This window comes from Pongo abelii, chromosome 13, assembly GCF_028885655.2.
Source record: "Pongo abelii isolate AG06213 chromosome 13, NHGRI_mPonAbe1-v2.0_pri, whole genome shotgun sequence".
In the NCBI taxonomy this organism is placed as follows: Eukaryota; Metazoa; Chordata; class Mammalia; order Primates; family Hominidae; genus Pongo; species Pongo abelii.
This window is the reverse complement of record NC_071998.2, coordinates 3510530-3582618: the sequence shown is the minus strand read 5'-3', so window position 1 is coordinate 3582618 and position 72089 is coordinate 3510530. Positions and strand designations below refer to the sequence as shown.

General features: G+C 39.0%; 3 pseudogenes; 1 reads left to right on the top strand and 2 right to left on the bottom strand.

Annotated features, from left to right (window-relative positions):
- The window catches only part of LOC129055549 (carboxy-terminal domain RNA polymerase II polypeptide A small phosphatase 2-like), a 6873-nt pseudogene extending 2829 nt beyond the window's left edge, over window positions 1-4044 (top strand).
- PONPYGV1R-PS1816 (vomeronasal 1 receptor ponPygV1R-ps1816 pseudogene) lies at window positions 33419-34235 on the bottom strand (annotated as a pseudogene).
- Window positions 47899-48715, bottom strand: PONPYGV1R-PS1807 (vomeronasal 1 receptor ponPygV1R-ps1807 pseudogene; annotated as a pseudogene).

The window sequence follows — 72089 nt, the reverse complement described above, 5'->3', positions numbered from 1 at the left end:
ATCTCCCCACCCTGCAAGAGGACAAATAACTGATTTCTGCTCTTTTTACTATGTTTTAAAATTCTCTTTAAAAAAAAAAGCCTATCTGAAACTGAAAAAAAAAAACCAAACAAGCAAAAAAGATGTCAGACTTACATAGGTGAAAAACACACAGATATATCTATAAGCAACAAACACAGCTAATTCACACATATATTAAACATCACATTGAGATAAAGTGTATCGAGCTAAAAATTATTATTCAACTCATGATATCAAGCTTTAAAAGCAAAAATACAATTAATTGATCTGAGAAAACATACCCAAGAAAAGAAATGCAATAACACGCAATTGAAAATAAGAAGAGAGATTTTAATGCGTAAAATCCTGAATACCACATAGACTTACAATGAAAAATAACTTTTTTTTTTTTTTGAGACAGAGTCTTGCTCTGTCGCCCAGGCTGGAGTGCAGTGGCGAGATCTCGGCTCTACCCAATGGGTTCACACCATTCTCCTGCCTGAGCATCCCGAGTATCTGGGAATACAGGCGCCCGCCACTATGCCCAGCTACTTTTTAGTATATTTAGTAGAGACGGGGTTTCACCATGTTAGTCAGGATGGTCTTGATTTCCTGACCCCGTGATCCACCCGCCTCGGCCTCCCAAAGTGCTGTGAATACAGGCATGAGTGACCACACCCGGCCAAAAAATGACTCTTTAGATATCTACAGCATTCAACTGCGTGCACTCATGAAAAGCAGATATTTTAAGTCATTGGAATTTAATAAATTGCCGTAAAATTATACAGAAAATACATTACAGTCATTAATAACAGGCTCTAAAGAGAAGAAATTAATTACTAATCATTAAAAAGATAGGAGAATTTAATTATGTCCTCAATATGTTTCTGTTCTTCTTACCACAAAATATAATAAAACTCTATGACTATAATGTAGTATTCAGAAGCTAAAAAAGCCTTATGTTTCGAAATAAAAGAACAACAAAAATTTTGCAAAATACGATGAGCATTACTGAAGTATAAAGTAAATATCTGGAATTAAAAATACCATCATTTAGATACAGACTAAAAAAAAGAATATAAATGTTAATGATTCCTTTCTGCCTGCAGTGAGCTTGAAATTACAACCAAAAATTTTAATAAATATGTTGCACCTACAAGAAATTTTATTAATAGCTTACATAATGTGTAAATTTGAGCAATTTATTTTTGAATATTTGAATCTAAAAATCACCAGCTTGACATTCATTTCAGAAAGTGAAATATAAACGAGAGTAACATAAGCAAGATGACAGAACGGGTGGTTCTGCGTGCACAATCCCCACAACATAATGCAGCTGCCACAGCAAACATAAGTGCATTCATGTAAGCCTTGGAATCCAGTTCAGAGTTTGTGACACCCAGCTGGAGGCAAAGACCGAGGAACACATCTTCAGAGGGTAAGCACTTGACCAAGTGGCAAGCTTGCCAATCATGTTCCCGGCTTCAAAACAGAATACTGCCACATCTTACTGTAGACTTGCCTATAACTCATTTGACTTTGGTCCTGCCACTGCAACTATCTGTCAAAAACACAAGAGAATTCATACTCACCTGAGACAGGTGACAGGCCTGCAGAACTTGGTTCTCTCTATAGTCCCTGAATCAGGCAAAACACACCTTCTTTACTTCTCCAGGCATGGTCTAGAAGAAATCTTCACATTTATATGGTGAAATCTTAACTAACAATATGAAAAATACTAAAGTATAAATGTCACTAAAAATGGTAAATACATACCGAAATTCTGAATACTCTAAATTGTTATCATCTTAAACTAGACTATTAAAATACAAGATGTTTTATATAAGTCTCATGATAACCACTAGGAAAAAACTGTAGTAAAAAAAGAGAAAGAAATTAAAGCATATACAAACAACAAAAATTACACATTGGATATGGTGGCTCCTGCTTATAATTCCAACACTTTGGGAGGCCAAGGTGGAAGAATCATAAGCTCCTTGGGTGTTGTGGTGTGTGTCTGTAGTCCAAGATACTTGGGTGGCTAAGGTGGGAGGATTGCTTGAGCCAAGGAGGTTGAGGCTACAGTGAGCTGTGATATGCAACTGCACTTCAGTCTGAGCAAGAAAGCATAATTTTGTCTCAACAAAAATTAACAATACCACAGGAAAGACAGAACCAGAAAAAAAAGAAGCAAATTTAAAATGGACAGAAAACTACAAATTTACAATGGTAACTGCTTACCTATCACTACCTTACAAATAAAAAGATTAAGTTATCTACTAAACAGATACTGCTGTAGACTGAATGTCATCTCCAAAATTTAGGATAAAATTTAATAGCCAATGTGTTACAATTAAGAGGTGTGGAACCTTAAAATTTAATTAAGCTATAAGAACTCTGCCCTCATGAATGGATTAATGTTCTTATTATGGGAATGGGCTAATTATAACAAGAATGGATCTGTTGTTATATATTAAAACAAAAACTCTCTCTCCCTCACATCTTTAGCCATGTTATTATCCAGCAACTAGACCTTCAACCAATACCAGTATCATCTTGTTTTGCCCTCCCAGCCTCCAGAATCATGAGTCAAATAAAATTCTATTCTTTATTAATTACCAGTCTGTGATATTCTGTTAAAGCAGCCAAAAAAGACTAAAGCAGACAGAGTGGATAAATGAATCTTTTAAACCTCGTAATATGCTGCTTACAGGAGACTCAATTATGAATTAAGAGCATAGGCTAAAAGTGAAAGGATAGAAAATGATATTCCATGGAAATAATAACCAAAGGAGTGCAATGGTAGTTATGCTTAAATTAGACAAAATAGACTTTCTAGCAACGTCTCCCACAAGCATGAAATGAGTTTACCATACAATAACAACAGAGATTAATTTGTCAAGAGAATATAGCTATATATATTTATGTGCCCAAAAGGAAGGCTTCTAAATATAAAAAGCAAATATTGCCAGAACTGTAGGTAGAAGTAGAAAGAAATCCAATAACAGAAAACTTTAATGAAATGTACAGTAAAGGACAAATAGTTAATAGCATTGTAAGTTGGCAAGGGAAAGCTGGTCTCATGTGTTGCATTTGAGAATGCAGCAAAGAAAGTGGGAACTTATAATTTTACCGCAAACCTGAGTTAGGCTGAAAAACAGTGTGGTCGATAAGAGGCTCCACTTGCTATACATTAAAAAAATACAGGAGAAAACCCGTCCTCCTCTGGAGTGTTATAGTAATTAAAGAGCAGAAATTTAGACTAAAGTGGCTCTAGTGCCCTGTGTTCATAGGTTAAAAAAAAAAATCTGAAACCTAACTCAAATACATTTCCTATAAACCATTATCTTAGCCTGAAACAAAATGCAGGTTTAACCAATGACAAACATGCAATTCACCTCTGAATATGTAACTAGGAAATTTCCATCTGGATAGTTCAAATAAGGCGACTACATAACTGTAACCAGTTCTTGAATTTGGGTTGCTTTCTCATGCATGTTATAAAAGCCTTTCCTTTATGCCCCTCTGGTGGACCACAAATCATTTCTGGGTGCTTTCCATTTCAGCAACCACTGTTTGTTCAGATAAACTGGTTAACGTTTTAACATAGACTCCTGTTAATTTTTAATAAGAGAGACTGTGGACCCCACGGGCTGCAGCTCCTCCCATGCAAACACCCAGTCTCGGTTTTTCCCTGATGACCCACCTGGCATCCCTGAACAATCTGGGAAATACTCAGGGCTGTGGGCGCAGAGCAGGGCGCTGCCCAGGGACAGGACCGGATGTGCCGGGCCGGACGTGGGGGTCCTCGCTGCTGGCCCAGCGGCCATCTTGCAGCCACAGGGGATTGAGGGCCAAGCTGCGGGAGGCTCGGAGCTGACCGTGGGGAGGCCGGTCCTGCCGGTTTCGCAGGCTGCTCTCCCCTCTCGGGATGCCGAACCCCGCATACTCACCATTTCCCAGCTTCCAGGATGTCCTGGCACCTTAACTATGCGCCCCCAAGGACCTACAGGTCGCAGGGCAACAGGGGCTGTGAGAGAGTAGCCCGGGGCTCCCAAGGTGGAGGAGGCGAAAGAGGAGACGGATCCCAAGCTCCTGTGCCAGCGCCAGCGAGAGACAAAGACCCCGCCAAACGCCGGAAGCCACGCCCTCCTTTCCTCTCCTCTCCCACTGCGCGCCTGATTGGGCGGTTCCCACATCAGTGTCACTGATTGGATAAAACTCCAGGACTCACCCACCCCCGCCTGACTCCTGCCCCTACCTCAACTCCCCCTCAGCGTTAGTGCATTTTTGTTAGTTTGTTTTACTTTAGGTTCTGGAATACATGTGCGGAACGTGCAGATTTGTTACATAGTTTTACATGTGCCATGGTGGTTTGCTGCATCTATCAACCTGCCATCTAGGTTTTAAGCCCCACATACATTAGGTATTTGTCTTAATTTTCTCCCTCTCCTTGACCTCAATCCCCTAACAGGCCCCAGTGTGTGATGTTTCATTCCCGGTGTCCATGTGTTCTCATTGTTCAACTCCCACATATGAGTGAGAACATATGGTGTTTGGTTTCCTGTTCCCGTGTTAGTTTGCTGAAGATAATGGTTTCTAGCGTTATTCACGTCCCTGCAAAGGACATGAACTCATTCTTTTTATGGCGGAATATTATTTCATGGTGTATATGTCCCACATTTTCTTTTTTCCAGTGTATCAATGATGGGCATTAGGGTTGGCTCCAAGTCTTTGCTATTGTAAACAGTGCTGCAATAGACATATGAGTGCATGTGTCTTTATGCTACAATGATTTATATTCCTTTGTGTATATACCCAGTAATGAGATTGCTGGGTCAAATGGTATTTCTGGTTCTAGATCCTTGAGAAATCACCACACTGTCTTCCATAATGGTTGAACTAATTTACACTCCCTCCTGCAGTGTAAAAGCGTTTCTATTTCTCCACTGACTCACCAGCATCTGTTGTTTCCTGACTTTTTAATAAGTTCCATTCCAAATGATGTGAGATGGTATCTCATTGTGGTTTTGATTTGCATTTCTGTAATCATAAGTGATGATGAGTTTTTTCTTTTTTCTTTTTGTGCGTTTGTTGACCACATAAATGTCTTCTTCTTCTTCCTCTTCTTCTTCTTCTTCTTCCTCTTCTTCTTCTTTTATTTTTATTTATTTTATTTATTATTTTTGTTTCTAAGATGGAATCTTGCTCTGTTACCCAGGCTGGAGTGCAGTGGCAGGATCTCAACTCACTTCAACATCTGCCACCCAGGTTCAAGTGATTCTCCTGCCTTAGCCTCTCAAGAAGCTGGGATTACAGGCCACCTGCCAATACACCCTGCTAATTTTTTGTGTTTTTAGTAGAGACACCGTTTCACCATGTTGCCCAGGCTGGTCTTGAATACCTGACGTCATTATCCACCTGTCTCCATGGCTAAAAGTGCTGGGATTACAGGCTTGATCAACAACGCCCAGCCAAATGTCTTCTTTTGAGAAGAGTCTGTTCATATTCTTTACTCACTTTTTGATGGTATTTTTGTGTGTGTGAATTTGTTTAAGTTGCTTGTAGATTCTGCATATTAGACCTCTGACAGACAGTTAGATTGCAAAAATTTTCTCTCATTCTATAGGTTGCCTGGTCACTCTGATGATAGCTTCTTTTGTTGTGCAGAAGCTCATTAGTTTAATTATATCTCATTTGTCAATTTTAGCTTTTGTTGTGACTGCTTTTGGTATTTTATTCATGAAGTCTTTGCTCATGCCTATGTCTTGAATGGTATTGCCTCGGTTTTCTTCCAGGGTTTTTATGGTTTGGTGTTCTACATTTAAGACTTTAATCCATCTTGAGGTAATGTTTGTATAAGTTGTAAGGAAGGAGTCCATTTTCTGTTTTCTGAATGTGGCTGGCCGGTTCTTTCAGCACAATTTGTTAAGAAGGAAATCTTTCCCCATTGCTGGTTTTTGTCAGGTTTGTCAGAGATCAGATGGCTGTAGATGTGAGATGTTGTTTCTGAGATCTCTGTTCTGTTCCATTGGTCTATATATCTGTTTTGGTATCAGTACTGTGCTGTTTTGGTTACTGTAGCCTTGTAGTATAGTTTGAAGTCTGGTAGCAGGATGCCTCAAGCCTTGTTGTTCTTGCTTAGGATTGTTTTGGGTTGACAGGCAAACAGGCTCATATAGTTGGGGTCACATGCCCAGAGTATCACAGCTAATTAAGACGTGAGCTGAGAATTGAAATGCACATGCTCCTTCCCTTACCTGGGTCTGTTGTATAATGCATCTTAGCAGCTATTTAAGGGTAGGAATTAGAACATTTGGACTTCTTTCTAACAACTTTTTAACCTGTATTTTGATAATGCAGGAAAGACCTTCATCCCATCCCTAAGCCCCTCTCTCAAAATGCTGCACTCCACTGCTGACCTCATTGTGGGGTGGCCATTAGGAATCAGGTGGGTAGCGGTGGCTGGGAATAAATACGCATGAATTATGTTGCCCAAATTTGCCCATCTTAGAAATTCTCCTCAACAATTCTGTGCGAAGTGATTATTCCAGGGCAATTGTGCCCTGATGCGCTGCATCTCAGTCTGATTTGTCTTTTTGAAAATCACTGGATTACTCTCATTTACGGGGATATTTCTCTTTCTATTTGAAAATGGCCAAGTGTACTCTGATGGTATCCTGATTTGCTAGTTTAGACCCTGAAGGTAGAGGTGAGAAAATATTTGGGCCACATCAGAATACCTATTCTGAGCTGCAGGATATATAGAAATTTCTTAATAATATCTAACCATTTTCTCAATAACCATTATATTTAACATTGATAGCTTGGAGGGTGGGGAAGGACACAGATGACACAATCTTGAAAGTTTAATTTGTTTATAAGGGTTTTTTTTGTTCTTGTTTAGTTTTGCTTAGTTTTTGGATACAAGGTCTTGCTCTGGTGCCCAGGCTGGAGGGCAGTGGCATAATCATAACTCATAATTTGGTTGTAACGGTTCTTTAAAACATATTTTTGCTGAGAGTGGTAGCTCACACCTGGAATCTAAACACTTTGGGTGGCCAAGGTGGGATGATCCCCTGATCCCAGCAGTTGAAGACGAGTCTGGGCAACATAGGTAGGCTCAGTCTCTAGAAAAAAATTTAAAAATTGGCTGGGTGTAGCTTTGCGTGCCTGTAGTCCCAGCTACTTGAGAGGCTAAGGTGAAAGCATCACTGGAGCCTAAGAGTTTGAGGCTGCAATGACCCCTGATTCCGCCACTGCACTGACAGGGTGAGACACGTGTGTGTGTGTGTGTGTGGGTGTGTGTGTATACAAAATTTGTATGTGAAAAAAATTCAAGCACGGGAGAAAAGTGAAAGCCCATTTTGGGAGATGTGGAGAAATGTGAGTATGGCTCCAGCAACTCAGTGAGACTTGGTTTTCCTTCTTGAAAAATTGCCCATCCACACTGAAACCACAGCGTAACAAATGCCCGTTCTCACACTACACCTGCTGGGATACCAGTATGTAGCCTTTTGAAAGAAATAAAATCTTTCACCTAAGAGAAGGACAAGACAAAAGGAGGGTTTCACATCTTAAGCCTTCATTTTCTTTATGAATCAACAGTCACTTGTCATTTTAGTTGTCCAAAGGTGAGTGACAACACTAATACACTTAATGAATCAATCAGGAAAAATGGGCCTCTCAGATGAGGAGGAGGCATAATGGTAACAAAACCCAATCCATTCTCAGGTTTGCATGGTGCTCGCATCTCAAGAAGTGGTGTTAACCATGTGAACCGTGTTCACTGGACAAGGCCAGAGGAAAGATTATTCAGCACAACACAACTATGAGGCCGCAAATCAAACTGGTAGTGGGAGCATGCATGAGGCTTCAGTGGCCGAGACACTGGTGGCTACCCTTGGGTGTCACTTAAACCTTCGAGGTGAAGGACCTTTTTTTTTCCCAATTGGCTCAGAGAAACTAATAAACATTAAAATTGAGATTTGTTTTTCTTTTCAAGATTTCTAAGACATAGAGGACTCTCTAACACTCCAAAAGACATTCAGCTATTCATGCAGCTGAGTACCTGCCTGCTCTGTAGAGGGATGGCAGAGCAGCAGCCACTAGCTTTAGTAGCTTTAAGCTCCTCCTCTCATAGGGAGAGGCCACCCCCACACAACCCCCCTAACTTCATAGGCTCTGGCTGTCAAGTGCACCTGGGGGACTGTCTTCCTCCCAACTCACTGTCTCTCCAAGACAGTCCAGCTCAATCTAAAACTTACCCTAGGATGGCGAGTTGTAGACTCTCTTCCATTCTCCCAGCACAGTGTGACTTCTGGAGAGTGCTCCCCCATCTTCTTACCTCAACTGATGTGAAAAGAGCCGGTTCCCGGGCAGTTAGATGTTCAGTGACATAAGAGGCCCAGCATGCGCAGGGCCTGGCCGCACAGCGTGGCACCTCTCCCCTACCTTGCCTTCATGCCCGCCTTTTCTCTTCTTTCACCAATGTCAGGTGATGGTCACCTGTGCCACACTCGCATGAGCTTGGTAAGTAGCAGGGGTGTAAACCCCAACAGATTTCCTGTGACTCTACCCTCTTACCTCCCACTCAAGTGACATTATAAGCATAATTTTACATTTGATCTAATTTATGCATAACTTTTTTATAACATTTCTGACAACAGCCCTCACAACCAAAGGAGACTGGGTTACAGAACACACGGGTGAGGTTGGGGTAGCAGGTTTCACTTACTTTATTGCAATGTGAAATGAAGATTGAAGATTGATGATTTAAAACCAAAAAAAGTTGTTTATCAGCTGTGGGGTTGCTACACTTGCTAGCTCATGCTCACTACCTTTGAAAAAAGGTATCTGGACAGACCATATTCCTAAGTAGCTCTTCGCAAAACCCCAGACAGAAGTCCCAGTCAGACACAGCTCCCTCATGCTCACAGGGCGGCAACCTCCTCCTCCATGTTGGGCTCTGACAGCAGGCAAGGGAAGGAGCACAGGCAGCAGGGGACAAGAAAGGCCCGGGACTGTAGGGATCCCCAAATGCCCCAGAGCTATTCTTTGTAGAAGGGCGCACTCACGTCTCACTCTTTCAGTGCAGTGGCTGAATCATGGGTCACTGCAGCCTCAAACTCTTAGGCTCCAGTGATGCTTTCACCTCAGCCTCTCAAGTAGCTCTGTGGCAAAAAGCCTCCAATTTTTTGACTGAAAACCTGGACTTTAAGCCAGGATGGGTCTGGGAATAGTGGCAGCAAAAGCAGCAGCCAAATATACACACTCTAGATGTCTACACTCATGGACACAGGCATATTCCACACTTGCTGGAGCACGAGAGGCCTGAGAGGCACCTGTTTGCCTGCTGCTAACTAATGTCCACACACCCCATTCACGTGTCTTCATTTAGGTCTCTGCATCGTATATTCTCTCAGCCAGTGCAAACACATCTTCTGGGGGGCGTCATTAATTGCAGCACCAGCCCCACTTGTTCGGGAGGGAGTCAGGAGAAATCTGCTCAGCTCCTAATCCCCCAGGACAAAGGTGATGCCCCCTTTTCAGGACTTACATCCAGCAGCGCCATCTCGGGATGGGTTTTTCAAACACAATCAGCATGAGGTAGCAAGCCTGTTGTGACAGGCTCAGGGCCATGGGCAGCCGGCTGCTGGAGAAGCAGCACAGGGCAGGCACATCTGCGGGTGGCACCATGACAAGCCAAGTCATCCACAGCCTCTACCCCCAACAGCCCCAGCCCAGATGGCATTCAAATCTTCCCGGATAGTATTTGGGTACCCTATGCCCATCACTCGCGGGCTCATTAGCACTGCCTTGTTGGTTACTCAGGGAATAAGGAGAAGCGGTGGGGGATGTAGATCCAGGGTGGGCGCCGCCTCACGGCCAGAGTCCACCTGACTGCAGACCAGCAAGCAAGCCCAAGAAGCTCAGCTCTAGTCACCTCTGGCGGCACTTTCTATGTATACTTTACACAAAGGTAGAAAAAGAGGACAACATTTGCTGTTGTGACATGAAAGTCTACGCTCCATTAAGACCTTAAAATGCTATTGTCTTAAGCCCTCTTTAATAAAATTTATACAAATAAACACATACAAGCTGAAACTACTATAAATGAAATATTAGGATTTTTTAAACCCATAAACAGACACGAAAACAGTCACTGTTTGATTGCAGAGAAAGTGAGATTCTAAAGCAGCTGACCACAAAAAGCCCCGCCATATCCCAGGCAGGCCAGGAAGTCTCAACACTACAAGGACATGTGATGGTCACAGAGGACGACAGCTCCCATGAGTATTCTAAGGCACTGTGTTAGCTTCTCACTCACAGTCTCAGAATACCCTGTGAGGGGAGGCCCCGCCTGACTAGAGCACAGGAGTTTCCTGAGTTCTTCCCAGAAAACGGTCATCAAAGGGTGGAGCAGAGGAAGCTCACACAGAACAAGTGAGTCCCTAGGGTCTCCTTAACCTCCCTCAGCTCCTCCACATGTGTCCCTCAGGGAAAGTGAGCAGCCTCCTAACTCCCTTGATAGGGTTCCAGTCCTGCAGGTCTGGACTCTCTCATTTTGTGCTACCATAGGGGGTGACAATGCAAACACAGGCCCCCTTATTTGCCATCCCTCAATGCCAGGCCAGGCCCAGAGCCCTTTGCTGACACAGCCCAGGGGATGCTGAAGGCTCACCTCCGCACAGTCACCTGTAGTGTACTGAGATGAGCAAGGAGGTGCAAGTAGACACAAATCCCCATGGGCATGGCCTCAGTCATGTTCCACAGGCTCAGGGCCTCGCTGATGAGCTCACAGCCCTCCTTCAGGAATCCTGCAGATCACACCCTCAGGGAGCAGTGCTCAGATGAGCAGGCAGGCCCCACATCCTCCACCCCATGATGCTCTGTTCCACTTTGCAGGCTTCTGCATTGGCCAGTCCGCACTGCTTTCTGGTGAGATGTCCGAGTTGAAGTGAATGTTGAAGGCCACACAGCTGATGCTGCTCACTGCCTTGCCCATGTTGTACATCACCTCCTGGCTCCAAGGGTGAGTTGTGCAGACACAGCTTGATGGGAGGTAGTCCCACTCCACCATCAATGCTGCTATGTTGCCCTGTTCTGCAGCTTCCAGGTCCTTGCTGAGATGTCTGCATGCTTCTCTAAGGTACTGGGTCACGAGGCACCCCTGGCAAGGACCAGCTGGCAGAACATGCTGGACACTCCCTCAGCCTCCCCAGCAGCCCCACCTGTGCTGTCATCTGTGTGATGATCTCCGTGGTAAGATTATGGGAAATTTTTCAAAGCATCTTTTCCTCGTTCAGTTCCCTATCTTAATAACAGCACTGATAACTTTTAAGCCCTAGCAAGCTGAAACTGCAAGACACATGATCTTCTGCCTTAGAAGGGCCATGTTAGGGCAGTGTTTGCCCAGGAGAGAGCCCCATGGTTTTTAGTGGAAGCGGGGAGCTGGATGGGCCTGGCCCCATAGCCTAGTGAAAAGTAGGATCCTCTCTTTCCAGAACATGAAAGTCTCAGAGGCCGGGAAAATGTGCTTGCGTGGGCTGCCAAGAAGCAGAAGGCTAGAAGGCCTGGAATGAACCCCAACAGCCTTCAAGATGCCTGAGAGGGCTGGGTTCATTCCAGCTTTCTTTGCTTTCATCCTGTTAGCAAGAAAACCTGCTCGCACGTGGCAGGCGGGCCTGAGGCTGCCATTCCCTCATCAGGGACTATAGGCACATTTACTGTGGCTCTTTCTTGAAGCAGCTGCTCAGGCCGGTTCTTGCAAAGCAGTTCCCTTGTCCACAGGTCCTTGTTCAATCCAGGTGTCTGCAGAGGGACTAGGGAGGGAGACAAGGGCTCAGCCTGGGAGTCACAACCTGCTCTGAGATATCTCTTTTGTTACTTCCTCACAGATAGCCTCAAACTTCCAAATGAACACACCAGCATGGAGGCTCCAGGAAAGTGCACAGAATTCTGTCTAGTACCCAGATGGAAGGGGGTTCCCAGTGACAGCTGGGCCAGGCTGCATGTATCTCTTCAGGAATGTTCTCCTCATGGTCCAACTTCAAGGTGTCCATCCTCTGTGTGCATGCAGTCCATGGAAGGCTCTGCCTGGGGAGCCGTCCAGCTGCACTCCTGCAATGTGGTGGTGACCCTCTTGAATGGGTGGTTGTGGGCCCCATGACAGGCAGCAGAGAGGGAGATGCTCAGCCCACCAAGCCCACAGCCCTGCCACAGGCTACTGTGGAGCCTCCACCTGCTCTAGTTTCTTGCCCTGAGAGGCTGCTCTGAAGTCAAACGGAAGCAGGTGGTTCTCTCTCCAGGGCTGCTCTCTCCCCCACTGACAGCTCCCTAGAGGGGGACTCAGATGGCGGTGACAGATTCCTCAGGCAGAAGGACTGACGTTTAGGCTGACCGGTTCATTCCATACCCCCACATGACATGACACAAGGCAGGGGATGTGGGACAAAGGCATTGCCTTCTCTTCTGGCATGAAGAATGGCTTAGGAAGCAGGGTCTGGTGGGGCTGGGGTTGAGCGATAGGCTGTGGGCCACAAGGAGTGGTCGAACACTGAGTAAGAGTCCTGGTTACCTGTCCACAGACCCAGAACAGGTGGCATCCCAGGAGCCTGGGAGGGGCTGGCAGAGACTTACTGGTTCCAGCAAAAGCCCCATGTGGATGCAGTAATGCTGCCTGCTGGTCGTTGGCTGTAATTACAAACAGGTACGTGAGGTCCCCATGCATCTTGCAGCTCTCAGAGAGTGGGTTCCAGCTGCTCATGGTAGGCACTTTTAGTCAGTGAACGTGCTTCAAAAATGGCCAAGCATGACTAAGCCATGCGTCTTGCTGTGAGATCCTCCACCCAACTGAGGACCATTTTCCTTTTTCTCCCTGGCAGTTTCACCTTCCAATTCTGGTTCTGGAGACACGACGGCCCCTCTTGGACTCCCGGGAGAATGTGCTCAGGTGACACACAGTCGAAAGAGCCCATTTCCATGCCATTCTTCCATTTCCCACTGTTTGAGGGGCCGAGGCCGGTGATCAGCACAGGGCCACCCAGGACCAGCTGTCTGCAGCTAAATGTCATGCAGGTCTGAATGTCTCAGGGCCAGAAACCTCCAGGTGAGATGGCCTGGTCCTCAGCATCTGGCTTCCATGCTCCTTTTTCCTTTGTTCAATCCTGGCCCCAATGCCTCCCGCAACTCTCAAGTCACCATTGGAGAAGATGATCAGGAAGAACAAGCAGCTGCACTCAACCCTGCTGAAGGTGGCATATGGGTCCAGGCTCTTGAGCTGATCTTGGACATGGTACATGTAGGTGCAGGCCTTGAGCAGTGTGTGTCGCTTTCTGGAAGGAGGGGAAAAGGGATTTCCAGGGTCCTACACCTTAGAATGACCCATCTAGCAAGGAAAATAGTTTGTAAGGTGCTATCATGTGTGATTTTAATTTTCAGCTTTAGGCTTTCATTTTCAAATTCCACAATAAACACATAAGGTGGGGTTCTGATTTCAACACACACACAAACATTTTCTCTCTCTCCCTCTCTCTTAGAATCTTCCAGCGCATTCACACTGAAAGCCAAAGTCCTCCCAGAATCTTGTGAGAATCTAAATGATCCGAATAGTTTGTCATTGCTTTTGGGGATCTAGGAAAATCTCTGCACATTTCTGGAGACCGCTGTTATGCCATTTTTCACAAATATGTTGGGTTTCAATTCAGAAGTGTGTGAAGGGAGCTGTGGAGGAATTGGCATTTGGTTTAGAAATTCCGGGAACACCAGAGACAGATGATACTTGTTTTCTGCTTCATAATGTCAAGTCTTATGAAGGCTAAAACCTAATTCTACAAAAAAATTAGACTGAAAAACTTTATAGGCAAAAATTATCTTATTAAAAAGGAAAATCTAATTATTTCATTTAAAAGTTTTCTTTTCCTTGGTAGGACCTAATCATAGAAATTTAAACTCTATATTCCAACAGCCTCTACTCTAGGATGGCTTATTGTATGTACTCATTTTACAGATTTTTTACAAAAACTTTTTCCTTAATGGAAATTAGTATATTGTTCGACATATATTGAATTCCCAATTATTACCTTATTTCTCACTTATTATTTTATGATTCTGTCTTCTTTAATATGAAGAGTACTATGACTGTTTGTTCACTTTCTGAATTATCATGTGTCACATTTGTCTGTAATTTCAGTTTGAAAAGTTCTAAGATAGCATGCTCAAATGAGTATATTATGTATAAATTATATAATTAATAATTTATTAAAATATTTATCTTGTATGTTTAACTGACTCTAGGCACTATGTTACAATTAGCATTTTCTTCTGGTTTTCCCAACTTTTATTTGACTAATAGTACAATTTATTTCTAATTTTTATTTTATATATCAATGTTTTATATTGTATTTACAATATTTATATTTTTACCATATATAAAAATGTAAGACTTTTCTATTAAAGGCTAGAATACAGCCTTACCATTTTGTGTAAGAAAAGCAGCAATGCATCAAGTAGCATAATATAAAATTTTCTCTAGTATTACTTAAAGTCTTATTCCTTAAAACTTTCGCTTCACAGATCTTTGTAATAATTATAATGTGTTTCCTCTGAATTGTTGTTGCCCCAACTGTATCCAAATAATTCAAAATTTATACTTTTCATGGATTCACAGGAAGAGTTGAGAATTGTAGTTACGTAGGATTCTTTTTCAGTTGGACACTATGTTCATTCAGGATTTTATGGATTAAAGTTTTCCTTAATTATGTTTTATAATTTTATGTTTCTGTATTTTTTAGAGTAGGCTGTCTCACATCAGTTAACTGTGATTTTAGTTTCTACCTGTTTATTATGATTTTGAATTACATTATTCAAATAAGAATTTGGGGGTTAATGTTTCTTTTAACTTTGTTTTGCAATTTTACATTTCTGTGTTTCAGGTTTTAGGGTAGGGCACCTTACATCAGTTTATTGTTTTTAGTTTTAATTTATATAATGTAATTTTGTATGACAATATTCAACTCTGTACACCTTAAGACAGTGTGGTGCAAAAGTCAAATATTAACCATCCCTATGTCTTTTGTTAATATAATGATTTAAGTGTTTGTTTCCTTGTATAAATATGGCCCCTATTTTGTTTATGACTTGTATATTTTCTTCTTGTTTGATGGCCAATAATTGATTCTGTCTAAGTGAGTAATCATGGAAATTGTCTTAATTTCAACATCTATTGTTTATATTATCTTAGTGTGAAAGAAAGATTTATGCGATTCGAAGATAATTTTTCAAAAACTTTGTAATGCTGTCTCTTCGGGTGTCTCTTTTTTTTTTTTCAGTTTTTGACAGATTCTTACCCTGTCGCCAAAGTGCAGTGGCACAATCTTGGATCACTGCAACCTCCCAGGTTAAAGCAATTCTCCTGCTGCTGCCTCTTGAGTGGCTGGCATTAAAGGTGTGCACCCGCCACACCTGGCGAATTTTTGTATTTTTCATAGAGCTGACGCTTCACCATGTTGGCCAGGCTGGTCTTGAACTCATGGCCTCAAGTAATCTGTATGCCTCCGCCTCCCAGATTGCTGGGATTACAGGCATGAGCCATCACTCTTGGCCCGTTGGTGTCATTTTTAATTTCGATTGTGGAAAAAATACATAACATAAAATTTAGAATCTTTAACATTTTTTCTTATCCAGTTCAGTCATGTTAAGTGTATTTACATTGTTATGCAACAAATTTGTAAAACTTTTTTCTTTTGCAAAACTAAAACTCAGTACACATGAAATGACAGCTACTCATTTTCCTTACCACCTGGCTCCTGATGAAAATCATTCTATTTTCTAAGTTTCAATACTTTAGATATTACATATAAGTAGAATCATAGAGCATCTGTTTTATTGTGACTAATTTTACGCAGCATCATGTTCTCAAGATTTCTCTTTGTTGTGGATGGTACAAGATTTTCTGCCTTTAAAAGCTGAGTAATAGTCCCTTACTTTTATATTACAAATTGTATTTGTTTATTTATTCTATCAGGAAATTTTGTGTTGCTTTCACCTATTGGCCTCTGTGAATAATGCTGCAATGAATATGGGTGTGCAAATAACTATTTGCTCATATGTGGGAGGTTTAAGTCAGTGCAATCTTTTGTTTTATTGGAAAAAGTATCTGTCTTTATGTCAGAAACAAACTGTTTTCATTACTGTTGCTTTGTAATGTGCTTTGAAATCAAAAAAGGTGAGGTCACTAACATTGTTGTTTTTTTTAAACATTTTTGGTCTCTTTATGGTCGCTTGAGATTCCATATAATTTGTTGGTTCCTTTTTCTATTTCTAAAAAAAAATTGTTAATTTAAAACGATTACATTGAATCTGTGACTCGCTTTAGGCATCATGAGCCTTCTTCATAATATTAAGTCTTACAACCCTTCAACATGAGCCTGCTCAAAAGTGAGCTAATTTCAATATATATGTTGCTGTTTTTGTTTTCTTCTGTTATTGATTTCTAGTTTTATTCCATCTTGATCAGAAATAATAGTCATTGAAAGGTTAAACCACTCTGGGAAGTGACCTCCATTACAGAACATTACAAAGATATGTGAGGACACCTCTTCTGCCCAGATGGGCTACAGGGATGAATTCTCTGGGATGACACATTGCAGACAAATGCAGGGAACAATATAATTCCCTTTTCATGTAAGTTCTTCCCTATTTTTCTAGAGTATTAGTGATAGTGGTGGCTTTTAAGTCTTGGAGAAGGTCTGGCAGTACTGTGAAGCTGCCTGCTACAGATGATACCAGGGGTGAATAATTAAAATTATACAAACTGTAGTAACATGAATAAGTACAGCCTAGTGTAAAGTAAAAACAACAAAAAGGCCTCCTTTGCTATTTCTACAAGAATGTAGAAAGGGACTTTCCCCTTAACCCAGTAGCCATTGGGACTAGTTAAGGCTAGATATTTGGGAGGAAGATCTTTGGGTCACTCATGGAAACCCCCTACAAGAGAGCCCAGAGAAATTCCATATTTGGGTCTGGATCCTGGGCCCATCCTGGTTTTGTCAGGCCCCTCTCTGTAGAGATCCCCACGTGCCTGCTCTGACCGTAACTCACTGTATGCCATGCTTGGGCGTGTGGTGAACCTGCCAGTTGTCCAAGGTTATTGAGTTGAACCCATCAAATATCTGCTCAGTGATTTTAATGTAGCTCTACAAAGTGTGTTCCCAGCAGTGAAGCAGAAAAAAAAAGAAAAAAGAAAAAAGAAAAAAAAAGAAGTTAATTGTCTGCTTTGTTTTTACTACCAGGTGACATCTCCATTAGAAACTCTGTTTCCTAGATCAGGAACATAGGCGTATCCGCATAGACCCCCAGCCAATGAGGAAACCAGACGACAGCTTAAGGCCTTGGGATTCACATATGAGTAGACACACTTCGTCCGCAACACTCAACTTTTTATTCCACCAGCCATAACCTGGGTATGAACATGACAGACCCACCAGGGTTCCAATGCCTTACAACCTGCCCCTGTGAGGAAGAGTCCCCTCCTTTCCTGCTCCCCCTGAAACACATGGTAACGGTAGGCAGGGTCGTGTTGCCCAGATTAGATGAAAAGGGTGGCCTGGCATGGACGGAGCTGCCCTGGGCCACACTGTGTTACCTGTGTGTGCCTCTTGTCGAATGGCCAGTGGTACCAAGGATGTGGACTGAGCCAATACGTATATTGTCAGAAAAGTCTCTCACTTTGAGCATTTCTCAGGCAACAGCTTAGGAATATAGCACACAACGAGAACACAGTGCTCTCTCAAGCATCTCCCATGAAATTAGTGAGATACAGGGCTGCTCTAGAATATGGGTGTCTGGTTCCCAAAGTTCTAAATTCCGTTAGGTTCTGTCACAAGGGAAGTCTGTTAACTTCTTCAAGGTTTTATCCCCTGAGCCCTTTTCCTCCATAAATCTATGCGAAGGCCCTGCTGGGCTGCTGATTTCTCACCCTCCTCTCCCATGTCAACTCTTTACCTGTAAACAGTTATGCAAACACAATTATGCCCCTTACTCCCCCCAAAACATTTAAATGCAGCCAGGGCCCCAGGTTTGAGAGAACAGAGTTGGGTTAAAATCACCTTTTCTTTTTCATTTCTGTGACCATATAAAAATCACTGTGTGCTTTAGGTCTCCCCAGCCCTAAAGTATGCATAATGGAATTATGCTAGCATCAACTTCCAGAAACAGTCATTGGCGATATATGAGATAGAATGAATAAAACTCGGTTGGATGCAGTGGCTCTTGCCTGTAAACTTAGCAGATTGGCAGATCAAGGCGAGTGGAACACTTAAGGCCAGGGATTTGAAACCAGCCATGACCAGCATGGCAAAAACCCTTCTCTACTTAAAACGCAAAAATTGTCCAGATGTGTTGATGCATGCCTGTAATCCCAGGCACTCAGGAGGCTGAGATGTAAGAATCACTTGAGCCCGGGAAGCAGAGATTACATTGAGTCATGATCGTGCCACTGCAATCCAGCCTGGGTGACAGAGCGAGAATCTGTCTCAAAAAATATATATAAATATAATGTATATATATATATTTATATTTATATATTATATATAACTATATATAATATATAAATTTATACATATATATCTTTATATATAAAACATATATTTTATATATATAGCCTTATTTTTCCATTCTACATCAGAAGAAGTTGAAATCAAAAGAAAATGAAATACTGTCTTCTGGCATTAAATATTCTAGTGATGTCCATTATATTTAGAAGCATATGTATATGCCTCATCTCAGCCTATGTTATGGGCGCCCCCAACACACTAATCTGTGAGTGACTCTGTTATGTAAAAACGCAGCTCACCGCTCAGTGCCTCAGAAGCCGGTACTATAACACCGGGTTTCCAGCAAAGAGATGGGATTCCAGCTCACGTCTCTTTCCCTGTGCTTACTTAAAGGTAGTAATATTCTCAGAAAGGTTTAGGAGGTGGGTTCTGGATTAGTAGGGAATTGCTGAAAGGAAAAATGTATGGAAAGTCATTGGGCATGAACAGTCATCTTTTCCTGCAACACACAGCTCACATGTGCAAATTTGGGGAGAGTTAGTATAAAACATGTGATGGAAATTTGGGCTCTGACATCAGTGAGCTTATTTCACACAGACTCCAGTTGAACATATTGGTTCTGACCAATTTTAGCCAGTTTTTAGAAGTCTCATAAGTGGAATAAATTTCAGTCTTTAAACAAGTTGTATCTTTTCTTATCTGTCATTCTGCAAACTGAAGAATTTCTGCTAGTCACTGGTTTAACTCTTTGGGGACCTGGTTCTAGTTTCTCTCAAAAAGAATACAACAAATGTGATAGGTTATCACTTCTGACTTAGTTCAGGCTTCTACACCAAAAAACATAGACTAGACAACTTATAAACAAAAGACTTTAGTTCCGGAGGCTAGAAATTTGAGATTGGGCTTCCAGCATGTTTGGGGTCTGGTAAGGACTCTCTTCTGAGTTTCAAGCTCCAGACTTCAGGTTGTAATCTCATTTAGCAGAGAGAGGAAGAGAGACAGCCTTCTGTGGTTTCTTTTACAAAGCTAGTAATCTCTATCATGAGGGCCTCATGCTTAGGACTTAATTACCTCTGGCCTGCTAAGGCCATTATGCTGGGGATTAAGGTTCTGGAATGTGAATACCGTGGGGAATCACATAGTCTATTGCAACTTCCAAAGTTATATTTCTAAAACAGCTATTATTTTCCTCCTACTTGCTCTGTCCTCTGCTTCCTCTCTCAATCTCTCTGTCTCCCTTTCTCTCTTTTTCTGTGCATATGTCTGTCTATCTCTTTCATCTTTCATCTCTCTATTATATTCCTGAAGGTGAGGAAGGGATCTCCAGTGTCCTAAGATGCTCTAGGCACAGACCCACATGATAGAAAACTGAGGAGATGCCCAGGCCAATCAAGAGGAAGAAACTCGGGCTCTCAGTTCACACTGAATCGAGCCAATTTCCATGAGGCAGATTGGAGGCTGATCTCTCCCCAAGTCCAGCTTCAGCTGAAATCACAGCCCCAGCCTCGTAAGAGATCTTGAGGCAGAGGCACCCAGCTAAGCTATATCGAGATTGTGCATCACAAAAACTGTGAGATAGTATTTATTGTCAAAATGTGCTAAAATTCAGGGCAATGTTGTCAGAGAGGGGAAAATGACTAACCTCCTCTTTCAGGCCCCAGTATCCTCCCGCCCCTCTGTTCCTGTCTTTCTCAGGCTGCCTGCAGCCACACTTGTCCCTTTATAACCTCCTCTGCTGAACTCACCTGTGCCTGTGAGTCTCCTCACAAAGAGTGGCTTTTCCCTGACACACTTTCCACACCTGCGCAGGACTGGCTCCCTGTTGTCATTCTGGTCAAAACATAATGTCACCTCAGCGAGGCATTCATGTCCCCTCCAAGCAACCTCTCCCCAGCCCTCCCTCCCAACATTCTACTTTATTTCCATTATATAATGCTCTTTTATTTTGCATGTACTTGCTTTAGTGTTTTTGTCCAGCAGTCCTCAGACTGTGAGCTCCCCGCGGAGATGCAGGGATAACATAATCATTTTTGTTACCACATAGTGAACCTACCAAGGTAACTGCCAGAGGGTGAGTGCTACGGAAAGAGTCGCTGAGTAAAATAACATGGAAAATCACAAAGCCCTTCTTCCTGCTTTTGGCCACCCAATAATGTGGAGATCAAGAATGACAACAGGAGGTGCAGGACCTCAGCGTGACTCTCCCCCTGGCTCCAGCTGCTTCAGTAAAGCCCAGCGGGCATAAGAAACACGGGGTCTGCCGCCACCTAGAGGCCTCCACTGGCACTGTAGTACCAGACTGAAGCATCACAAAACAGGTACCTGCATTGGGGGATTCTCAAGGCAGTGGCTCTTCAGGGACCCCTGGGGAAAAAGATCAGTATCTGAAGGTTCCAAGGGCCATAAAAGTGACCTCGGAAGCCTCCCTTGATTCCTATTTTCCTCAGCCTCTTTGGGTGTGCTGTGCACTCATTAAACACTTTAACAGCATTCGGACACATTATTTTCTTCCACTTCCGAATGAGGATCTCAAGGACACACAAAAAATCTAGTATTTTTTCTGGGCCCCACACTCCAGAGCGCAGTGCATTGTCACATTCTGCTTTATTCCAAGTCCTCATCTGCCCAAGTCTCTAGGCCTCTCTCTTCTCTGAAGGACCTCTAGAAACTGAAAAGTCTCTTCCCACAGTCTCAAAGCACGGTGAGTTACCAATGAAGAGCCAAGGGCAGCAGACCCTTATGAGTATCTTGAATCCTTGGTATTATTCCTTTCGAGTACCCCTATTTATGGGAGAAAATGAAGGCTTTCTTTCCTGTAGCCTCTCTTTATATCACATGGGGTGGTGGGGGGAGGGCATAGCTCATTTTATTTCCAGGTGCCCACAGAGGTGGGAGTCACAACCCCAATCCTGTCCTCTCGAAACAGCTGGGGAGGTCCCCAGGCCCGGCAGAACACAGGGAACCTGGAGGATCCTTCATCCCATGCTGTCAGCTCCTGGACATGTAGCTGGGGCAGTGGGTGCCTCTGCCTCATGGCAAAGCTGCGTCTACTCTTTCTTCCCCTTTGGTCACTTATTTGCTTTCCTCTTCCCTAACCTCACTTTAGAATCTCCACTTTAGAAGACTGTGTGCGTTTGTGTGCGCGGTGTGTTTGTGTGTGCATGCCTGAACACTTACGTGAGAATATGGAAGAGCAGAAAGCCCAGGTAGAAAGTAGAGCACAGGGTTTTCCAGGACTTAGGGGCTCTCATTTCCAAACAAATGGAAATGATGAGTGGGGTTCATGCAAGGCCTAGAAAGCTGGCTCCCTCCCTAATACTCTGTGCTCTGCCCAATTTCTGGGATCTGGACCAGTCTTTGCCTTTTTTGGGGGACTCAGTCTTCCTGTTCTAAAATGAAGAGGTGGTCACAAAACTGTATAAGCACATGCTCAGTGAAGACAGGGTGTCATGCTCAATACCAGATAGAATATTGGGATGGGGAGAGTTTGGGCAGACTTAGGTGTCCTCGGGTGCTCAGGCCTCTGGACAGGGCCAATGCAGGCGAACATGAAGCACGGCACAGCCAGGTTTTCTTTCGAGGGCTACGGGACGCAACAATGCACCAAAGGCTCCGCTCTTGAGGCTGGTCCTGCAGGAATTTCCCGCCTTCAACCAGCAAATGTTTGATGAATTTCATGTCCTGAGAAGCCCATGTCCAACCCCATTACAGTTAGGGGCACAGGGCACTAGACCTGTAAAATAATATCTTTTGACTTTCTCTTTTCTTTTCTTTCTTTTTTTTGTTTTAACTGAGTGGATGTTTCTCCTTTCTGTTTTTTTTTGTTTTTTAACTAATTTTTTAAGAGGTCTTTACAGGTCAGCTGTGGTGCCTCACGCCTGTAATTTCAACACTTTGAGAGGCTGAGACGGGTGGATCATTTGAGGTCAGGAGTTCAAAACCAGCCTGGCAAAACTGGTGAAACCCCGTCTCTACTAAAATTAGAAAAAAATTAGCCAGGAATGGTGGCACATGCCTGTAGTCCAGCTACTCAGAAAGTTGAGACAGAAGAATTGCTGAAACTTGGGAGGCGGAGGTCGCAGTGAGCCGAGATTACACGACTGCACTCCAGACTGGGTGACAGAGTGAGTCTCTGTAAAAAAAAAGAGAGAGAGAGAGAGAGAGCACTCTTTATGGAAATGTGAGCCCCTTTGTAATTTCATGAGTTGCAAATATTTATTCCAATTTTGGAATTTCTTTTCTTATTGTGGTGTTCTCTTTAAATTTGTTTGGATGTTATTAGTGTTCTGTTTTGCTTTGTTTCTATGTAACTTCTCCCCAAATTGATTTATAGATTTCTCTATTCACAATACAATATTTTGGCAGAGATCTTGTGAAAACAGTCTAATCAGTTTTAAAAATTTAAATAAATATAAAAAATCAAAGAACTGTAGAAACTGTCCTGAAGAATGACAAATATTCAGACTTAGATTAAAGCTATAGTAATAAAAACTATGGATGGTAGTAATGCAAAAATAGGCGCAAAGAAACCTAGAAAAACTCGAGAGTCCTAAATGTTAGACCTAAAACCATAAAAACCCTAGAAGAAAACCTAGGCATTACCATTCAGGACATAGGCATGGGCAAGGACTTCATGTCTAAAACACCAAAAGCAATGGCAACAAAAGCCAAAATTGACAAATGGGATCTAATTAAACTCAAGAGCTTCTGCACAGCAAAAAAAACTACCATCAGAGTGAACAGGCAACCTACACAATGGGAGAAAATTTTCGCAACCTACTCATCTGACAAAGGGCTAATATCCAGAATCTACAATGAACTCCAACAAATTTACAAGAAAAAAACAAACAACCCCATCAAAAAGTGGGCGAAGGACATGAACAGACACTTCTCAAAAGAAGACATTTATGCAGCCAAAAAACACGTGAAAAAATGCTCACCATCACTGGCCATCAGAGAAATGCAAATCAAAACCACAATGAGATACCATCTCACACCAGTTAGAATGGCAATCATTAAAAAGTCAGGACACAACAGGTGCTGGAGAGGATGTGGAGAAATAGGAACACTTTTACACTGTTGGTGGGACTGTAAACTAGTTCAACCCTTGTGGAAGTCAGTGTGGCGATTCCTCAGGGATCTAGAACTAGAAATTCCATTCGACCCAGCCATCCCATTACTGGGTATATACCCAAAGGATTATAAATCATGCTGCTATAAAGACACATGCACACGTATGTTTATTGTGGCATTATTCACAATAGCAAAGAGTTGGAACCAACCCAAATGTCCAACAATGATAGACTGGATTAAGAAAATGTGGCACATATACACCATTTAATACTATGCAGCCATAAAAAATGATGAGTTCACGTCCTTTGTAGGGACATGGATGAAATTGGAAATCATCATTCTCAGTAAACTATCGCAAGAACAAAAAACCAAACACCGCATATTCTCACTCATAGGTGGGAATTGAACAATGAGAAGACATGGACACAGGAAGGGGAACATCACACTCTGGGGATTGTTGTGGGGTGGGGGGAGGGGGGAGGGATAGCATTGGGAGATATACCTAATGCTAGATGACGAGTTGGTGGGTGCAGCGCACCAGCATGGCACATGTATACATATGTAACTTACCTGCACATTGCGCACATGTACCATAAAACCTAAAGTATAATAATAATAATAATAATAAAAGAAAAAAAAGAAAAAAAAAAGAAAAACTCGAGAGTCCAACTCAGACTCACACATTTGGACATTTTGTATATTACAAAAGAGGCACAGAAGAGCAGTTGTGCGAAGACAGTCATCTCGGTAAATAGCCCTGGATCAACTGGTTATTTATGTGAGAAACAAATACTCTTATCTTGTATTATCCACAAATTTCAATGATAAGTGGATTTTAAACTTTAAGGTGAAAGTTGAACACAATATTTCTAGTAGATGACATAGATAAATATGTTCATGACTTTGGCACAGGCCAAGATTTCTTGGGACACCAAATGCATTAATTATCAAGACAAAAGTATGACAAATTGGACTTTATTAGAATTAAAACCTTCTCTTCATAAAAAAAAACCTTCAGGAGAGATGAAAGGCAAGAACAAAGTGAAAATCAACATTTGTTTTATATTTATGTGGCCAAAGCCTTTTATCTAGATTGTTTAACTAAATCCCATCAATTGATAAACAAAGATGCAATACGTTGAACAAAATTGGCGAACATGTGACTAGGAGTTCCACATACAGAACCGAAGGGCCAACAAGTAAATCAACATATCCACATCCTTATACATCAGAGCAATGCATATTAAAACTACAATTTAATACCACTATGCAATAATTAACATTTTTTAAAACTGACAAAGTTAAGTACTAGTGATGATGCCATGCAACTGGAACTTTCTTATACCATTCTGTTTGTAAACTGTTATAACTGCATTCAAAACCTCTTGAGTAGTATCTCCTTACATACACGATGTACGTAAGCACACTCTAGGACCCAGCAACTCTGCTACTAGGTATATACACCCAATAGAAGTGCCAGCATATTTTCCAATGCAGAAAAGTGCTCGAAGCAGCATTATTTGGTAATTTTCCAAACTGAAAACAAATTAAATGTGCATCGATAATAAAATAAACAAATAACACAGCTACATTTTCCTTTATAAGGGGACATCATAAAGATATAAAATTAATTGGAGATATTAAAATATACAAAAATGTAGCAAACACAATTTAATTAGATTTAAATGTCCTATCCAGAGCAGCCAATGGAAAAGAAAACGGCATACAAATAGAAAAAAAAAAATTGAATTCTCTTTCTCCATTTGCAATATGAGTCACTACGTAGAGAATGCTAAAGCCTTTCCAAAACTACTTTCAGAGAAAGCTTTAAAAGCCTCCTGAAATGGATAAGCAAGTAAAGTTTTAGGACACAAAACCAGTGTACAAAAATCAGTAACATTTCTATGCACCAACAACTTTGAATTCTTGAACTTCTTCTGGTTGTATTGCATTTTCAATTTCTTCCCTCAGTTAACTATATATTTTTTCTTTTTTCAGCTAAACTAATTTATTCTTCTATATAATTTCACCTTGTTAATAAACCTGAGGCCAAAAAGTGAGAATAAAGTATTTGTCTGCATCCTGTTTCCTCATTTTGAAAACTAGTCCAGATGAAACCTATACTTGTTCTAGGGAGTTGGCATAGACAGCATTTATTTCCCTTTTCAGCAGGGATGCCAGCCAGAAAGAGGGAGTTCTGCATTTTCACTTTGGTTAGACAGGACTCTGGATAGCTGAAAGGGAAAAGATGTAAACACTGAGGGAGACAAACAGGACATTGCAAAGATTTATGCGTTTAATCCAGGAGCAATTATTGTGTTAAATTTTGTGCAAAACACTGCACAAAGAGCAATTAAAGTGAAAATTATTAAGGCATTACCTTTACCTTGGGAAACTCACACTAGTCAGATTCTCTTAACCCCAGAGCTTAACAACAACCTAGTAAAAGCTTGTTCAGAGTGAAGAGAGGGTGGGGGCAGGAAGGTAAGTTTGAAAATTAGGTTGGGTGAATGAGATAATTACCCCTAGTAACGCAGTGGAAGTGTGGGTGGCTTTCAGATGGGTGAAGACAAAAGAATCTCAGCAGAGGGGGCAGACAAAAAAGGGCAGAAACCCAGGAGCTTTACCCAGGAAGAGGAATGAGTTTGCTGGGCTGGAGAGGGTGACAGTAAAAAGCAAACGATAACAGGCATCTGTGGTCATCTAGGGAAAATAGGGTGGATTAGTTGGGGCTTACAGAATCAGTGAGGTACTTTTGAACAGTAGGATAGATAAAGAAGAGCTATATTTTGGAATAATTATGTAGCAATGGTGGTTAGGAGCAATAGAAACTGAAAGTATTACATAAATATGTTTTTTTCTTATTCTCCCACACAAGCCTTTCCCCTTTCCTCTTAAACTGAGAAAGGAGTGGTTTGCTATGATGTTTTTGAATTCTCACAGGCAAGCATTACTCTTTGCTGCCTTTCAGAAAAGGTTAGTTTTAAACAAATTAAAGAAGATTGAATGGATTTTCTGGCTCATAATGGTTCAGTGTAACATCTCATACCTTCTAGTAGTTTTCAGTATAACTGAAATAACTGACTGTCAATACTCTATGGAGGGGTGCTCCGCTTGCTAAGGCTTCCTCCTCTGGGCTAGGCCTTCTAAACCATGGGTGTCCTGCTGTGGCTGGAGCTGGAATTTGGATTGACCTCTGTGGGTCTTCCTAGCACACAATAGGCGCCCAATTAGCATGGCCAGAATCAAGTTCTTCCCTCTCGTCATTTATTTCTCCATTTATCCCTTGTTGGAAATGGAGAGTCCTGCAACTGAGTTCAGCTCAGGGTTGAAGTTCAAATCTCAGCTGATACTTGGTGGATGTTGACTTTTTTGAGAAGAACTTGCGAGAATAAAATATTATGAAGGCCCTGGCCAGGTGCGGTGACCCATGCCTGTATTCCTGGCATATTTATTGGCTGAGGAGAAAGAATTGATTGAGGCCAGGAATTTGATACCAGCCTTGTCAACATATTGAGACCCCATTTATACAAAAAATTTAAAGCATTAAAAAAATTTAGCCAGGTGTGATAGTTCTAAACTGTAGTCTCAGCTATGTTGGAGATTGAGGCTGAGGATCACTTGAGCCAGGAGTTCCAGGCTGCAGGGAGCTATGATCATGCCACTGCACTCCAACCAGGGCAACCATGCAAGATGTTTCAAAAAGAAAATCTTTTATTATTCTTCACCCCTATAATCTCTCCAGAACTTATGCACTATGTAGCAGAAATTATCAAACTCCCCAAGAGTTTGGTTCTTGCTTATGATTTGGATTTCTGCTGCTTGTCTGCCCTGTCGTGTCCCCATTTTGTATAAAATAAGAACCCTCAGGTGAAGTGGAGTTTCTCCCCAGCAGAGGGTCTCACCAAGGCCCCAGGACTGGCACTTTAGGTGGAGGCTTGCCTTTCAACCTCTGAATAATAATTAACACTAAAATTGACAAGTTTTGCAGACACCAGCTTCCTGCAAGGAGCATCCAGTCAGAAGACAAGATGAGGTCAGTAGCGAAGGTGACCCAGGCTGAGTGGAGAAGTCCACCAGCATATCTGAAGACTGAGCGAAAGGAGGGTTTCCCTGACGTTCACTCCTTCTGCCTTCCATAAATTCCTCTACTTTTCCCAAACTTCCCTGTGACATTCTCCAAACTTTCTATCTTCCCAGGGCTTTCTTGCCAGGGAGTCTAATGAAGTAAAAGCTTTAAAATTGCTTTGATTTTAAAAATAATTTTATTGATTCTTAAAATGTACCAGCAAAAAACAATAATATCAATTCTTAAAATGTTTAAAAAGTAAATTAAGTGTAAGTTGACATTTAATTAACTTATTTGATTCCTACTTAAAATACAACAAAAAATTTTTTGAAACAAGATCTTGCTCGGTCACCCAGACTGGAGTGCAGTGGTGAGATCTTGGTATATTGCAACCTCCACACCCTAGGTTCAAGCGATTCTCATGCATCAGCCTCCCAAGTAGCTGGGACTACAAGCACACACCACCAAGTGGTTAATTTTTGTGTTTTTAGTAGTTATGAGGTTTTGCCATGGTGCCCATACTGGTCACAAACTCCTGGTCTCAAGTGATTCAACCGCCTCGGCCTCCCAAAGTGCTGGGATTACAGGTTTGAGTCACCACACCTGACCTTAAATTTTTTAAAAATTATAGGTAAATTTAAATTACTCAGAAATAGTCAGAATTAACCATTGTATTCCCAGAATCTTTTTCTCATTCATAAGCCTTTCTAATCTTTCTATTCAAATTTAGGATTTGATTCAGTTCTAGTGTTTTAAAACCTGCTTTTTTCCTTCAAAGACATGCAGATCATCTCACAGGCCAATGGACATCACGGACATTCTGATCTTAGTGGCTGACTGGTTGTTTGTCTATGACCTCCCATAATGTACTTAAGTAACACCCTCTTGATGATGGGGTTAAGTTGTTGAAAATATCTTGTCTTTTCTGAAGCACTACGTGGAAAATATTAGATTTTCAAAGAAACACATAGACCCATACCACACACTTCCTTTGAAATTCTCCACTGCTTATTTAAAGAGATGTTTATTCCTGACTAACGTCCTACATTACACTCTCTGTAGAACTTTTGGAAACTATAAAAGTACAAGAGAATCAATAAAGCACTTTAATTTCTCACAGGATCCTGATTCCTATAAGAAACACCTCAATTCCTATAATTCGGCATATTTCCTCTCAGTCATTTTTCTACACATTTTTAATTTTGAGCTCTAATGTATAAGTTTGGTTATACTTTTTAATGTATGCCTTCAATTAATATGTTTAATGGTATATCATCTCATAAGCACTTCTCCATGTCATAAAAAAATTTTTGTACATCCCATTTTTAATACATATCTGTAGCTCCAAAGAAGAGGCATACCTTGTTTACTCTTCTAATCCCCTATTATTGGAAAATTTTGTTTTTCCCAATTCTTTGAGATAATAAACTGGCTAGGGTTAGTATTTTGGTCTCCATTTAAATTTTCTAAGAGTTGCCTTTCTATAAGTGGCTATGTGACGGTTACAAGGATAAGATCCCTCCTGCAGAAATGTGCCATGGGTTTGAAGCCTCCCTGCAAAGTGCCTTCCTTGTGGCAGGTCCCCATGTGTCTTTCTAAAATCAGCACAGTCTGTCTGAGCGTGCTTGGAATTCTGCAGCTGTCACCCCTCTAGAATTTTCCTTGAATTCAGGTGCAACTAATCTCCTCCATGGTGGACACCAGGAAGTAAGCTGTAGAGCATTCCGTGACCCTGAAGAATGACACGATGTTCTTGAAGAAGAGGGTGGATATTCCTGAAGGAAAAATAATGTTTTCTCAACAGCAGAAGTAGATAACGAGTCTACTCAAGGACTGGGTCATGGAAAACCCTGTTCTCTAGAGGTTGATGCTGCATTCCAGGCAAACCCACACCCTCGGTGTATGCCAGAGGCCTCAGAAACACAAAGAAGCTTATACAAGAGTGCCAGGTAGCAATGAAGCCTCAAGAACTTCCACTGGAACAGAAGATAATAACTTACTCTGAAGAATTGTTTGCATCTCCCTGCCCATCCCCTAGCTACTGAGTGCAATTGTGCAACTCAATTGCATGCAACTATAAATATAGCTACAACTATGAAAAGAGCTGAGATTCTAAACCACAAATACAGACAACTACGAATATAGATGAGATGAAAAACTGTAAGCCTTCTTAAGGGTGTACAACATGTAAAAACGGCACCCATTAGCTCATGTTTAGGTACCAATTAAATAATAGCAGAAATGTTTTATGTTCACATTCAGAACAAGACCTATTATCATTCATCATCAGTTAATTTAGTCCTATTTTACTCATATTTGTTTTACTCTATCTTGTAAGCACAGATGCTTCTCTGCTAGAATTAGAGAAATAACTTAGTCCACTGACAGTGTCTCAAATTTACGTAGGTCATTCTATCAGAAGCCTGTATATAAGAGTACTTGGCGCAGATATTTCTGTGGGTTTCTGAGACATTCTTTTTATGTTGAAGACAAAGCCCTGTGGCCTTTAACTGATTTGCAAGCACTTTTAGAAAAACAGCGGAGTACAACCAAAGATATATACTAATGAAAAATAAGCCGTGCTTTCAGGAATGTAGTTAGTTGGTACACTAAAATGTTCTTTTATATAATGCAAACAGCATTAACACTTTAAAAAATAGAATTATATTATGCACAGTGAAGGCAATGGAAATTTTTCTACAAACTTTAAATAATTTCTGGATTATTTATGTTAATAAAAATTATGTAAAAAATTTAACCTAGGGGAATCTAAGCATACGTCTGATTATTTAATATAACAAGACGCAAAATAGGCAAATTTCCATTTATGATAGTAGGACATAAAGAGTTTGTTCTGATACAAACATCAAACACAAAATGTAAGTAAGAAATAGAAAAAAAATGACCTGTGTATGTTGATTATTTATATGTGTGTATATTACTATGCAAAATTATATATTTTTAGTAACTTAGATTATGTAAATATGTAATATATTTTAGGCAGCAGCAAATATTAACACATTTTTTAATGTGCAGCTTAGATAAGAGTTGATTATTACAATTTATTAGTATTAGCAACTTACAACAAACGTTATGCAGAAAGAAATTCTAAAAATAAATTTGTATTAACTTTGAAAATTTTAAACCCTTTTCTACAGAAGTTTTTAAATTACAGATAATAAAATAGAAAGTTTATAAAAAAGAAAATGCTACTGAGAAATAGTTGGATATTGATTCATTATTTTTTCTGAATAGTAGTACTTCAGTGTTGCAGCTTCACTGTTAATAATTCGAATAGGCTACACAAATTTTCTCTTCAGTAAAATGGCAAAATAGAAGTCACTCTATTCTTAAATATATGATGCAATTTTTTTACCATTTTTTCTATATAAATGCTACAAAATTTAGGCCAATAAAATCAGAATTTCTTCCATGAAATTTCTAGAGCTGAGTTGAGCTGGGAAGAGCTTAACTGCTTAATATCAGAGTTTCAAATTAAAGCAAGAGGCCCACATCAAAGTAATAGTTAAGCCTTTTTGTCTTCCCTACTGTGAGTGTGGTAAGCAACAGGCAACATCAGATGAAGCACCGACTCCTCATTGTTCCATTTTTCCCTCATGGAGAAGCACCAGGAAAGGGTCAGATGGATCAGCGCAAACATGGGGCACTGTCTCACTGCCGAGGTGGCCCCTCATTAAAAAGAGGCCTGAAATTTTGTGAAAAAGGGGGCAGGAGAGCGAGAGGTGAATGTTTGAGCAAGATTAAAAAGAATTGAGTATTAATAGGAATGTATAAAACTTATTATCAAAGTTCCATTTCTTCTCCAGAAACAGGGATCTGAGCAAAAGTTTCTGAAGAAGGCCTTGACCAAAAGCCCCTGAGGAAGGTGCCCCTGAATCTAGATGCCTGGATTGGGAATGAAAACTACATGTGAGAATCAGTGGACAAGATGGCTGGTATTGTTTATTTCAACCCCTCAGAGACTGCAAAGCATTGACATTTATATGCTTCTCTTAAATGCACATCTCAGTAGCAGTGTGACAACCAATACTTTCAAATATATAATGTGGGTATCAGAATTTCTGGCAAAAATTTAAATAATCTTATCTTTTCAACCTCAAATAACCGTATATACTGAGAAACTTCAAAGGCATGTACCTCCACAAATAATTTTTCAGGAAAGAACTAAAGAAGCACAGCTGTAGAATAAAAATTAGACTGGAAGTTGATGCTAACTGTGGGAATTGCTAATAATGAAAGCACAGCTTGATAGAATTTAATATGTCTTATTGGTGAATATAATGTCACAGCAGCATAGATGCAGGAGTATTTGGATCTGACTATGCTATCTAAAGCTAGAATCCTTACACTTTCAAAAGTTTAGAAAAAATAGGTTACAGTAGTTAGTGGAGGTGGTATTTCTCCTCTTTGGTTGATTTGGGAATTAACACCAATCCTCACATGAGTTTCTGGTTCATATGTACACCATGTGTTTTAATCAGGACAATTAAGGTAAATAAATTAACTTAATCATTTTCAGGTGTCTGTAAAGAGAGCATTATTAACATTACAGATAACTTTTCACTGGAATAGAATACCTCGACCCAGAATCTTCAATGGTCCCAACAATTGAGGTCAGTCCTTTATAATAAAATGAAGTCTACTATTCTTTTTAAAATATACAAATTTAAAGTCATCAAGATCAAAGTTATTCAGAAACAAAATTATAATAAAAACATGGCTGTACCACTAGATCTTAATAAATCCCAAAACTGTATATATGGTGAAGAAATAATATAAGTAGTTATAATGTTTAAATATATTAAGGGAAAAGTTTAAAAGTAAAATCAAAATAAGTTAAATTATCAAAATAATTAGGTAAAAATTTTAAATGTAAAGGATAGAATACATAGACAAATTACATAAATGAAAAAAGAAATTATGAATTAGAAGATAGGATGAAGTGAATATTTGGAACTCCCAATAGGGATAAAACAAATAAACAATATGTAAAATTAAAATACATAAAAATCTAGAGTAAGTCGTGTTGTTTAAATGCAAGTTTAAATAAATAAAATGGAATGAATGTCAAATGGGAATAAAATATATAATTCTTAAAATAATTAATTCTAATAGCTTAAAGGCATACAGATCAAAAGAAAAACAATAGTTAAAAGCACAATACCAAAATAGAGAAAATCACGTAAAGCCATCTAAGATAAAATACAAATTAATTATAAAGCAATGAAAAGAAACATATTTCTGAAAATGTGAATAACATCAAGAATCCAGTAGATTATGGTCTTCATAGTTCTGAGGGAAAAACATGTAAATTTAAAATTACATATATTTGAAAACTTATTTACAGGTTTGAGGACAAAGTGTAACTTAATACAAAGAAACAATGTAAACTGAGTATGTTTACCTCAGTAAAATGCATTTAAAATTTTCTGAAAACTTAATTTCTGAAGAAAAATACTCTTCCTGAGAACGAACATTGAGCTAAGATAAATGTGCAAACATCTAAATAGATCTAAACCATATTAACACTGTGTCAAATTATACACAATGTGTGATATATCCATGGGAAGCATATGTATGGAAGAACAAAAGAAAATGTTATCCCAAGGGTTATGCTAAAGAATAAATTTGGTAATAAATGAGTAACTTATTTTATATCAGTGTAATGTGTATTTAAGAGATTTCTGTCACTAAATTCTTAAATATTGAGTGAAAATCCCATATACTGTTTGAACAATACTATTATTTTCTCAGCAAAGATCAGCACTGAAAGACTGACTCCTGCATAGCCACTAACCACAGCTTCTGGAACAATAAAAGCATTGAATCATTAATCCTGAATGTGGCCAATGAGCATGAGATGAGGAAATCTACCCAGTTCATGACCACAAAGCAACTCACCAGCAGCTGGATGGCCTGGGTAGCTTATTTCTCTGGAGAGACTCTTAGAGAGTGGCTCCTGCTATAGAGATGCTGAGACTGCATTTTGTGCCTGGAGGAAAGAATTACCACGTGTGATTTGAGAGCATCAGTGTTCCTCCAGAAAAGACATTTCTAAATGCTGCTAGTGTGAAAAACGAGCTTATGTTCATGTAGCCCCTGGGGGAAGAAAAACAGTAATAAACAAGAAAAATAATTTTTGCCCAGGTTACAATTGATTTAGCTTTAGTGGGGTAGAGCCAGTCGCTGCTAATAAAGAAGCTGAGAATCCATGAGAGGAAGACAAAACATAGGGTATAACTAAAATGGGTGAGGTTGAAATTCACCAACCAGCAGGTTCTGGAATTAATGGCAATGGCTTGTAGTACACTCAAAGAGCAGGTGGCGCTTGTGAAGAAGCTGCTGATTATCATGTTAAGGTACACAGCAGCCTTCTATTTGAGGCCACTCTAGAGAACATCTTCCCAATCTGTCTGTAGAGAACAAGTTTGCCGTGGTTGGAGCATCACTATGTAGATGAAGACCAAGTTACTGATGCCCTCATCACAGGACCTGGGCCTGCAACCAAAAAGTATGCAAAAATCCAGAAGACAGGAAGGAAGATGACATAGGTTCCAATGCTATGGAATAAAAAGCAATTTTATGGCCCTATTATTTGAAGATGTGCTCTTTGTCAGAAAAATAAAAGTATATCCGGAAAACAAACGGGGAACAAACAAAGTATCTTCTTAGGAAATCTCTGTGATTATGTAACCCACGACCACCACTCTCCTCAGTGTTGACTATCGTGGTTACCTCAATCAAAAAGTCCTGAGTCGTTCCTAGCAACCCCATGGGCATCATCCCACCAGCCTCCTCTTTCCTTCACTTCCCATAAGCATCAAATCTGCAATGATGCCATTGAAGCCCCCTCTTTTTGTGATTTTATTATCTTCACACTTTCTGAACAATTATAAGTGCCATGTGTCCCGGAAGTTGCTCATTTGTATATCCTCTCTTAAATTCCACAAGATTATGGACAATGACTTATGAACATTTTATCTGCATAACTGGTACACTGTTAGGTTAATGATTTTCAAAAAGGTGAATGACTGGAGATAAGCAGACAATCCATTCGTCAGTTTTTTTCACTCCACTAATTAATATGAGGTGGGGAGAAGCTATAATGTGTAATTGACCAAATATTCTTCATCAAACTTTTTAATAAGAACAGTAATCTATTGATGAGGATAAAGCACACCTGACCTAAACACATCCCGAAAGACCACACCTCCCAGTAGTGTTGCTGTGAGGATTAAGTTTCAACATAAATTTTTAAGGGAAATAAAAACAAGAAAACCGTGCCTCATGTGCCCAACTTATTTTTTTCTTCCACACAAAATACAATCATTCCATCTACCAGCTTCTATAATTCTTAGCTCATTCCAGAATCAATGTTAAAATCTAAGTTCAAAGTCTTGTCCAAACTTCATATGGATGAAATTCAAGGTATAATTATTTCTAATGGAAAGTTTCCTTTAGCTGTGAATCCATGAAATCTAACATGTTTCATGTTTTTGAAAAACAACGGTGGGAAAGGCAAAGGACAAACATTGCTCTTTCAAAGGCAGAAAAAGGCAAGAAAAAATAAATAACAGGTCCCAAGTTTGTTATTAAAAAGAACAACAAGGTAGGCCATGCATGGTGTCTCATACCTGTAATCCCTTCACTTTGGGATCCAAGGCAGGTGGATCACTTGAGGTCAAGAGTTCAAGACCAGCCTGGCAATATAGTGAAACACGGTCTCCAAAAAAAAAAAAAAATTTCCAAGCATGATGGCACGCACATTTGCTCTCAGTTACTTGGGAGTCCGAAGCAAGAAAATAACTGTAGTCTGGGGGGCAGAGGTTGCAATGAGCTGAGATCACACCACTGCACTCTAGCCGGGGCAACAGAGTGAGAATCCATCTCAAAATACGTAAATAAATTTTAAAAATGGACAAAAGCTGCTCAAATTTTAAAAATGGACAAAAGCTGCTCATATTTGAAAAAAGAAATGGACAAACAAACCTCTTGAACTTTAATAGACTTTGACTAGTATAAATTTAAAGAAAACCAAAGTGTGACACAATATAAAACTGTTAAATATCTCATAGAAAATATTTCAAAAATTTCAACAGAAAAAAGATTAAACACATTCACTTTAGTCCCCCTAATACTATCAACAGATGTTTTTAAAGGTATTTTACAGTTCAGAGTGTGGGATGATATACTCAATTACAAAAAAAAAGAAAAAGTACCAACCAAGAACATTATATATGGCAAAACTCTCATTGAAACATGAAGGTGAAATGAAGAATTGTTTTCAGATAAACTAAAGCTAAAGGTGTTTATGAACACTAGGTTTGTTCTTCAAGAAATGCCAGAAAGTCACATAAGATTAAAAAATCAGAGTACCAAAAAATATAGAAACCTATAAAGCTCTGTTGTAAGGTAAATATATACAGAAATATGGCATCCTGTATTATTGTGATGTTGGTAAGTTTGATTCCTTTATAGAATTTGACAGAAAATATACAAAAATATTATATGTGTATGTTAAATACACCGTATAAAAAGGCCTAAGTTGTGACATCAAGAGCAAAGTGTGTGTTGGGAAAGACAGTCACGTAAAACACTTGAGTTTTTATATGCTACTGGAGACAATATCACATTAAAAGAAATTGTTATGACTTTGAGACGTTTCATGTAATCTGTATAGTAGCCACAAAGATAATACATATAGAATATACAGAAAAGAAAAAGAAATAAAAACATATTAGCACAAAAATTAATTAGATGAAAAGGAAGACAGCAAGAAAGAAGATAAATAAACAGAAGAACTACAAAAGAAACACAATACAATTAACAAAATGGCAGTAGTAACTCCTTAACTGCAAATAATAACCTTATATGCAACAATGTTAAATTCTCCAGTAACAGACACAAGGTCACTGAAAAAATAAAAATAGAAAATCCAATAAATTCTGTTAACAAAAGGCTCACCTTTTATTTAAGAATAAACATGGACTGAAAGTGCAGCGATGGAAAATTATATTCTATATGGTGACCAAATCATCCTAAATAGCAACCAGAATAGAACAAAGTTGGTCACATATACATTAGACTTTAAGCATAAAACTGTCATAAAGGCAAACAAGGACATTGTATAATAAAAGTAAAACTCCAAGAAAATATCATAATTAAAATATGCACATGTATCAGCAACTATTCCAAACATATAACACAAATAATGACAGAATTAAAAGGAGAAATAGGCTGAGTACAGTGGCTTATGCCTGCTTGTAATCCCTGCATCTTGGCGGGGGTCGAGGCAGGAGGATAACATGAGCCCAGGAGTTGAGATTAACCTGGGCAAGATAGCAACACTTCGTCTGTATAAGTATAAAAAAAATTATAAACAAAAATAAAGGGAGGAATGCACACAACCACCAAAATGATAGGAGACTGTAAAATAATGGAGGGGACAATCTGGCAGACCAACATGAAGACAGAGGATTGAGCAAGCAGTGATTCAACCAAATCCAACACACATATAGAAACGATCTTCTCAACAACAGAATGCGCATGTTTCTGGTAGGCACATGGAACATTCTTGAGACTATATCACAAATCGGACCACAATTCAAGAAAATTGAAATCATGCAAAGTATCATTTGCAACTAAAATGGAACGCAACTAGAAATGAATACCAGAAGAAAAATTTAAAAATTTGGAAATACATAAAATTTAAGTAACATGCTCCTAAACATTATGGGTTAAAGAAGAAATCACAGTGAAAATTTCAGCATAACTGGAGACAAAAAGCATCACAAAATTATTGAATGCATCTAAAGCTTGTATTAAATTGTAGTAGTAAATGTGTACATTTAAAAATATCTATCTAAATCAACTAATAAATGTAACCAAACATAAGTAAAGAATAAAAATTTCAGCAGTTATCAATAATAAAAATTAAAACCATAGAAAAATCAATTAAAGTTTGGTTTTATTGAAAAGATTAAGAAGACTGACAAACAGATTGAAAGAAAGAAGGTATCTCAAATAATTAAATTCGAAATAAAAGAGGATTTATTACTACTGATGCCACAAAAGTAGGAAAAGAAGAGATTATAAAAGCCTAAGTCCAAGTATATGCCAAAAGATGTGATAAACTAAAACGAATAGACAAACGTCTGGAAATATAGATTATACTAAAAATAAACCATAAAAAAATCTGAATAAGCATATAACTAGTAAGAACAACCTCCCCTCAAAAAGCCCAGTCCCGGATCACTTCATTAAATAATTTTTTTCAAAATGTTAAAGCAGGCTTAACACCAATCATTCTTAAACTACATCAGAAATATGAAAAAGAGCAAACAATTTTCGACTTATTTTATGATCCCAGCATTAACACAACACCAAACACCGCAAAGACACTAAGAAAAAAAAAAAACAACTACAAATCAATTTTCCTGATGACTATTGACGTAAAAATTCTCCTCGGAACATTAGAACACCAAATTCAATAACATATTGCAGGGGTTATACACCATGACCAAAAGGGAGTTATCTCTCCAATATAAGTATTGTTCAACACATGTAAATCAATCTATTAATTTTTTTTTTATTATACTTTAAGTTCTAGGGTACATTTGGACAAAGTGCAGGTTTGTTACATAGGTATACATGTGCCATGTTGTTTTGCTGCACCCATCAACTCGTCATTTACTTTAGATATTTCTCCTACTGCTATCCCTCTTCCAGCCCCCCAGCCCCCGTAGGGCCCCCCTGTGTGATGTTCCCCACCCTGTGTCCAAGTATTCTCATTGTTCGGTTCCCACCTATGAGTGAGAACATTTAGTATTATTTTTTCTGTCCTTGAGACAGTTTGCTGAGAATGATGGTTTCCAGCTTCATGTATGTCCCTGAAAAGGACATAAACTCATCCTTTTTTTATGGCTGCATAGTATTCTATGGTGTATATGTGCCTCATTTTCTTAATGCAGTCTATCATTGATGGACATTTGGGTTGGTTCCAAGTCTTTGCTATTGTGAATAGTGCTGCAATAAACGTACGGGTGCATGGGTCTTTATAGTGGCATGATTTATAATCGTTTGGGTATATACCCAGGGTCAAATGGTATTTCTAGCTCCAGATCCTACAGCAATGGCCACACTGTCTTCCACAATGGTGGAACTAATTTACACTCCCACCAACAGTGTAAATTCCTTCCTATTTTTCCACATCCTCTACAGCATCTGTTTTTCCCTGACTTTCAAATAATCGCGATTCTAACTGGCATGGGACGGTATCTCATTGTGGTTTTGATTTGCATTTCCATGATGACCAGTGATGATGAGCATTTTTTCATTTGTCTGTTAGCTGCACAGATGTCTTCTTTTCAGAAGCGTCTGTCCATATCCTTTACGCACATTTTGATGTGGTTGGTTTTTTGTTGTATATTTGTTTGAGTTTTTTGTAGATTCTGGATATTAGCCCTTTGTCAGATGGATAGATTGCAAACAATTTTCTCCCATTCTGTAGATTGGCTGTTCAAGTTGATGGTGGTTTCTTTTGCTGTGCAGAAATGCTTCAGTTTAATTAGATCCGATTTGTCTATTTTGGCTTTTGTTGCCATTGCTTTTGGTGTTTTAGTCATGAAGTCTTTACCCATGCCTATGTCCTGAAAGGTATTGCCTAGGATTTCTTCTAGGGTTTTTATGGTTTTAGATCTAACATTTAAATCTTTAATCCACCTTGAATTAATTTGTGTATAATGTGTAAGCAAGGGATCCTGTTTCATCTTTATACATGTGGCTAGCCAGTTATCCAAGCACCATTTATTAAATAGGGAATCCTTTCTCCATTGCTTATTTTTGTCAGGTTTGTCAAAGATCAGATGGCTGTAGACGTGTGGTGTTATTTCTGAGGTCTCTGTTCTGTTCCATTGGTCTATATATCTGTTTTGATACCAGTACCAAGCTGTTTGGTTACTATGGCCTTGTTGTACAGATTGCAGTCAGGTAGCATGTTGCCTCCAGCTTTGTTCTTTTTGTTTAAGATTGACTTGGAAATACGGGCTCTGTTTTTTGTTCCATATGAACTTTAAAGTAGTTTTTTCCAATTCTGTGAAGAAACTCTTTGGTAGCTTCATGGGGATGGCGTTGAATCTGTAATTTACCTAGGGCCGTATAACCACTGCCACAGTATTGTTTCTTCCTATCCATGAACATGGAATGTTCTTCCATTTGTTTGTGTCCTCTTTTATTTCATTGAGCGGTGGTTTGTAGTTTTCCTTGAAGAGGTCCTTCACATTCCTTGTAAGTTGTATTCCTAGGTATTTTATTCTCTTTGTAGCAACTGTGAAAGGGAGTTCACTCATGATTTGGCTGTCTGTTTTTCTGCTATTGGTGTATAGAAATGTTTGTGATTTTTGCACATTGATTTCATATCCCGAGACTTTGCTAAAGTTGCTTATCAGCTTAAGGAGATTTTGGGCTGAGACGATTAGGATTTCTAAATATACATAGGTCATCTGCAAACAGAGACAATTTGAGTTCCCCTTTTCCTAATGGAATGCCTTTTTTTCTCTTGCCTGTTTGCCCTGGCCAGAACTTCCAACACTGTGTTGAATAGGAGAGGTGAGAGAGGGCATTCTTGTCTTGTGCTGGTTTTCAAAGGGAATGCTTCCAGTTTTTACCAATTTAGTATGATATTGGCTGTGGGTTTTTCATTAATAGCTCTTATTATTTTGAGATACATTTAATAAATATGTAGTTTATTGAGCGTTTTTAGCCTGAAAGACTGTTGAATTTTGTCAAAGGCCATTTCTATATAAATGGAGATAGTCAAGTGGTTTTTGTTGTCGCTTCTGTTTATGTGATGGATTATGTTTATTGATTTGTGTATGTTGAACCAGCTTTGCATTCCAGAGATGAAGCCTACTTGATCGTGGTGGATAAGCTTTTTGATGTGCTGCTAGATTCCGTTTGCCAGTATTTTACTGAGGACTTTCACATCCATGTTTATCAGGGACATTGGTCTAAAATTATTTTTTTGTTGTGTCCCTCCCAGGCTTTGGCATCAGGATGATACTGGCCCCATAAAATGAGTTAGGGATGATTTCCTCTTTTTCTGTTGATTGGAATAGTTTCAAAAGGAACGGTACCACCTCCTTTTTGTACCTCTGGTAGGATTTGGGTGTGAAACTGACTCTACACAGTGCTTTAAGTGTTTCCCAGAGATTCTGGTATTTTGTGTCTTTGTTCTCATTGGTTTCAAAGAACATCTTTATTTTTGTCTTCATTTCCTTATTTACCCAGTAGTCATTCAGGATCAGGTTGTTCAGTTTCCATGTATTTGTGCCATTTTGAGTGAGTTGCTGAATCCTGAGTTCTAATTTGATTGCACTGTGATCTGAGAGACAGTTTGTTGTGATATCTGTTATTTTACCTTTGCTTAGGAGTGCTTTACTTCCAATTATGTGGTCAATTTTAGAATAAATATGATGTGTTGCTGAGAAGAATGTATATTCTGTTGATATGGGGTGGAGACTTCTCTAGATGTCTATTAGGTCTGCTTGGTGCAGAGCTGAGTTCAAGTCCTGGATATCCTTGTTAACCTGTCTCATTGATCTCTGTATTATTGACAGTGGGGTTTTAAAATCTCCCATTATTATTGTGTGGGAGTGTAAGTCTGTTTGTAGATATCTAAGGACTTACTTTATGAATCTGGGTGCTACTGTATTGGGTGCATATATATTTAGGGTAGTTAGCTCTTGTTGAATTGATCCCTTTACCATTATATAATGGCCTTTTTTGTCTCTTTTGATCTTTGTTGGTTTAAAGTGTGTTTTATCAGAGACTAGGATTGCAACCCCTGCTTTTTTTGTTTGTTTGTTTTCCATTTGCTGGGTAGATCTTCCTCCATCGCTTGATTTTGAGCCAATGTGTGTCTCTGCACGTGAGATGCATCTCCAGAATACAGCACACTGATAGGTCTTGACTCTCTTTCCAATCTGCCAGTCTGTGTCTTTTAATTGGGGCATTTAGCCCATTTACATTTAAGGTTAATATTGTTATGTGTGAATTTGATCCTGTCATTTTGATGTTAGCTGGTAATTTTGCTAGTTATTTGATGCAGTTTCTTCCTAGCTTTGATGGTCTTTATAATTTGACATTTTTGTAGTGGTTGGTACTGGTTGTTCCTTTCCATGTTTAGTACTACCTTCAGGAACTCTTGTAAGGCAAGCCTCGTGGTGACAATATCTCTCAGCCTTTGCTTGTCTGTAAAGGATCTTATTTCTCGTTCACTTATGAAGCTTAGTTTGTCTGGATGTGAAATTCTCGGCTGAAAATTGTTTGCTTTAAGAATGTTGAATATTGGTCCCCACCCTCTTCTGGCTTGTAGGGTTTCTGCTGACAGATCTGCTGTTAATCTGATGGGCTTGCCCTTGCGGGTAACCCGACCATTCTCTCTGACTTCCCTTAATAATTTTTCCTTCATTTCAACCTTTGTGATTTTGAAAATTATGTGTCTTGGAGTAGCTCTTCTTGAGGAGTATCTTTGTGATATTCTCTGTATTTCCTGAATTTGAAAGTTGCCTTGCCTGGCTATATTCGGGAAGTTTTCCTGGATAATATCCTGAAGAGTGTTTTCCAACTTGGGTTCCATTCTCCCCGTCACATTTAGGTACATAAAGCTAACGTAGATTTGTTCTTTTCACATAGTGTCATATTTCTTGGAGGCTTTGTTCATTTCTTTTCATTCTTTTTACTCTAAATTTTTCTTCTCACTTTATTTTATTTATTTGATCTTCAATCACTGATATCCTTTCTTCTAGTGGATTGAATCAGCTGTTGAACTTGTGCATGTGTCACAAATTCTTGTGCCGTGGTTATCAGCTCCATCAGGTCCTTTAATGTATTCTCTGCACTGTTTATTCTAGTCAGCCATTCATTTAACTTTTTTTCAAGCTTTTCAGCTTCCTTGAGATAGGTTCAAACATGCTCCTTTAGATCAGAGAAGTTTGTTATTACTGACCTTCTGAAGCCTCCTTCTGTCAACTCGTCAAAATCATTCTCCTTTCAGGTTTGTTGCAGTGGTGGTGAGGATCTGCAATCCTTCGGAGGAAAAGAGGCGCTCCAGTTTTCATGATTTTCAGCTTTTCTGCTCTGGTTTCTTCTCATCCTTGTGGTTTTATCTACCGTTGGTCTTTGTTGTTGGTAACATACAGATGGGGTTTCGGTGTGGATGTCCTTTTCGTTTATGTTGATGCTATTTTTTCTGTTTGTTAATTTTCTTTACAACAGTCAGGTCCCTCAGCTGCAGGTCTGTTGGAGTGTGCTGGAGGTCCACTCCAGACGCTGTTTTCATGGGTATCACCAGAGGAAGATGCGGATCAGCAAATATTTCAAAACAGCAAATATTTCTGCCCGATCGTTCCCCTGGAAGCTTTGTCAAAGAGGGGCTCCTGCCTGTATGAGGTGTCTGTTGGCCCTTAATAGGAGATGTCTCCCATTTAGGGAATATGGGGTTCAGGGACCCACTTGAGGAGGGTGCTGGGTAGCTCTTCCTCCATCGCTGGATTTTGAGCCACTGTGTGTCTCTGCACGTGAGATGCATCTCCTGAATACAGCACACCGATAGCTCTTGACTCCCTATCCCGTTTGAAAGTCTGTGTCTTTTAATAGGGACATTTAGCCCATTTACATTTAAGGTTAATATTGTTGTGTGTGAATTTTATCCTGTAATTATCATGTTAGCTGGTATGCTCAAACACCATGCCACGAGAACCACTGCTCTCTTCAGAGCTGTCAGAAGAGAGGTTTAAGTCTGCAGAAGTTTCTGCTGCCTTTTATTCAGCTATGCCCTGACCACAGAGGTGGAGTTTATAGATGCAGTAGGCCTTGATGAGCTGTGGGTGACTCCACCCATCTCAAGCTTCCTAGCCACTTTGTTTACCTACTCAAACCTCAAAAATGGCAGATGCACCTCCGCCTGCCCAGCTGCAGCCTCGCAGGTTGATCTCAGACTGCTGCACCAGCAGTGAGCAAGGCACTATAGGTGGGGGACCCACCAAACCAGGCAAAGGAGAGAATTTACTGGTCTGCCTGTTGCTAAGACTCTGGGAAAAGTGCAGTATTTTGGTGAGAGTGTCCTGGTTTTCCAGGTACAGTCTGTCATTCCTTCCCGTGGCTAGGGAAGGAAAATCCACTGACCTCTTGCACTTCCTGGGTGAGGTGACACCCCACCCTACTTCAGCTCAGTGTCCATGGAATTCACCCACTCTCCAACTAGTCCCAATGAGATGAATCAGGTACCTCAGTTGGAAATGCAGAAATCAACCATCTTCTGCATTGATTACACTGGGAGCTGCAGACCAGAGCTCTTACTATTCGGCCATCTTGGAATGGGAGTTTAAATCAATCAATATATCACATTAACAGACTAACAGATACAAAACACACAATCATCTCAAATAATGCAGAAAAGTCAATTGACAAAATTAAGCATCTTTTCAAGATTAAAAAAGCACTCAATAAACTAGAAATAAAAGGAAACTACTTTGACATAATAAAAGACATGTAAAAAACTCGTCACCAACTGGGTGCAGCAGCTCATGCCTATAGTCCCAGCACTTTGGGAGGCTGAGGTAGGTGGATGATTTTAGGTGAGGAGTTCCAGACCAGCCCGACCAACATGGTGAAACCCTGTGTCTACTAAAATATAAAAAATAGCTGGACGTTGTGGTGTATGCCTGTATTCCCAGCTACCACGGAGGCTGAGGTATGAGAATAGCTTGAACTCAGGAAGTGGAGATTGCAGTGAGCCCAGATCATGCCACTGCACTCCAGCCTGGGTGACAGAGCAAGACCCAATCTCAAAAAACAAAAACAAAAACAAAAAACAAAAAAACACTGATCACTAACATTATACTGAAATCTGAAGTGCGGAAAGTTTCTCCTCTAAGATTAATAAGGAAGCAAGATATTCACTGTTGAGGCATCTGTTCAAAAACAGCAGTGAAAGTCCTGACAAAAGCAACCAGGCAACGCAAAAACGAAAACATCCACATTCTAAAGGAAGAAGTAAAATTACCTGTATCTTATGATATGACATTATAGATAAGAAATCCTGAATGCTGAACACAACACCTGTTACAACTAATACTTGCATTTAGCAAAATTGCAAATTTAAGTTTTTTACAAACTTTAAACAATTTCTGGATTATTTCTGTTAATAACAATTATGTAAAAAATTTAACCTAGGGGAAGCTAAGCATATTTCTGATTATTTAAACAAGATGCAAAATAGGCAAATTTCCATTTATGATAGTAGGACATAAAGAGTCTGTTCTGATACAAATATCAAACATAAAATGTAAGTAAGAAATAGAAAAAAAAGACCTGTGTGTGTTGATTATTTATATGTTTGCATAGTACTATGCAAAATTATATATTTTTAGTAACTTAGATTATGTAAATATGGATTATATTTTAGGCAGTAGCAAATATTAACACATTTTTTAATGTGCAGCTGAGTTGATTAAAATTTATTAATATTAACTACTTACAATAAACGTTATAAAAAAAGAAATTCTAAAAATAATTTTGCGTTGACTTTGAAAATTTTAAACTCTTTTCTACAGAAGTTTTAAAATTACAGATAATAAAATAGAAAGTTTATAAAAAAGAAAATGCTACTGAGAAATAGTTGGATATTGATTCATTATTTTTTCTGAATAGTAGTACTTCACTGTTGGAGCTTCACTGTTAATAATTCCATTAGGCTACACAAATTTTCTCTTCACTAAAATGGCAAAACAGAAGGCATTCAGTTCTTAAATATATGATGCAATATTATTACCATTTTTTCTAAATACATGACACAAAATTTAGACCAATAAAAACAGAATTTTTTCCATGAAATTTCAAGAGCTGAGCTGAGCTGGGAAGAGCTTAACTGCTTAATATCAGAGTTTCAAATTAAAGCAAGAGGCCCACATCAAAGTAATAGCTAACCCTTTTTGTCTTCCTTTCTGTGATTGTGTTAAGCAACAGGCAACATCACAGGAAGCACCGACTTCTCATTATTGCATTTTTCCCTCATGGAAAAGCACCAGGAAAGGGTCAGATGGATCAGCGCAAACACGGGGCACTGTCTCACTGCCGAGGTGGCCCCCTCATAAAAAACAGGCCTGCAATGTTGTGAAAAAGGGGGCAGGAGAGCGACAGGCGAATGTATGAGCAAGAGTAAAAAGAATTGAGTATTAATAGGAATGTACAAAAATTATTATCAAAATTCCATTTCTTCTCCAGAAACAGGGATCTGAACAAAAGTTTCTGAAGAAGGCCTTGACCAAAAGCCCCTGAGGAAGGTGCCCCTGAATCTAGATGCCTGGACAGGGAATGAAAATCTACATGTGAGTCTCAATGGTCAAGATTTCCGCTTTTGTTTATTTCAACCCCTCAGAGACTTCAAAGTACTGACATTTATATGCTTCTCCTAAATGCACATGTCAGCAGCAGTGTGACAACCAATGCTTTCAAAGATATAAAGTGGGTATCAGAATTTCTGGCAAAAATTTAAATAATCTTATCTTTTCAACCTCAAATAACCATATATGCTGAGAAACTTCAAAGGCATGTACCTCCACAAATAATTTTTCAGGAAAGAACTAAAGAAGCAAAGCTGTAGAATAAAAATTCGACTGGAAGTTGATGCTACCTGTGGGAATTGCTAATAAGGGAAGCACAGGTTGTTAGAATTGAACATGTCTGATTGGTGACTATAATGTCACAGCAGCATAGATGCAGGAGTATTTGCATCTCACTATGCTATCTAGAGCTAGAATCCTTACATTTTCAAAAGTTTAGAAACATAGGTTAGAGTAGTTAGTGGAGGTGGCATTTCTCCTCTTTGGTTGACTTGGGAATTAACACCAATCCTCATATTATTTTCTGGTTCATATGTACACCATGTGTTTTAATCAGGACAATTTAGATAAATACAGTGACAATCTTTTTCAGGTGTCTGCAAAGGGAGCATTATTAACATTACAGATAACTTTTCACTGGAATAAAATACCTCGACCCAGAAACTTCAATAGTCCCATCAATTGAGGTCAGTCCTTTATAATAAAATGAAGTCTACTATTCTTTTTAAAATATACGAAGTAAAAGTCATCAAGATCAAAGTTATTCAGAAACAAAATTATACTAAAATCACGGCTGTACCATTAGAACTTAATAAATCCCAAAATAGTATACATAGTGTAGAACTAAAATAAGTAGTTATGATGTTTAAATATATTAGAGGAAAAGTTTAAAAGTAAGATCAAAACAAGTTATATTATCAAAATAATTAGGTAAAACTTTTAAATGTAAACAATAGAATACATAGGAAAATTACATAAATGAAAAAAGAATTTATGAATTAGAAGATAGAATGAAGTGAATATTTAGAAGCCCAAAAAGGGATAAAACAAATAAACAATATGAAAAATTAAAATTCATAAAAATCTAGAATAAGTCATATTGTTTAAGTACAAGTTTAAATATATAATATGGAGTGAATGTCAAAGAGGGAATGAAAAATATATAGTTATTAAAACAATTAATTACAACAGCTTAAAGTCATACTTATCAAAAGAAAAACAATAGTTAAAAGCATGATACCAAAATAGAGAAAATCACATAAAGACATCTAAGATAAAATTCAGATTAATTATAAAGCAATGAAAAGAAACATATTTCTCCATATGTGAATAAGATCAAGAATCCAACAGATTATGATCTTCAAAGTTCTGAGGGAAAGACATGTAAATTTAAAATTACATATATTTGAAAACTTATTTTCAGGTTTGAGGACAAAATGTAACTTAATACACAAAAACAATATAAACTGAGTATATTTGCCTCAGTAAAATGAATTTAAAAGTTTCTGAAAATTTAGTTTATGAAGAAAAATACTCTTCCTGAGAACAAACATTGAGATAAAATAAATGTGCAAACATCTAAATAGATCTAAACTATATTAACACTGTGTCAAATTATACACAATGTGTGATATATCCATGTGAAGCATATTTATTAAAGAATAAAAGAAAATGCTATCCCAACGGTTGTATTAAAGAGTAAATTTAATAATAGATGAGTAACATATTTTATATCAGTGTAATGTGTATTTAAGAGATTTCTGTCACTAAATTCTTAAATATTGAGTGCAAATCCTATATATTGTTTTAGCAAAACTATTATTTTCTCAGCAAAGATCAGCACTGAAAGACTGACTCCTGCATAGCCACTGACCACAGCTTCTGGAACAACAAAAGCATTGAATCATTAATCCTGAATGTGACCAATGAACATGAGATGAGGGAATCTACCCAGTTCATGACCACAAAGCAACTCACCAACAACTGGATGGCCTGGGTAGCTTATTTCTCTGGAGAGACTCTTAGAGAGTGGCTCCTGCTATAGAGATGCTGAGACTGCATTTTGTGCCTGGAGCAGAGAATTACCACGTGAGATTTGAGAGCATCAGTGTTCCTCCAGAAGAGATATTTCTAAATGCTGCTAGTGTGAAAAACGAGCTTATGTTCACGTAGCCCCTGGGGGAAGAAAAACAGTAATAAACAAGAAAAATAACTCTTGCCCAGGTTACATTTGATTTAGCTTTAGTGGGATAGAGCCAGTCACTACTAATACAGAGGTTGAGAATCCATGAGAGGAAGACAAAACATAGGGTATAACTAAAATGTGTGAGTTTGAAATTCACCAACCAGTAGGTTCTGGAATTAATGGCAATGGCTTGTAGTATGCTCAAGGAGCACGTGGTGCATGTGAAGAAGTTGCTGATTATCTTGTTAAGGTAGACAGCAGACTTCTATTTGAGGCCACTCTAGAGAACATGTTCCCAATCTGTCTGTAGAGAATAAGTTTGCCGTGGTTGGAGCATCACTATGTAGATGAAGACCAAGTCACTGACGCCCTCGTCACAGGACCTGGGCCTGCAACCAAAAAGCATGCAAAAATCCAGAAGACAGGAAGGAAGATGACATAGGTTCCAATGCTATGGAATAAAAAGCAATTTTGTGGCCCTATTATTTGAAGATGTGCTCTTTTTCAGTAAAGTAAATGTATATCCTGAAAAACATATGAGAACAAACAAAGTCTCTTCTTAGGAAATCTCTGTGATTATGTCACCCACGACCACCACTCTCCTCAGTGTTGACTATCATGTTTACCTCAATCAAAAAGTCCGGGTCATCCCTAGCAACCCCATGGGCATCATCCCACCAGCCTGCTCTTTCCTTCACTTCCCATAAGCATCAAATCTGCAATGATGCCATTGAAGCCCCCTCTTTTTGTGATTTTATTATCTTCACACTTCCCGAACATTTATAAGTGCCATGTGTCCCGGAATTTCTTAGTTTATTTGTATATTTTCTCTTAAATTCCACAAGATTATGGACAATGACTTATGAACATTATATCTGCATACCTGGTACAGTGTTAGGTTAATATTTTTCAAAAAGGTGAATGACTGGAGACAAGCAGACAATCCATTGGTCAGGTTTTTTCATTCCACTAATTAATATGAGGTGGAGAGAAGTTGTAATGTGTAATTGACCAAACTTCTTAATCAAACTTTTTAATAAGAGCAGTAATCTATTGATGATGACAGAGCACCCCCTGATCTAAACACATCCCGAAAGAATACACCTACAAATAGTGTTGCTGTGAAGATTAAGTTTCAACATAAATTTTTAAGGGAAATAAAACCATGCCTCATGTCCACAATTTATTTTTTTCTTCCACACAAAATACAATCATTCCGTCTCTTAGCTTCTATAATTCTTAGTTCATTCCAGGATCAATGTTCAAATCTAAGCTCAAAGTCTTGTCCAAACCTCATATGGATGAGATTCAAGGTATAATAAATTCTAATGCAAATTTTTCTTTAGCTGTGTATCTATGAAATCTAACATGTTACGTGTTTTTGGAATACAACAGTGGGAAAGGCAAAGGACAGACATTGCTCTTTCAAAGGGAGAAAAAGGCAAGGAGAAATAAATAACAGGTCCCAAGAGTGTTATTAGAAAAACACAACAATGCAGGCCATGCACGGTGTCTCATACTTGTAATCCCTGCATTTTGGGAGGCCAAGGCAGGCGGATCACTTGAGGTCAAGAGGTCAAGACCAGCCTGGCAATATAGTGAAACCCCGTCTCTACAAAAAAAAAAAAAAAAAAAAAAATTAGCCAAGCATGGTGGCACGCACCTTTGGACCCAGTTACTTGGGAGGCTGAAACAAGAAAATCACTGTAATCTGGGGGGCAGTTGTTGCAATAAGCTGAGATCACACCACTACACTCTAGCCTGGGCAACAGAGTGAGAATCCATCTCAAAATACGTAAATAAATTTTAAAAATGGACAAAAACTGCTCAAATTTGAAAAAAGAATTGGACAAAAGAACCCAAGAACTTTAATAGATTTTGACCAGTATAAATTTGAAGAAAACCAAACTGAGACACAATATAAAACTGTAAAATATCTAATAGAAAACATTTCAAAAATTTCAACAGAAAAAATAAAACCCATTCAACTTAGTCCCCCGAATACTATCAACAGATGTGCTTAAAGATATTTTGCAGTTCAGAATATGGGATGATATATTCAAGTACAAAAAAAAGAAAAATTACCAACCAAGAACATTATATATGGCAAAACTCTCATTGAAACATGAAGGTGAAATTAAGATTTTTTTCAGATAAACTAAAACTAAAACTAAAGCAGTTTATGACCATTAGGTTTGTTCTTCAAGAAATGCCAGAAAGTCCCTTAAGATTAAAAAATGAGAGTAGCAAAAAAAAAATACAAAACTATAAAGCTCTGTTGTAAGGTAAATATGTAGAGAAAGATAGCTTCCTGTATTATTGTGATGCTGGTTAGTAATTTTGATTCCTTTATAGAATTTGACAGAATATACAAAATATTATATGTGTATGTTAAATACACCATATAAAAAGGCCTAAGTTGTGACATCAAGAGCAAAGTGAGTGTTGCGAAAGAGAGTTATGTAAAAGACTGGAGTTTTTATATGCTACTGGAAATAATATCACATTAAAAGAAATTGTTATGACTTTGAGAAGTTCCATGTAATCTGTATAGTAGCCACAAAGATAATACATATAGAATATACAGAAAAGAAAAAGAAATAAAAACATATTCGCACAAAAATTAATTAGACAAAAAGGAAGACAGCAAGAAGGTATATAAATAAGCAAAAAAACTACAAAAGAAAAACAATACAATTAACAAAATGGCAATAGTAACTCCTTAACTTCAAATAATAACCTTATATGTAACAATATTAAATTCTCCAATAACAGACACACGGTCACTGAAAAAACAATAATAGAAAATCAAATAAATTCTGTTTATAAGAGGCTTACCTTTTATTTAAGGATAAACATGGACTGAAAGTGCAGGGAAGGAAATTTATATTCTATATGGTGAGCAAATCATCCTAAATAGCAACCAGAATAGAACAAAGTTGGTCACATTTACATTAGATGATTAGACTTTAAGCAAAAAACTGTCATAAAGACAAACAAGGACATTATATAATAAAAGTAAATCTCCAAGAAGATATCATAATTAAAATATGCACATTTATCAACAACTATTCCAAACATATAACACAGATAATGACAGAATTAAAAGGAGAAATAGGCTGAGTACAGTGGCTCACGCCTGCTTCTAATCCCTGCATCTTGGCGGGGGTCGAGGCAGGAGGATAACTTGAGCCCAGGAGTTGAGATTAATTTGCGGAAGATAGCAACAATTCGTCTGTATATATATTAAAAAATTATAAACAAAAGTAAAGGGAGGAATGCACACAACCACCAAAATGATAGGAGACTGTAAAATAATGGAGAGGACAATCGGGCAGACCAATATGAAGACAGAGGATTGAGCAAGCAGTGATTCAACCAAATCCAACACACATATAGAAACGATCTTCTCAACAACAGAATGTGCATGCTTCTGGTGCGCACATGGAACATTCTTGAGACTATATCACAAATCGGAGCACAATTCAAGAAAATTAAAATCATGCAAAGTATCATTTGCAACTAAAATGGAACGGAGCTAGAAATGAATACCAGAAGAAAATTTTAAAAATTTGGAAATACATAAAATGTAAGTAGCATGCTCCTAAAGCTTATGGGTTAAAGAAGAAATCACAGTGAAAATTTCAACATAACTGGAGACAAAAAGCATCACAAAATTATTGAATGCATCTAAAGCTTGTATTAAATTGTAGCAGTAAATGTGTACATTTAAAAATATCTATCTAAATCAACTACTAAATGTAACCAAACATAAGTAAAGAATAAACATTTCAGCAGTTATAAATAATAATTAAAAACCATAGAAAAATCAATTAAAGTTTGGTTTTATTGAAAAGATTAAGAAGACTGACAAACAGATTAAAAGAAAAAAAGAAGTTATCTCAAATAATTCAATTCAGAAATAAAAAACGAGCTATTACTACTGATGCCACAAAAGTAGGAAAAGAAGAGATTATAAAAGCCTAAGTCTAAGTATATGCCAAAAAATGTGATAAACTAAAAGGAATAGACAAATGTCTAGAAATATAGATTATACTAAAAATAAACCATAAAAAAATCTGAATAGGTATATAACTAGTAAAAACAACCTCCCCTCAAAAACCCTAGGCCCGGATCACTTCATTAAATATTTTTTTTCAAAATGTTAAAGCAGAGTTAACACCAACCATCCTTAAACTATTTCAAAAAAATGAAAAAGAGAAAACAATTTCCAACTGATTTTGTGAGCGCAGCAGTAATACAACACCAAACCCCACAAAGACACTAAGAAAAAAAAAATACAACTACAAATCTATTTTCCTGATGACTATTGACGTAAAAATTCTCCTCGGAACATTAGAACAGCAAAATCAATAACATGTTGCAAGGGTTACACACCATGACTAAGAGGGAGTTATCTCTCCAATATAAGTATTGTTCAACACATGTAAATCAGTCTATTTTTTTTTTATTATACTTTAAGTTCTAGGGTATATTTGGACATCGTGCAGGTTTGTTACATAGGTATACATGTGCCATGTTGTTTTGCTGCACCCATCAACTCGTCATTTACTTTAGATATTTCTCCTACTGCTATCTCTCCTTCAGCCCTGCAGCCCCCGACCGGCCCCGCTGTGTGATGTTCCCCGCCCTGTGTCCAACTGTTCTTATTGTTCAATTCCCACTTATGAGTGAGAACATGTGTTGTCTTGTTTTATGTCCTTGAGATAGTTTGCTGAGAATGATGGTTTCCAGCTTCATTCATGTCCCTGCAAAGGACATAAACTCATCCTTTTTTATGGCTGCATAGTATTCCATGGTGTATATGTGCTGCATTTTCTTAATGCAGTCTATCATTGAAGGATATTTGGGTTGGTTCCAAGTCTTTGCTATTGTGAATAGTGCCGCAATAAACGTACGTGTGCTTGTGTCTTTATAGTGGCGTGATTTATAATCCTTTGGGTATATACCCAGTAATGGGATCACTGGGCCAAATGGTATTTCCAGTTCTAGATCCTAGAACAATGGCCACACTGTCTTCCACAATGGTGCAACTAATTTACACTGCCGCCAACAGTGTAAAAGCCTTCCTATTTTTCCACATCCTCTCCAGCATCTGTTGTTTCCTGAATTTCTAATAGTCGCCATTCTAACTGGAGTGAGATGGCATCTCATTGTGGTTTTGATTTGCATTTCTCTGATGACCAGTGATAATGAGCATTTTTACATGTGTCCGTTGGCTGCATAAATGTCTTTTTTTTTTTGGTTTGTTTGTTTTTTGAGACGGAGTCTTGCTCTGTCCCCAAGGTTGGAGTGCAGTGGCTCGATCTCGGCTCACTGCAAGCTCTGCTTTCCAGGTTCATGCCATTCTACTGCCCCAGCCTCCCAAGTAGCTGGGACTACAGGTGCCCGCCACCAGGCCCAGCGAATTTTTTTTTGTATTTTTAGCAGAGACGGTGTCTCACAATGTTAGACATGATTGTCTCCATGTCGTGACCTCATGACGCTTCTGCCTTGGCCTCCCAAATTGCTGGGATTACAGGCGTGAGCCACCGAACCAGGCCTAAATGTCTTCTTTTGAGAAATGTTTGTTCATATTCTTTGCCACTTTTTAATGGGGTTTTTTTTTCTTGTAAATTTCTTTATGTTCGTTGTAGATTCTGGATGTTTGCCCTTTGTTAGATGGACAGATTGCAAACAATTTTCTCCCATTTTGCAGGTTGCCTGTTCACGCTGATGGTAGTTTCTTTTGATGAGCAGAAGCTCTTTAGTTTAATTAGATCCCATTTGTCTATTTTGGCTTTTGCTGCCATTGCTTTTGGTGTTTTAGTCATGAAGTCTTTGCGCATTCCTACGTCCTGAATGGTACTGCCTAGGTTTTCTTCTAGGGTTTTCATGGTTTTAGGTATAATATTTAAGTCTTGTAACCATCATGTATTAATTTCTGTATAAGGTGGAAGGTAGGGATCCAGTTTCAGCTTTCTACATATGACTAGCCAGTTTTCCAAGCACTATTTATTAAATAGGAAATCCTGTCCCCATTGCTTCTTTTTGTCAGGTTTGTCAAAGATCCGATGGTTGTAGATGTGTGGTGTTATTTCTGATTGCTCTGTTCTGTTCTATTTGTCTAGATATCTGTTTTGATAACACTACCATGCTGTTTAGTTACTATAGACTTGCAGTATATATTGAAGTCAGATAGCACGATGCCTCCAGATTTGTTCTTTTTGCTTAGGAGTGTCTTGGCAATACAGGCTCTTTTTTGGTTCCATATGAACTTTAAAATACTATTTTTCCAATTCTGTGAAGAAACTTATTGGTAACTTCATGGGGATGGCATTGAATTTATAAATTACCTAGGGCAGTATGACCGTTTTCACAATATTGATTCTTCCTATCCACAAGCATGGAGTGTTATTCCATTTGATTGTGTCCTTTTTTATTTCTTTGACCAGTGGTTTGTAGTTTTCCTTGTAAGTTGTATTCCTAGGTATTTTATTCTCTTTGTAGCAATTGTGAATGGGAGTTCACTCATGATTTGGCTCTCTGTTTTTCTGTTATTGGTGTATAGAAATGCTTGTGATTTTTGCACATTGATTTCATATCCCAAGACTTTGCTAAATTGCTTATCAGCTTAAGGAGATTTTGGGCTGAGACGATGAGGTTTTCTAAATATAGAATCATGTCATCTGCAAGGAGAGACAATTTGACTTCCTCGTTTCCTAATTGAATACACTTTCTTTCTTTCTCTTGCCTGATTGCCCTGGCCAGAACTTCCAACATTATGTTGAATAAGACAGGTGAGAGAGGGCATTCTTGTGCCAGCTTTCAAAGGGAATGCTGTCAGTTTTTACCCATTCAGTATGATATTGGCTGTTAGTTTTTCATAAATAGCTCTTATTAATTTGAGATGCGTTTCATCAACACCTAGGTTATTGAGACGTTTTAGCATGAAAGACTTGAATTTTGTCGTAGGTCTTTTTTACATCTATTGAGATAGTCATGTGGTTCTTGTCATTGGTTCTGTTCATGTAATGGATTACTTTTATTGATTTGTGAATGTTGAACCAGACTTGCATTTCAGGGATGAAGCCTACTTGATCGTGTTGGATAAGATTTTTGATGTGTGGCTGGATTTGCTTTGCCAGTATTTTATTGAGGATTTTTACGTCGACGTTCATCAGGGATACTGGTCTAAAATTCCGTTTTTTTTGTTGCGTTTCTGCCAGGCTTTGATATCAGGATGAAGCTGGCCTCACAAAATGAGTTAGGGAGGATTCCCTCTTTTCTTATTGTAAAGAAATGGAACCAGCTCCTCTTTATACCTCTGGTAGAATTCGGCTTTGAATACATCTGCTCCTGGATATTTTTTGATTGGTTGGCTATTAATTATTGCCTCAATTTCAGAGCCTGTTATTGGTCTATTCAGAGATTCAACTTCTTCCTGGTTTAATCTTAGCAGGGTGTATGTGTCCAGGAATTTATCCAGTTCTTCTAGATTTTCTAATTTATTTATGTAGAGAAGTTTATAGTGTTCTCTGATGGTAGTTTGTATTTCTGTGGCATCAGTGGTGATATACCATTTATCATATTTTATTGTGTCTATTTGATTCTTCTCTATTTTCTTCTTTATTAGTCTTGTGAGTGGTCCACCAATTTTGCTGATCTTTTCAAAATCTGCTCCTAAATTCATTGATTTTTTGAAGGTTTCTTTTGTGTCTCTGTCTCCTTTAGTTCTGGTTTGATCTTAGTTATTTCTTGCCTTTTGCTCACTTTTGAATTTGTTTGCTCTTGTTTCTCTAGTTCTTTTAATTGTGATGTTAGGGTGTTGATTTTAGATCTTTCCTGCTTTCTCTTGTGGGCATTTAGTGCTATAAATTTCCCTCTACACACTGCTTTAAATGTGTCCCAGAGATTCTGCTACGTTGAGTCTTTGTTCACATCTTTATCTTTGCCTTCATTTCGTTATTTACCTAGTATTCATTCACAAGCCTGTTGTTCAGTTTCCATGTATTTGTGCCATTTTGAGGGAGTTTCTTAATCCTGAGCTCTAATTTGATTGCACTGTGATCTGAGAGACAGTTTGTTGTGATTTCTATTTTTCACATTTGCTGAGGAGTGCTTTACTTCCAATTATGTGCTCATTTTTAGAATAAGTGCTATGTGGTGCTGAGAAGAAAGTTTGTCTGTTGATATGGGGTGCAGAGTTCTGTAGATGTCAATTAGGTCACCTTGGTGCAGAGCTGAGTTCAATTCCTGGATATCCTTGTTAACCTTCTGTCCTCTTGATCTGTCTAATATTGGCAGTGGGGTGTTAAAGTCTCCGATTATTATTGTGTGGCAGTCTAAGTCTCTTTGTAGGTCTCTAAGGACTTACTTTACAAATGTGGGTGCTCCTGTATTGGATGCATATAAATTTAGGATAGTTATCTCTTCTTGTTGAATTGATCTCTTTAGATCTTCCTCCATCCCTTTATTTTGAGTCAATGTGTGTCTATGCTTGTGAGATGGGTCTTGGGAATACAGCACACTGATGAGTCTTGGCTCTTTATTCAATTTTCCAGTCTGTGTCTTTCAATTGAGGCATTTAGCTCATTTACATTTAACATCAATATTCTTATGTGTGAATTTGATACTGCCATTATTATGTTAGCTCGCTGTTTTGCCCATTAATTGATGCAGTTTCTTCATAATATCGATGGTCTTTACAATTTGGCCTGTTTTTTTGCAGTGGCTGGTTCTGGTTGTTCCTTTCCGTGTTTAGTGCTTCCTTCAGAAGCTCTTGTAAGGCAGTCCTAGTGGTGACAAAATCTCTCAGCATTTGCTTATCTGTAAAGGATTTTATTTCTCCTTCACTTATAAAGCTTAGTTTGGCTGAATATGAAATTCTGGGCTGAAAATGTTTTCTTTGATTATGTTGAATATTGGCCCCCAGTCTACTCTGTCTTGTAGGGTTTCTGCTGAGAGATCCGCTCTTAGTCTGATGGGCTTCCCCTTGTGGGTAACCTGACCTTTCTCTCTGGCTGCCTTTAATATTTTTTCCTACATTTCAACCTTGGTGATTCTGACAGTTATTTGTCTTGGGCTTGCTATTCTAGAGGAGTATCTTTGTCGTGTCCTCTGGATTTCCTGAATTTGAATGCTGTCCTGCCTTGTTAGGTTGGGGAATTTCTCCTAGATAATATCCTGAAGAGTGTTTTCCAACTTGGTTCCATTCTCCCCATCACATTTAGGTATACCAGCAAACATAGATTTGGTCTTTTCACAAAGTCCCATATTTCTTGGAGGCTTTGTTCACTTCTTTTCACTCTTTTTGCTCTAAACTTGTCTTCTCGCTCTGTTTTATTAATTTGATCTTCAATCACTGATATCCTTTCTTCCACTTCATTGAATCAGCTATTGAAGCTACTGCATGTGTCACAAAGTTATCTTGCCAAGGTTTTCGGCTCCATCAGGTCATTTAAGGTATTCTCTACACTGTTTATTCTAGTTAGCCATTCGTCTAACCTTTTTTCAAGGTTTTTAGCTTCGTTGCGATGTCTTGAAACATGCTCCTTTAGCTCAGAGAAGTTTGTTGTTACCGACCTTCTGAAGCATACTTCTGTCAACTCATCAAAGTCATTCTCCATGACTTTGTCATTCTCAAGCTTTGTTCCATTACTAAAGAGGAGCTGCAATCCTGTGGAGGAAAAGAGGTTCTCTGGTTTTTAGAATTTTCAGCTTTTCTACTCTGGTTTCTTTCCATTTTTGTGGTTTTATCTACCTTTGGTCTTTGATATTGGTGGCCTATGGATGGGGTTTTTGTGTGGATGCCCTTTTTGTTTATACTGATACTATTTTTTTCGGTCACTTTTCCCTCTTACAGTCAGGTCCTTCTGCTGCAGGTCTGTTGGAGTTTGCTGGAGGTCCACTCCAGATCCTCTTTGCCTGGGTATCACCAGAGGAGGCTGCAGAACAGCAAATATTGCTGCCTGATCCTTCTCCTGGAAGCTTTGTCAAAGAGGTGCTCCCACCTGTATGAGGTGTCTGTCGGCCATTACGAGGAGATGCCTCCCAGTTAGGCTATATGGGGTTCAGGAACCCACTTGAGGAGGCCCTATGTCCATTTTCAGAGTTCAAACACCATGCCGGGAGAACCACTGCTCTCTTCAGTGCTCTCAGACAGGGATGTTTGAGTCTGCAGAAGTTTCTGCTGCCTTTTATTCAGCTGTGCCCTACACACAGAGGTGGAGTTTATGGATGCAGGAGGCCTTGCTAAGCTGTGAGTGGCTCCACACAGATCAAGCTTCCTGGCCACTTTGTTTACCTACTTAAACCTCAACAATGGCAGATGTACCTCCCTAGGCCCAGTAGCACCCTCGCAGTTTGATCTCAGACGGCTACACTAGCATGCTAAGACTGTGGGGAAAGTGCAGTATTTTGGTGAGAGTGTCCTGTTTTCCCAGGTACAGTCTGTCAAGACTTCCCTTGGCTAGGAAAGGAAAATCCCTCAATCCCTTGTACTTCTTGGGTGAGGTGACACCCTGCCCTACTTCAGCTCAGCGTCCATGGAATGCAACCATTTTCCAAAATGTCCCAATGAGATGAATCAGGTACCTCAGTTGGAAATGCAGAAATCAACCATCTTCTGCATTGATTACACTGGGAGCTGCAGACCAGAGCTCTTACTATTTGGCCATTTAGGAACGGGAGTTTAAATCAATCAATATATCACATTAACCGACTAACAGATACAAAACACACAATCATCTCAAATAATGCAGAAAAGTCAATTGACAAAATTAAGCATCTTTTCAAGATTAAAAAGGCACTCAATAAACTAGAAATAAAAGGAAACTACTTTGACATAATAAAAGACATGTAAAAGACTCATCACCAACTGGGTGCAGCAGCTCATGCCTATAGTCCCAGCAATTTGGGAGGCTGAGGTGGGTGGATGATTTTAGGTCAGGAGTTCCAGACCAGCCCGACCAACATGGTGAAACCGTGTCTCTACTAAAATATAAAAAATAGCTGGACGTTGTTTTGTATGCCTGTATTCCCAGCTACCACGGAGGGTGAGGTATGAGAATAGCTTGAACTCAGGAAGTGGAGATTGCAGTGAGCCCAGATCATGCCACTGCACTCCAGCCTGGGTGACAGAGCAAGACCCTATCTCAAAAAACAAGAAACAAATCAACACTCAACACTAACAGTATACTGAAATCTGAAGTGAGGAACGTTAATCCTCTAAAATTAATAAGGAAGCAAGATACTCACTGTTGATGCATCTATTCAAAAATAGCAGTGAAAGTCCTGACAAAAGCAACTAGGCAACGAAAAAAAGAAAACATCCACATTGTAAAGGAAGAAGTAAAATTACCTGTATCTTATGATGTTTTATATAAAAAATCCTGAATGCTGAACACAACACCTGTTACAACTAACACTTGCATTTAGCAAAATTGCAGAACACAAAAATAAGTGAGTTTCTCTTTGCTACAATGCACAATCGAAGTTTTTCAGACTCCATTTAAAATAGCATTAAAAAGAATACACTTTGGAATAAACAAGCAAAGAGATGTAAGAATAGTATAATAGAAACTAAAGATGTTACTGAAGAAAATCACAACCATTTGGGAAGATACTCTATATTTATAGAATAGACAACTTATATCTCATATTCATATATTAGAAGATAATATTCTTAAGTCTATGCTAGTGAAATTAATAGCAGATTAAATGCAAGAGCTATATAAATCACAATAATATTTATTTGCAGAAATGAAAAATTCTAAAATATATGGAATCTCAAGCCTGAAAATAGGCAATTAAACTTGCAACAGAATGTCAAGTGGGGAGCCCTCACAATTTTTAAATCAAAAACTGGTGGCAGTGCTGTTGAACTCTTTTTAAATGTGGTGGTATTTTGTGGCCGGTTCTATGGTTTACACATGTAACCTCAGCGTTTTTTGAGGCTCAGGTAGGAGGATTGCTTGAGCCCAGGAGCTCAAAACACACTGGGCATCATAGTGAGAACCTCCATCTCTACAAAAAAATAAAAATAAAAATAAAAATTAGCCAGGAATGGTGACATGCACCTGTAGTCTCAGCTATTCCAGAGGCTGAGGTGAGAGGATTGTTTAAGCCTGGGAGAGCAAGGCTGCAGTGAGCGATGGTCGCACCAGTGCACCCCAGCCTGGATGACAGAGAACCTGTCTCAAAAAATAAAGACGAGAAAATCAGAAAAGAAATGTATTAAATCAAGACATGTACACATAGTAAATAATAGAGACCCCGCCTCTCCACAAAAGCCGTGTATATGTCGTCAAAATGATCTTCAAAATGGGTGCAAAGGCCAAACTGTGGAGAAGGAATAGCCTCCTTTAACAAACAATGGTGGGAAGACTTGCTATCAACATGTAAAATACAGAGGTCAGAATTGTAGTTTATACTATATTTTTTTAAAAACTCAAAATGGATTAAAGACCTAAATGTAAGGCTGAAAGCTGTAAAACTCCTACACAAAAATACAGAGGAAAAAATCCAACATTATGCCGTTGAATTTGGCAATGGGTTCTTGACTGCCAGCAGCCCCACATCCCTGGAGCATCCCTCCGCTCACGGCTGCCTGGTGCTGGGTCCTTGCACACCTGTGGCGCTGCTTTGTTCGGGGCTCTGAGGGGCACCAGCCGGGACACCACGCCGAGCACAGGGCACAGGCCGGGCGTTCTCGGGCTATTCGCGGACAGGCTGGCCCCATGCCCGCCTCAGGCGCCGGAGAGAGGACGGCCTGATCCGAGTCTGCGGAAGGAGGAAGAAACTTGTCTCCTGAGCCCGCAGGAACACAGAGGTGGATGCGGGACACAGGCACACAGGGGTGGATGCCATAAAAATATATGGCATATATTTTTAAACATGGCCGCAATTTGAATACTTACAATATTTAAAAACGCCAAAGATTGTTATGTTGACTCTGCACCAAAATTTGTCATTCCAATGACTACAAGAATTTTTAATAGTAGTTATTTTTTTATAATAAAATTAAACTTTAATGAAATAACTGACTTTCAAACTTCAGCAAGAGGACAAATATTCAGCCAGAGATATTAGTTCCCGGTTTCTGCTCTGAGACTTCTCTGCTCTCCCACCGCCCCTCCGGCATCACCCAGGGCTAAGGGGCCACCTGGCCTGGCCTGCGTCCCCTCGTCCCACCGCTTCCCCACCCAGCTCCTGCAGCGCCCTCCTGGGGCAGATGCGGCGAACCGTCCAGAGCCGGAGGCTCCCTCGCCCGGGGCGGCACCGCTCCGACCCTCTCGGCACCTGCCCAGTCCCTGCGAAAGGACGCGCCTGGGCCTGGCCCGCTGCCCGCCCCCCAGGGCCTGCCCTGTCCCTGCAGCGGCGACGCTGCCAACAAGAGGTTCCAGAGGCCGCGGCTCAACCCGCCCAGAGCGCAGGGTTCCCACTCACCTGGGAGTGGGGACACGCCCCTCCTGGTAGGCGGTAGGGTTTAGAGTGTTTCCTTATTTATCTTACCTAAAACTGGTAGAAGTTTACTATTATGTGATGTACCCATGTTTCTCTCAGTAGATTTGAGCATACGTTTATTAGTTTTTCTCAGTTTAACTAGTTCTTTAGTTTCTGTTATTAAGGTGAAATTCAACTTCTATCTGAAATCAGTAAGATACAGAGAGATTTTAATGAAAAGTGATTTTTTTTTTTCCTCAGGGGGAATTGAATTATGAATTGAATGAATGAATTACGAATTGAGTGAATGAATTCATTACCAAGTTAGAGAGGACACTAACCAATCAGTAGTTTTTATCAATCTGTATTCCCTCCCTCCTCCCTCTTTGTTTTGTTTGTTTGTTTGTTTTTGAGACAGAATTTTGCTCCGTCGCCCAGGCTGGAGTGATGTGGCGTGGTCTTGGCTCACTACAACTTCCGCCCCCCAGGTTCAAGTGATTCTCCTGCCCCAGACTCACGAGTAGCTAGGATTACAGGCGCCAGCCACTATGTCCGGCTAATTTTTGTGTTTTCAGTAAAGGAGGGGATTCACCACGTTGCCAAGGCTGGTCTCAAGCTCTGACCTCAGGTGATCCGCCCACCTTGGCCTCCCAAAGTGTTGGGATTACAGGCGTGAGCCACTGCGCCCGGCCTCTCCTCCCTCTCTGTATTATGACCATGAGTACCCAGCATTTAGTTCCCACTTATTAGTGAGAACATGCGGTATTTGGTTTTTTTGCTTTTGCATTAGTTTGCTGGAAACAATGCGTCCATGTTGCTTAAAATGGCATAATTTTGAGATTTTTTATGGCTGTATAGTATTCCATGAGTCTTTATCCAGACCACCACTGATGGACGCCTGGGTTGTCTATGGTTTTATTATTGTGAATACTGCTGTGATAAAAATCTGGCTACATGTGTCTTTTTGGTAGGATATTTATTTTCTTTCGGATATATACCCAGTAATGGGGTTACTGGATTGAATGGTAGTTCAACTCTCAGTTCTTTAAGAAATCCCCAACCTGCTTTCCACAGTGGCTGAATTAATTTACATTCCCTCAGAAAGTGTATACGTGTTCTCTATTCTCTACAGCCTCACCAATATGTGTTTTCTTTTGACTTTTCAACAAAAGCCATTCTGACTGGTGTGAAATGACATTTCATTTCGGTTTTGATTCGCATTTCTCTAATAAATAATGGTGATGAGCACTTTCACATATGTTTGTTGGGTGCTTGTATGTATGTCTTCTTTTGAGAAGGGTCTGTTCATGTCTTTTTGCCCATTTTAATGGAGTTACTTGCTGCTTGCTTGTTGATTTGTTTAAGTTCCTTATAGGTTCTGAATAATAGATCTCTGTCAGGTGCCTAGTTTGTGAATATTTTCTTTCATTCTGTGGGTTATCTGTTTACTCCCTTGATAGTTTCTCTTGTTGTGCAAAAGTTTTTCAGTTTAATTAAATCCCACTTGTCAATTTTTGTTTTAGTAACAATTGCTTTTGAGGATTTAGCCATAAATTATTTGCCAAGGCCATTATCAGGAAAAGTATTTCCTAGGTTTTTTCTAGACGTTTTATAGCTTGAGATTTTACATTTAGCTCTTTAATGTACTTTAGGTTAATTTTTGTGTTTGTTGAAACATGTGGGTCTAGTTTTATTCTTCTTCATATGACTACTCTGTTATCCCCGCATTATTTATTAAATAAAATGTGTTCTTCCCATTGCTTACTTTTGTCAACTTTGTTAAAGATGTGATGGTTGCAGTCGTGTGGCCTTAGTTCCTAGTACTCTAGTCTGTTCATTGGTCTATGTGTCTGGTTTTCTACTAGTACCATGTTACTTTGATTACTATAGTCTTCTAGTATAGTTTGAAGTCGTGTAATATGATGTCTCTGGCCTTAATATAGCCTTGGCTTGGTTATTCAGACTCCTTTTATGTTTCATATAAATTTTAGATGTTTTTTATTTTGTGAAAAATGACATTAGTGGTTTGATAAGAAAAGCATTAAATCTGTAAATTGCTTTGAGCAGTATACTTATCTGCACACAGATGATACTCCAATGTACGTTCTTCTGTGGTTGATGAGTGAAGAGTACTTTAATTCCAATTGGTCAAGCATTGAATTTAAATGCAGTATTTCTTTATTAGTGTTTTGCCTCAATGATCTGTCTAACACTGTCATTGGGGTGTTGAAGTCCCTTATTATTAAATTATGGCTGTTTAAATCTCCTCATCGGTCTAAATGTAGTTCTTTTAAGAATCTAAGTGCTCCAATTTTGGGTGCATATGTATTTAGAATAGATACATATTGCATATATATTTAGAATATATTTAGAATATATTTAAAATATATTTAACTGACTCGTACTTCACTCACTTTTATTAGGTGGATGCCATCATGGGGGCAGTTTGCCTGCATTCTCCTTCCCAGGATGTGATGTGTCCTTCATGATTCTGGTGGATTCCCATTCTTCTTCTTAAATTAAAGCTCAGAGAGTTGGCATTTATGCACTATTGTGTTATGTCCATGTGGCTGAAGCATGCTAAAATCTCTAATCCATCATCTTGGAAAATAACAATTTTATCTAAATTTGAGTTTATAAAAGGAAAATTGTATATTTTGTTAAATGATTGTTATTCTTGAGCTAAAAGTCTAATCTCATCAATAAATATATTTACCTTCAGTGTCAGAAACTAATAATTGATAGCTGCCACCAACACATATCAGGACAGTCATATTATTTTTGTTTTACTGTCATTTTGGACCCAGGAATAGTAAGAAAAAAATTGATTTCAAGACACAATGGTATCCACATTATAAGAATTGTAGTAGTTGGCCCAAAAACTGGTGTCTTTCTCCAAAGGGTTTCTGGAGGTAGTTGGAGCTAAGCTTATACAGAAGAGCACCAAAGTTCCCATGGTTTGGAGTTGAGAGATAACAAAAGACACAGTTAAATTTGAACTTCAGATAAATAATAAATAATTTAGTGTATTTACATTTAAAGTATTGCTTATATATACTGCATGCAAATATGCAGACATCGTATTACAAAGTTATTACCTTTTGTCAGAATATTGAACTTAAGTATATTCTATATGACTATTTGCTGAATCTTGTAGATGCACCATGAAAATAATCATGGGTCTTGGAAAATAGGGTATGTATCTGGAGAAGTGATATAGAATTAAAATTTATAGAAGTCATATAGTTTGGTCAGAGTGAAAAGGAGTGTAATCAGGTCCTAATAAATACATTCAAAATGTAAAAATCTGAATACAAACCTCAGCACTCACTGTAAGAAGTGACAATTAAACCAGAGTGAATCCCTTGACCACTCTCGGAAGACACATAATGCATTCGATACCAGCCTGTCCAACATGGCAAAACCACGTCTCTGCTGAAAACACAAAAGTTAGCCAGGTATGGTGGCGTGCACCTGCAATCCCACCTACTTGAGAGGCTGAGGCAGAAGAATCACTTGATGAACCCTGGAGGCGGAGGTTGCAGTGAGCTGAGACGGAACGGTTGCACTCCAGCCTGGGCAACAAGAGCAAGACTCTGTCTCAAAAGAAAAGCAAGAAGAAGAAGACAGATAATGCATATCAATGTGATCATTATTATGACTTCACTTTAGGCTATTCTCCATAGAATAAGTCCCAAAATATGTGATCATCATGGATAATTGTGGAGATGACATAATTAATGAATCTTTATGCTATCGATTATCTCTTAGGTATTAAATCTATGTTGGATAAAGAACATCTGAAGTGAGATTGCTATTATTTTGAAGAAAATATCAAATTATTTTACGCAATTTACATTTGGTCACTGTGAGACAACTTACTGACGCGTGGAAAAATGACAACTACCATGATTTATCTATAATTTACATTACGTAGTTTTAGAAGAAAAACCAAATTCTTTAAGGTATTTTAAAAAGGTTTATTTTGAGCTTATATGAATGACTGTGGCCCAATGAATCACAGATTTAAGGAGTCCTGAGAAACTGCATGCAAGGCAGTTGAAATACAGTTGATTTTCCATTTTAGAGAGGGAGAAATTATAGGGGAATACATAAATCAATACATAGAAGATATACATTTGTTTCACCCAAAAAACTGGAATATCTTAAAGAAATCGCTTACAGGTTATAGGTAGACTTAGAAGTTCTTGAATTTGCAATTGTGTTGCAAAAGAAAATAGAATTTTGGGACCACTAAACTCAGAATGTCAAAGGGAAAATTAAGCTTTGGAACTGAGTAACACAGTACTGTTTTTCTTTTTTTCCTAAACAGACAGCTATAATTTTACAACCCTGTGTCATAGCCTCATCCATAATTCAGGCTCTACAATGACAGAAGGCCACATATCACTCCGAATAATCTCTCTCATAAATTACTCACAAGAAGATTCTTTCTGAGACCCTAAATCTTTCAGGATGCGTATCTCCTCAATAAATTAGCCCTAAAACCAAGCCCTGCTGAATCTCACCTGACAATGTCAATTACCAGCTTATCTTCACAGAACAAAGACAAGACAAGGAAATATCTCTCCATCTGCCTGTGAGATGATTGCACAAATGCCTTTTTTTCTCTACTCTCTCTTTTTGCATGTGAAATGTAGATGTAGTAAGGCTAATCAGAGCATCGGAAAATGTAACAATTTGTCTCACTGCCTACCATCCCCCCATCTTTTTTCGGCCTCCTTTCTCATTTCACTTTAAATATTGAAGCTCCCAAAACCCCCTTTGAAAAAATCACAGGTCTTTTGTTCGACTTGTATATTTTCCTGGGCATGTAATCAGCCTTGGCCAAATAGACCTCTATCAATTAAGATATTCCTCAGTCACTTCTTGGTTAACATTTAAAGGAGTAATGCTCTATCTAAAATTTGGAGTCAGCAGAAGTAAAAGTTTTAACCCTTAAGTGGAAATAGAGATGCTATGTAACAAGATTGCTGACCTGCAGGCATGGATTAACACTTGCCTTGAACTGCCTTAAATCTTGCCAATAATTTGGTATTATATTGCCACAGAGTCAGTTTTTTCAGTCTTATCATCTCTATTTTCACATTAGTGCTGATGATTTGTTGTGCTTAAACAGCAAACAGAGGTTTAACAGCAAACAGGGGTACAACATGGCCTGTCTGCCTCCTCCTGTTCTGTGTGGGAGATGCATAACGGGAGAAGAAAAGACACACACACAATACCTTTAAGGGTAAACAAACTTTCATCCCACATAAATGGAAATGCAGAGATATATAAATATGTGTGTATATATACTCACTAGACTATAGAGGATTCATCACTAGACTGGGAAGTAACAGCCTGGGCTCTAGAGTTGGCCCCTACACCCATCATACTATGGAGGATTCACTTTTTGTCTGCAAGAACAGGGCTGGAAGCTCAGGGACTTCCCACATCTGGGGATAGGAACTCCCCCAGTTCTCCCTCTTGGCAATTGAATGGTCCAGGGGAACTGACCTTAGTGAAAATTGGGTATCTAAATTAGTGGAATTTGAACCTTTGACTATGCATGAAGTTCTGCAGGGGATTTCAGTCAGCAAAGATGTCAAAGGGATCTCCCAGCATAGATGGTGCTTGCTTGCTGCTTATAAATTAACGTGTCAAGACAGAAATCAGTTGCTACAAGAGAAATGTAAGATGGAAAAAGAAAATGCTAATCTGACTCCCAGACTGGCCCTGGCTCAATGCCAGGCCTATGTCTTGACTGATCATGCTCAAAGCTAACAGGCTATTGCTGAAAAAAACAGCTGTCCAAGTGGTGCGGTCAGGGTAAAACTGAAGAACGAGTCAGCCGGGTCTTGGAGTGGGTAAAAACCCAGCTCCTATCTCAAGGATGGGACATTAACCCTAATAAAATTCAAGAACCTGCACAAACTGTAAAATTGCTCTGAATCCTATGGAATGCAAGGAAAAATTCCATTTTACCAAAGCCTATGTTTAAAATACCAGAATTTGCAACTCCTGCCACTAAAAATTAGGCCCAGAAATTTATTGGCTTGTTTGGATTCTGGAGACATCATCTTCCCGATTGGAGTAACATCTTACAACCTCTGTATGCAGTCACTAGAAAATATTATGACTTTCACTGGAGGTAGAAAGAGAGCACAGCCTTTGAGCAAGCTAAGCAAGCAGTGCAGCTGGCCCTGGATGGCTCATATGGGATGGGCCAGTAGAATTGCAAACAACTGTCCTGGATTAACATGCTAATTGGGGCCTTTGGCAGAAAGAAAATGGGAAGAGGGGAACCTTGGAGTTTTGAACCCGGAAGCTGCCAGAGTCTGGCAAAGCTTATAATCCTTTCAGGAAGAAACTGTTAGCTCACTATTGGGCTTTGCTGCAAATGGAGCCCCTCTGCTTCAACCATGATGTCTTCCTGAGGCCTGAAATTCCTATTACGACTTAGGTCATGAGGTCTCCCAAAACCCATCGAAGGGGGCATGCTCAAGAAGGTAGCATCACATAATGGAATGGTGTATACTAGATAGGGCTAAACCAGGACCAAAGGGGCTATCGTTTTTACAAAATTTGCCAACTCAGGATACCACCAAGCAAGTCCTGCAGACAGAAAAAGAAATCTGCCCCGTCCAAAGAATCAGAAACAGACCTGCTTTACTGATGGATCCTCCAAATACACTGGTGGGACCCGACGCTGGGAGGCCATGGCTTATAATCCTGTTGAAAATATAAGCATTTCTGATGAAGGAAGGGGTGGGAGCAGCCAGCTGCCTGAGCTAGTAGCCGTCTTCCCAGCCATTCAGGAGGAGGCCAGAGGGATTTTTCACTTTTATATCAACTCTTGGTCAGTAGCAAATGGTCTTACTACCTAGACGCTACAATGGCAATGAGACAAATGGTTAATTGGGAATAAAGAGGTTTGGGGAAAAATACTGGGGAGATATCTGAATCCATGTGCACACTACCATTAACACTGTTATTTTGATGCTCATGCCTGTCTGCTTTCTCTTGACAGACTATTTAATCAGCAGTCAGGTCAACAGGTCAAAATTTCCACCACAACTGCAAACCCAAATGTGGATGAGTGGATTACAACATGTCCAAGCCTTGGAATGAGAGAAATTATAGTGTATGGTGGTGTAATTGATAGTGATTACCAGGGAGAGTTAAAAATCATTTAACACAATACAACCCAAGACGTTTTGCCATAAAGCCGCAGATGCAGATTGCTCAGCTACTGATAGTACCCTGTCAGCAATTAACCCCCGTGGAAATTTCTGCCCCAATAGAAACAACATATAGAACTGGAGGATTTGAGTCCAGTGAAGTGGGCAACTTAAATCCTGGGTCCAAAGAATGGGTGCAGAAAATGAAGGGGATAGTAAAACTTTTAATACATCGTTATGTTCCCCTCTGTTTTTGTTATTACAGGGAATAGCCTATAGGCTGATGGTCAGCACCTGCATCTTTGTGTCTGAGGCAAAGAATGAATTTATCAACTGGGTAGCCACCCCTGCAAAAGAAGTCAACCGCAGTCAGTGCTGCCTATTCGTCGATTGCCAGAGGCCGCAGGGAATGGGCTACCTTAAAAAATTGTGTCTGCCAACATTTCCAATGGTTTTGTCGCTACCAAGGGGGTCAGGAGAATAGCACCTGTAATCACACCTGGACTTCTTTTAACCAAACCAGTCTATTTTTGCCCAAGTCTGACAAAAGGAGAAATCCACTTTTGTAATGCATCAATGCATCAAAGGCCTTTGTATCCTACCCAATATGTCTGGAAAGACTGGGAACCTACCATACTGGTAGTGGAATTCCAAATATTCCTCCATTTGTCTGGAGGCCTTAAATGGCTCTTTTAATGTTACTCTGGGGTTTCTCACACAAGACAATTGTCAACAAATACACCAAATCAACAACCCTGTCCCCAATGAAACAAAATCTCTTTCTTAAATCTAGATGCTTCCAAATATCACTGGTTACAAATGCGCCAGAATCCCTGGTGGTGACACCCTGTCACAGTATTCTCCTCTGCCGCAGGTACAATTCTGCTTCAGCAACAAATTAAAATATTAAACTTACATGTAGAAAAAGCTCTTAATGATAGTAGCACTGGACTTATGTTGTTATCAGATGAATTTGCTCAGCTGCGTACTCTTGTGCTACAAAATCGAATGGCATTAGGTATGTTTACCTCAGCCCAAGGAAGGTTGAAGCCTTGCTGCATACTGAATGTTGTGTGTGTATCCCTGACAATTCTCACAATATTACTCTCCTCGCCCCAGAGATACAAGGACAAGTAAGACAGTTTGAATCTAACTGTCAGGACCCAATCATTAATTGGGTCTCCAACTGGAATTGGCGTTGGCCTTGGTGGGTGTGATTTTCTTTCTTTTTTTTTTTTTTAACTGCATGCATATTTATTTATTTGATTGCCAAATCCTACAGCATGCATAGGAAATACCACTTTCTTTTTTTTTTTTTTTTACAATAACAGTGTTGTCATTTATTATTTTGATTAACACGTCATTTAGCATTAGGTATATCTCCTAATGCTAACCTTGCCCCCTCCTCTCACCCCACAACAGTCCCCGGCATGTGATGCTCCCCTTCCTGTGTCCATGTGTTCTCATTGTTCAATTCCCACCTATAAGTGAGAACATGCAGTGTTCAGTTTTTTGTCCTTGCAATAGTTTGCTGAGAAAGATGGTTTCCAGCTTCTTCCATGTCCCTACAAAGGACATGATCTCATCATTTTTTATGGCTGCATAGTATTCCATGGTGTATACGTGCCACATTTTCTTAATCCAGTCAATCACTGCTGGACATTTAGGTTGGTTCCAAGTCTTCGCTATTGTGAATAATGCCGCTATAAAAATACGTGTGCATGTGTCTTTATAGCAGCATGATTTATAATGCTTTGGGTATATACCCAGTAACGAGATGGCTGGGTCAAATGGTATTTCTAGTTCTAGATCCCTGAGGAATCACCACACTGTCTTCCACAATGCTTGAACCAGTTTATAGTCCCACCAACAGTGTAAAAGTGTTCCTATTTCTCCACATCCTCTCCAGCACTTGTTGTTTCCTGACGTTTTAATGATTGCCGTTTTAACTGGTGTGAGATGGTATCTCATTGTGGTTTTGATTTGCATTTCCCTGATGGCCAGTGATGATGAGCATTTTTTCATGTGTTTTTTGGCTGCATAAATGTCTTCTTTTGAGAAGTGTCTCTTCATATCCTTTGACCACTTTTTGATGGGGTTGTTTGATTTTTTCTTGTAAATTTGTTTGAGTTCATTGTAGATTCTGGATATTAGCCCACTGTTAGATGAGTAGGTTGCAAAAATTTTCTCCCATTTTGTAGGTTGCCTGTTCACTCTGATGGTAGTTTATTTTGCTGTGCAGAAGCTCTTTAGTTTAATTAGATCCCATTTGTCTATTTTGGCTTTTGTTGCCATTGCTTTTCATGTTTTAGACTTGAAGACCTTGCTTATGTCTATGTCCTGAATGGTATTGCCTAGGTTTTCTTCTAGGTTTTTAATGGTTTTAGCTCTAACAGGTAAGTCTTTAATCCATCTTCAACTAATTTTTGTATAAGATGTAAGGAAGGGATCCAGTTTCAGCTTCCTACATATGGCCAGCCAGTTTTCCAAGCACCATTTATTAAGTAGGGAATCCTTTCCCCATTTCTTGTTTTTGTCAGGTTTGTCAAAGATCAGATAGTTGTAGATGTGCAGCGTTATTTCTGAGGGCTTTGTTCCATTGGTCTATATCTCTGTTTTGGTACCAGTACCATGCTGTTTTGGTTACTGTAGCCTTGTAGTATAGTTTGAAGTCAGGTAGTGTGATGCCTCCAGCTTTGTCCTTTTGGCTTAGGATGGACTTGGTGATGTGGGCTCTTTTTTGGCTCCATATGAACTTTAAAGTAGTTTTTTCCAATTCTGTGAAGAAAGTCATTGGTAGGTTGATGGGGATGGCATTGAATCTATAAATTACCTTGGGCACTATGGCCATTTTCACAATATTGATTCTTCCTACCCATGAACATGGAATGTTCTTCTATTTGTTTGTGTCCTCTTTTATTTCATTGAGCAGTGTTTGTAGTTCTCCTTGAAGAGGTCCTTCACATCCCTTGCAAGTTGGATTTCTAAGTATTTTATTCCCTTTGAAGCAATTGTGAATGGGATTTCACCCATGATTTGGCTAGCAGTTTGTCTATTATTGGTGTATAAGAATGCTTGTGATTTTTCTACATTGATTTTGTATCCTGAGACTTTGCAAGTTGCTTAACAGCTTGAGTAGATTTTGGGCTG